The 60,948-nt window shown below is 36.0% G+C and overlaps 3 protein-coding genes across 16 annotated transcripts; 2 read left to right on the top strand and 1 right to left on the bottom strand.

Annotated features, from left to right (window-relative positions):
* Nucleotides 1-767: 767 nt before the first annotated feature.
* On the bottom strand, nt 768-9,412 carry LOC132271735 (uncharacterized). Its single transcript, XM_059773204.1, has 2 exons — nt 8,136-9,412; nt 768-1,994 (listed from the first exon to the last, which is right to left on the bottom strand). Exons 1-2 carry the CDS (start codon nt 9,293-9,295, stop codon nt 1,871-1,873), a joined length of 1,284 nt encoding a protein of 427 aa, XP_059629187.1. The 5' UTR covers nt 9,296-9,412; the 3' UTR covers nt 768-1,870.
* Nucleotides 9,413-12,651: 3,239 nt separating this feature from the next.
* LOC132271734 (septum site-determining protein minD homolog, chloroplastic) lies at nt 12,652-15,644 on the top strand. Of its 2 annotated transcripts, none has more exons than XM_059773203.1 (2): nt 12,652-13,988; nt 15,311-15,644. In XM_059773203.1, the coding sequence occupies exon 1, from the start codon at nt 12,863-12,865 to the stop codon at nt 13,853-13,855; it is 993 nt and encodes a 330-aa protein (XP_059629186.1). In that variant the 5' UTR covers nt 12,652-12,862; the 3' UTR covers nt 13,856-13,988; nt 15,311-15,644. The 2 variants fall into 2 exon arrangements, with proteins under 2 accessions (XP_059629186.1, XP_059629185.1); XM_059773202.1 differs by having other exon boundaries at nt 12,652-13,996.
* Nucleotides 15,645-36,687: 21,043 nt separating this feature from the next.
* LOC132271732 (hexokinase-1-like) lies at nt 36,688-45,436 on the top strand. Of its 13 annotated transcripts, none has more exons than XR_009469791.1 (4): nt 36,688-37,177; nt 39,879-39,928; nt 40,851-40,983; nt 42,064-45,436. XR_009469791.1 is itself a non-coding variant. In XM_059773201.1 (3 exons), the coding sequence occupies exons 1-3, from the start codon at nt 40,951-40,953 to the stop codon at nt 45,234-45,236; spliced, it is 294 nt and encodes a 97-aa protein (XP_059629184.1). In that variant the 5' UTR covers nt 37,208-40,950; the 3' UTR covers nt 45,237-45,436. The 13 variants fall into 13 exon arrangements, 1 of the variants encoding a protein (XP_059629184.1); XR_009469788.1 differs by lacking the exon at nt 36,688-37,177 and adding an exon at nt 37,202-39,670 and having other exon boundaries at nt 40,848-40,983; XR_009469789.1 differs by having other exon boundaries at nt 39,879-40,983.
* The last annotated feature ends 15,512 nt before the right edge of the window (nt 45,437-60,948 follow it).

Below are 60,948 nucleotides of genomic sequence, written 5' to 3'. Positions count from 1 at the left end.
AGTAAAAAATCTGAATTTTAGTTTTTATTTCAGCCAAACATGTCCTTAGGAACAACGTTCTGGGCTCGTTCTGGCCTGAATTAAAAAAAAAAAAAAAAAATAAAAATGGGCCCACAAAAAGTGAGCCCAATCGCCTTCCCAATAGCCCTTTCTGGCGACCTCCATGGAGAGCCTAAATTTGGGGTCCACTTTTCCATATTCCATTGGAGCATGCAATCTCCAAAAGTTGGGTCATTTTCGCCAAACAGAGCACTAATGGAGCTGCTCTAAGTGGTCAAAATCAAGAGGATGAGAATTCGTCAGTTCTACCATATCCGTGATTATTTCATCCCTTAATCATTAGAAACCCTCCCCCAAAATCACATTCAAAATTAAGGCAGATTATTCTACATGATTCACAGATAAGGAAAATCTGAATGACTGATAGAAGCTTTCAAGGCTTAAGCAATTAGATTTAAAATGAAGATAGGCCACCTTTCACATATCCTTCTGTTGGTCGTTCTCGTTCTCCCATTGTCGAACCCGTTGGGCCTTATAAATTTCTTTTCTTAACCCGATCAAGGATCACTACTTTACACTCGGTGGCAATTTTTAATGTGAATCATCATTCTCCCTCCAAGATTCGGGCAGTATTTATTTCTTCCATTTATGGAGAATTTTTGAAAAAAAAAAAAATATTAAAAAAAAAAAATAATAAGGCAAGAAAAAGAAGAAGAAGAAGAAAAGGGGGCTTGAAAAACAAAAAGAAGAAGAAATAAAGCAAAATAGGAAGAACACAAGTCAATGTGTTAAATGCCACCTTGCATGAAATAATTTTTGAGCTTTCACATCCTTTCTTTCATAGCCTCTAAACCGTAGACAACATTACAACATAAACAAAGCCCTCTCTGATTAACGAAGGTTGCTTAGGCCAAAGAGCTTTTACATTCAAGGCATCATTACGTTGAGAAATCTCACTCTAAAATCTGCATGGTATAGACTCGGGTACATAAAACCTTCACTGAGCATCTGTTTAACCAGCCATGGAATCCTTTCTTCACTATCCCAAAATCCAGCTCACATTGCAGTCCAAAAAAAAGGAAGCCTTCTCGGATTGAAAGTGATCACATAGTCATAGAATATACTATAATATTCTAGTAATTATAGTGACTATAATCTAATTACAGCCTCCTCTTAACCTCTTCCGCATCCTCTGCCTGGGACTCATACTAGCAGTGTCATCGGCAAGGGAGGCTCAATCATCCGCCAGGTCCGCGAAGAGATCGACACAAGGATCCGCATCATCGAGAGCAGGTCATTGTAATCGACACCAATTCAACCAAGAAAGAAAGTAGTTCCAGTGTTGATGGAAGGCAGAACACCGATAATTTTGATGCCAACGGTGGAGAATCAGCGAATTCAAGCTCGAATTGGAACGGCGAGGACGAGGGGTTGCCGTCGCCAACAGGCACTGTTGATATAACCTTGACGGTATGTTGGTTTCACGCGTTTTTCTTTGGAATTAGATGAGGCTTCACTCGATTGAAAATCATAGGTCCGAGAACCAAGAACAAGTTCGTGAACCCAGATTAAGGTCTCGACCTTTCTTCTTGATATGTTTTTTGATGTAGTGGTTTTGTGTTACGCTGGTTGCAAGAGGAAAACATTATGCCCTTGAGAGTTTTCTTGTAGCGTTGATGGAAGGTAGAGCACCGATAATTTTGATGCCAATGGTGGAGAATCGGCAAATTCAAGCTAGAATTGGAATGGCGAGCACAACGGTTCGCTGGCGCAACAAGCACTGGTTAGGGTTTTTGAGAGGATGTTGAAGGTGGATGAAGAAAGAGGTGATGTTTTGGTGGAGAGCAAGAAAGAGGTGATTCTAATTTCCTTATGGAACTGCAGGTGTACTATCTTCTTCTTTCTCTATTGAACATGGACCATCTTCTAATGTGCACCTACTAACGTCATATGAAGCTCTATCTACTCCTTTGTCACTCGTCATTCTTCCATCCCTGCAAAATGAACACCCATTGTTAAATTCATAAATATAAATATATATATATATATATATATATTCAGAAAAAAAAAAAACCATATATCATTCAATTTAATTATATAACCCCTGTAGTAACAAATAACCCAAACTAATAAAAGTGATCTTTTGAACTGTTAACTAGCTTGTGAAAAAACAAGATTGACCACCTTTTAATATTAAGAAAATTGCATGATACAATCAATTGTTTCCTTAGCTAAGTGATCAATATCAAAACGACGTCAGTCCACCATCTCCATGATTATTTCATCCCTTACTCATTAGAAACCCTCCCGCAAGGTCACATTCAAAATTGAGGCAGATTTTTCTACAAGATTCACACATAAGGAAAATCTGAATGACTGATAGAAGCTTTAAGGGTTAAGCAATTAGATTTTTTTTTGTTTTTTACTACCCTTTTTAATATACTATAATATTCATGCTTTTAAAAGGCATTTTGGTTATGATGGGTTTACCGTAATTTAAAAGGGCATTTTGGTTATGTAGTTTTATGAAATTTGGTAAATGACAATCACAATCACATGGCATTTTGGTTATATAGTTTTATGCTTTGACAGCAAACTAACGGTTTAGGGGTGACATGATGGATTTTAAAACGCCAAGGGGTTTTATTGCTACTACAGGGGATTATATGGAGGATTTTATGATTTTAACCCAAAAAATTATTTGCAGCAACAAAAATGTTACAAGAAGTTACAATAGATAATTGATTTTCTTCAGAAGCTCAGAAGGCTAGATGATATTTTCTGTCCCCATGAAACTTTTAGGTTTCAGAATTTCATTTTTTTCCCTAATTGTTTAAAGCCTCCAAACCAGTTCCTATGACCCCAAAAGTTTAAATTCATACACCAGCTTTCCTAACTCTACACTCTTTCAACTGTCTTAATCCACATTCTAAAAAACAAAGCGTCCAAGCAATCTCAAAATTTTATAAAACTAGACTTCAGTGGCCAGCAATTAACTTGAATGCATAGAATAATAATACAAAGGCTATCACCAGTTGTGTCAAACATCACCCTTACGAAACAAAGCATAATATCCAAGTTCTTTAAAGAATAGGTAAAGGGGAGAAATGGATCCATAAATTAATATATATATATATATATATATATATATATATATATATATATATATAAAGAATCATACTTGAACTTGGAAGCTTTATGTTATGCTCATTGTCGAGGTCCGTTGGCATACTTATCATGCCTATAAGTGTAGCAGCATAAAAATCGTAAAATCAGTAGACATAAGATATGAATTTGACGCACAAAGTGGAGAGTAAGTTTATGCATCGACCATTTTATGAAATACTAGCATGGGATTTCCTCTGAGTCTCAAGGATGACGGAGAAGCAAGTTGCAGATAATAATCTAAATATTGTATGAACTTCCATTTGTTGTTTAAATCCATATTAATATTTTGACTTTAAAAATAAATAAATAAAATTGTTCAGATACTGTTGCGTTGACCATGGGGACAGTGTAGCCGCGACTTCCATAGGTCTTAGACACATGATTTAGACTCAAATTTGCACCCAAGAAGTCCATAACAGACCACTTTCTATAAAGGGCTTCTATTATAAAGTCCATAAGACCACTTTCTTTAAAGGGCTTCTATTATTCTACTTTACTTTCTCATCGATGCTCATAGATCAGTTTCCATCTTTAAAGATAATTAGTTTTCCTCTTTTACTATTTTATTCCTTCTAGCCGTTACTTCAGTAAGTATAATGACCCTTTACAAGACCTGAAGGGCTGAAGGGCACACAAAATTTCCTACTGTTTTAACTCCTTTCAACCTTTCAAAGCCCATTACTGGTTGGTATATTTTACTCATTCAAATATGAAAAGCCACACTTTAACACAATTGAATCAGTATAATGTATTTTAATAATTAAAATTTAAGTTTTCCTTTTTCCAATTTTTATTTTTATTTTAATTTCTTTTCCTTCTTTCTTTTTTTCTTTTTCATTTTTTAGGATTTTAATGCCAATGCCTTTTTCCTTTCTACTAACTTTTATTTTAAGAAAAGCTTCTTTTTTTCCCTACCTTATACAATAAATTCTTCAAATCTCTTCTCTAAAAATTACTAGCACACTCACTCCTCACGATACCAGTCGGTGAAAACTTCATTTGATGCCTCGACATTTCGGTATCACAATGAATGTCATATAACATGCCGTGGACAACATAAACATTCAACATGATTTCCAAGTAAAATCACCAAAGTGTAGCTTCTTCTCTATTACTATAATTATCCTTGAAAGTTTGTCAGTTCAAGGCGGCAAGGTTCTGCCGGCTCCGACCTCACCTACTGCCATTGGAAAGGAAGCAGCACTTCCAGTTGGAGGCCCCTATTCTAATGAATCTCCTGAGTACACTTAATTCCATTCATTGGCTGACTCGAAAGAGGTGTTGATTGGCCAAGACTTCCTGGAAAGGTTTATATCCAACATCACAATAGGTGTCATATAACATGCAATGGACAACATGAACATTCAGCATGATTTCCAAGTAACAATAGGAGAGTAAGTGTAAAATCCATATTAATTTACCTTGGTCCAGAATCTGACATATTTTACTTGTAAAATAGTTACTGTGTTTTTCCCTTTTCAATCATAAACAGTTTTTAAATAATCTAACACAGAGAACCTTAGAATAGCAAATTTTGATAAACTGAAATACAAGAAAGACCAAATACATAATTGTTATGTTTGGAAGCACCAAATCGGCGGCTTGGATTTGGAATCGGAAGAAATTTAGTTAAAACATTGAACTAAATTTTTTCTTCCAAATCCCAAATCCAAATAACCTATTCGGTGCTCCCAAACGCAACAAACGAGAACTCCTGGACAGAACAACACATATCACATCCATACAAGAATTTCAGACATCTAATTTATAAAAGACAATAAACATCACAAAAGAAAAAGAAACCCAAAAAATCCAAATAAAGGAATCAACGAATTGAAAGATGTTGACTTTAAGAAATAATCAAAACAACAGTAAAGTAGAAGAAGATGAAGAAGAAGAGAAGGAAGAGGAGGACAGAAAGATGGGTAAAGAGAGAAAGATGGGTAAAGGGAGAAATAATGAAAGAATACTTTCATCCTTCCACCACATTCTATTTATACTAAGAAGTTTCATAAACCATACGCTCTCAGCCACCACCCCAGCACTTTTCCTTAAAAATTATCCGCTCTCAGCCACATGGTCTCAAATCTGAAAGGAGTACACCGAGGCCTCAAACCTCCACAATCCAAAACCAATGGAATATGATCAGAAGTCACCCTATCCAAAGCAGCCTGAACCACATCCGGGAACTTCTCCTCCCACTCTCCAGAGATCAAGAATCTATCCAAGCGGGAAAAAGTGGGTGAATCCCTACTGTTGGACCAAGTAAAAGCAGTGCCCTCTAAAGGAAGATCAATAAGATGATATCCATTAATAAACTCCGAAAACTGCGACATAGCCGAAGACCATCTACCACCTGCAGAACTCTCAGATGGCGACCTAACCACGTTGAAATCCCCAGCTACACACCAAGGAAGAGACCACGTCTCTTTCACAACACCGAGCTCTTCCCACAGCACAACTCTCTCATTATCCTCTACCAGCCCATAGACACCGGACAATGCCCATTTAAAACCATCCTCCTCCATCACAAAAGCGCATGAGATGGAGAATCTCCCTCTCCACACCTCCACCCTTACCATCCATCTCCTATCCCATATATTAAGAATACCTCCAGAAGTCCCTGAAGAATCCAACACCTCCATTCAACAAAGTTAACAAACCTACTGCCCCAAAGGCACCTAACCACCCTATCCGTCATCAAAGCAATCTTCGTTTCTTGCAAGCACACCACATGAGCTCCCCATTTTCTCACTGCCAACTTCACAACCTTCCACTTGTCCGAGTCATTGAGGCCCCTGACACTCCACAAAATGAGTCGTAGCTTCATGAGGAAACAGTATCAAGCACCCCTCCATGTAAGAATGAGTTTAGTACTACGAAATTTAGCAACTACAATATTAGAATTGCTAAATTCCTAACACAAGTTATTTCTTATTTTTTTCAATGTGTTCACCAAACATCTTCTGTGTGTTAAAAGGCATTCCTACAATCTCATTCCCTTCTTACTGAAGGCTTTTTGGTTTTCCAAAGCTCCCAAAAAGCTACCTAAATATGCATAACACCCTTAATATACAATTATGTAGCTAACTTACATAAGAACCCACCTTTAACAAAAGGAATTTCGCCCCCAGAGCTCTCTCTCTCTCTCCCCCTGTGCGTGCATGTGGGCAGGTGCATTGTGCTTCTGACTTTTGTACACGAGATACGATGCTCAAAAGACATAATATCCAAAAATAAGTGTTGAATTGACTTTACCAAACAACACATTAGCTATAGTACGAAAGAAGCCTGAACGCTGAAGACAAAAGGCGATAATTCCCACCCTCCCTTATTTTTGAAAAGGAAAAATAAAGGACTTAAATTATAGGAAAATCAACAATATGAAATGATGAAGTTGGTTTGGTTAGGAGGAGTATTTTAGCATACCTAGAACGAACTTAAAAGGACAAGAGATAAGAAAATGTAGAATGAATACTATATTGCACATAAAAAATAATGACACAAAAATGAAGTAAGAAAATCACGAACAATGATGATTAACAAATATATATGCGCGCGCGCGTGTGTGTGTGACTGTTAATTAGAAACTATACATTTAATATAGTAAAATTGCATTGGACAAAAAATATTGGGGATATAATTGGAGCTAATGCACTCTAAGTAAGAATACAAAAAAGTATATTAGAGCCAACTTTAGGGGAAAAAAATATTAATTCAAGGAATACCTAAATGAGAATATTATTTATAGGTGGACTTTAAGGATCATGTGGGTATAGTACAGCTTGTGGAGGATATAAAATAGTTCACGGTGTACATGGATTTAGAGGAAGGAATAGGAATGATGTTGGCGAGGTCATTCTAGACTTTTCAAGGGGCTAAAATCTTATATACTAGTGAGCATCTTAGAGAGATGAACATTTGATGATAAAATTTAAATTAGATTTTATATATTCAGATTGACTTTTTCCCAACTAAAAGACTATTGTAAGTTATCCCAGGAGGGTGTAATGTATAAAAAGGCTTCCACTTTTCATCATATAATTCAAAGAACCATATTCTCTATAATTATATACATATCGAAAATCATGATCAAATTGAAGCAAAGTCAGTCTCACTTGCCTAATTCAAGGCTTCTACTTGTAATCGTCTTTTTTCAAGCTTGTTTTGCCCAAGTCCTCTATATCAATCGTCATTTTATATGTCTACCTCATTCTTATATAATATTTCTCTTTAGGGAATTAATGAATTCAATATATATCATAGGCTGAATGGGGAATGAGTGGTGGGTTTGAACGTGATAATGTGTGAGCTTTTCTAATAACTATTTAGTTACACAAGACCCTTCAATCTCACTACCAAAGGCTACGCAACATGATAACACCCATTGTCCTAGAATTCCAAAGTGAGACTCAATCTCACCACAACCTTTTTAAGCTGAAAGAGAGCAGGGCAAGAATATTACTTGGGTAGCACAAATGGGGAGCAGAATCATATCTAGCAGTGGTTGTTCAGCTCGACCACACATTCTCGACCTATTATTTGTCGTCCACTCCAATAGAACTATCTTATTTCCATGCCCCTGTGAGAAGGTAGAGAACAAAACCAACACAGAAAAACACAATCACAATGATCTAATTTAATCAAATTTTAACACACACGCATACACGCGAGCGCATGTATAGGATAGTTGTCAAGGATGTACCGAGAATGGGCCACATGAGTACTTCTTTTGTAGTGCTTAAGAACATAATCAAATATAATTTTTTTTATTTTAAAAAGGGCACTAAAAACATTCTTTTAAACCAACAAAATTATCAAAAAGCTACCAGGTGCAGAATCTTCGAGATACCCAAAAAACTAAATTATATATCAACAAAGCTCTAGTATATATAAGTGAGAAAGTAGTACAAAAAGTCAAAAAAAGAAAAGGAAGAAGAAGAAGAAGAGAGAGAATTATTACTTACAGCACTACGCCATCCATGCTGGGTTCTACTCTGTCTAGTAGATAAGTCTTTTCAGAGAGAGTATAAGCAATCAGCTCCTTGTCGGCTGTTATCGTGTCCTTGGGCACTCTTAGTCTAAAGCATCGAACAACACACAGCGGACTGTGTCGGTTATCCCCAACTATGTCAGTCCAGAGCAAGTAGAATTGATCACCACCGAAATGAAAGAAAAGTGGGGTAAAATGGTGGTTCAAATAGAACGACTCGGGTAGATATATGATAGGTCCAACATTTGATATTTTTCGATCCAAATCGTATGCAAATATGCCTCCGGATCCCCCACCAGCACCAAGCCAAATCAAGTACAATGTATTGTCAAACAATACAGGGCGGCTCCAGGTGCCAACACGGCAAGTATAAAATTGAGGGTCTAGTATCTCCCAAGAACAATTTCTCACGTAATAGGCAAGGAGGACCCCTTTACAGAAAGAACCCAATAGGATCCTTTGATGAGAAGGATCAGCAACTGCAAAGACTCCATCATGAGCAGCAAATTGAACTGGGGGGTCTGGAATTTTCTCCGCAAATATGTTATTGATCGGATCGAAAACCTCAGCCACCATGAAATCAGGTGGGTACTTACTATAAGAATTAGGATCAAAGGGTGGTGCACTAAAGATATAAATTTTACCGTCGAGAGCCACCACCTTAGCGAACATGCTTCTTACAGAGTGAATCTTAGCAGGGTGAATCGTAGTAAGTAGCTTCCAGTGCCTTCCCGCCGTCCAGAGATTGCCAGCGTCCGTGGAGCAGATACGAGAACCCTCATTAATGGCGTATATAGTGGAGTCCAGAGCGACACAGTGGCAATTCGACCACGGCATCGACGTCTTCGAGATCGGATCGATTGGCGTCGGCGGCTTTCCTTGTCCCTTCTTCCTTCTCCCTTTTCGGTCGGGGTCGAAGTTGTTGTCGCTGTCGTAATCTTCGTCCTTGCATGATAAATTAATTTGGTACCACACAGTCTCCTCTTCCGTAAAATGAACTAGATGGGGTGTACGAAGATAGACAGTTTTTTCGACCTCCTTCTTTGAGGCCGAGAGGTTCTTCTTCTTCTTCTTCATGAGTTCTTTTTTCATCTTTCTTCTTCCGTAATACAGGAATTGTCCGAATGTTGACATGATTTCAATCGTTTCAATCGTTCTTCTAGGGACTGCTTCGTCTACTTGCCTAGGTTTTCTAATCTCTCTGTATTGGAACTGCTTCGTCGCTTTTGAGAGTCTTCCCCCATATATAGGATAATTAATTTATAGATAATCCTAATATTAGGAGGAGTGGTAGTGTTAGACCGATTTATTGCGTTTGTTAGGGATAAAACAAAAGAAAAAGTTTTAAATTATTTTTATCATTTGTAGTTGTATAAAATTTCAGCAGATTCGACTCCAAATATCAAATGCTTAATTAAGGATATTTACAAACAGTTAAACAGAGTATTGAGAAGGAGATCAAAAAGAAAAAAGGCTAATTGCAAAAGGAATTAGATGATCTGTTTTTGTGGGTCTTGTCCTTTATATTTATACTTATTATAACCAGGATATTTTGAGCCGTTATAGACCGTTACATACGAGGTCTTAAATTTTTATTGTTCATCATTTACTTTCGGCCATTATTGTGTTGAGTCTTTTCTTGCTGGACCTTCGGTAAAATTTGCCTCTACACTTTGCCCCTAAATCCTTTTATGAATTCGATTCATGTAAGGAACTGCCTTTGGAAGTTGAGCGGTTTCTAAATGTTAATGTTCATCATTGCCTTTTCTTGGTGATTGTGTCTATGATGTTCTTGAATTTTTCGATTTTTCAGACATTTTTCTTTTTATTTTATTTTGTGCAAGGGGATGCGTGTCATGGTGTTCTGGGAGTTGTGCGGGATGTTTTTTCGAATTTAAAACCCTTAGAAACTCATTTGGGTTCATTTCAGTCAGTTTTGGTTTCGCGCCCGGAAAGTGCCGGGTGGGTCCCATGCTTGATATTTGAGTTCGAAATTTTTTTGACATCACTGTATTCTTCGTTTATGTTGTCATTATCCGTTTTGCACTACTTTGCGTCGTTTGCGACGTTTGAGACTCAAATGGGCTGTTTTAAGCGTTTTTGTGGGAGGCGAGACCCGCAGAGGGAACTTGGTATATATAGGATGGCCTTCGAACCCTTCACTGGCTCCCTAATGAGCACCTAGAAATTCCTCTCCGTCATCATAAACCTCGTCGCCTTCCCCATACTCTACATTGACTACATTAAGAAAATCTTCCCCGTTTCGCTTCGGGTCTCTCGCTACCTCGCAATCCTCTTCTCCAATCTTGCCCTCTCCTTCCTCAACTACAATAGCTTCACCATCGTCGACTACGTCATCGTGGCACTTGTCATTGTCTCTCTCCTCCCTTTCATCCTCGCTGCAAAATGGCCTTTATTAGGGCTGCGAATGCATTTGTTCGGATAGAGGTGAAGAAGAAGGGATAGGGATATTTTTTGGAATAACGAAATTAATCAACAGGGGATGGAAAATCACATTACCATTAAGGGGCAATTTCGTCATAAAATAGGATTTATAGGTGCATGTGATCATCACACGCACGTTTAAAAAGTTGGGGCAATGTGATCACTTTTTTAAGTGGTGGGGGTTTTATGAAATAAGTTGGGAGTTTGTGATCAAAATTTAAAACCCGTAAGCCTTTTATGAAATTAATCCAAATTCTTTTTAATTTTTAATACAACATTAAATAATAGCAAGATCAAATTTGCCTCTTCACAACCCAGTTAACGAGCTGAATATGGATATTTGGGCAATTTAATCACTTTTTAAACTTTAAAGCATGAGAATTTTATATAATAGATTCAAAATTTATGATTAAAATTTGAAAGTATTGCATATTTTATGGAATTAACTCTAAAATGAATGCCCTCATAAATTTAAAAAGATATGTGTGAGAGTTTGTTTATGTAATGAAACTCATTTTTAGACTACTAGGCACTATTGCCTGGACGGGTGAGAGAGCATTGACGAGATACCACAATCGAACTACATGTAAAAATTTTAAAAATAAACAAATAAATAAAATCATTAAATTTTTTTTTTTTCTTTTTTCGAATGGTAAAATTATTTTGGGTTAATTACAACGACACTCCCTGAGGTTTGATGTATTAACAACCATATATAACTTAGCCATTTTTTGAACAATGACACCCCCTGTGAGAATTTTGATCCAAACAAGCCCTTAAAATGTTAAAAAGACGAAATTGCCCTTCAATGTTTAATTCATTTTTGTGGAAAAATATCAGAACTTATGAAAAGTCAATTTTGCCCTTATATATATACATTATTACATCAACACCATCATATATATATATATATATAAAACCAAGTCCAACAAAAAATTGGGATAGTAGCACCGTTGCCAACCACAGCCGTGCTCCACCTCCCTCGCCGGATCTGTCTCACCGTCCACAACCACTGGTCGAGCTCGCCGTCGCTCTCATCGCCGGTCGCAAATCATAGCCGACTTCTCCTTGCCCGCCAGTGGACATCATCAAAGCCGAGAGTCCCTGCCGGTGGACATCCAAATCTGTCTCACCGATCCACAGCCATTGGCCGAGCTCGCCGTCGCTCTCATTGCCGGTCGCAGATATCCACAACCGAGTTCTCCTTGCCCGCCGGTGGACATCATCAAAGCCGAAAGTCCCTCCTTGCTCACCGCCGCAGTTAACCAGCCCGTCTCTATCGGCTTCATTAAGCTGTCATAGCTAGTCCGTCACCGCTTTGCCGCAGTTCATCCACACTCGTGCTCTCCATTTTGCTCGCAAGCTCGCCGCCGAGTCTCCACGGCCAGTGGATGCTTTGACGAAAGCCCGGCACCGCCTCCACTCTCTCTACCACTATTGCCCCTGTTCATTCTTTCAAGAAATATATATATATATATTTATTTGCCCACAAAATTGAAGAAACACATTGGATAGGCACAGAGAAATTAATTAATAGTACGCAATAATTCTCACTAAACCCATTTGCAATCTCTTTGTTTCGTTTTTTGGTGGAGGTGGCAGTGGTGGGTGGTGGTGGTTTTGGGGGCAAAATTTCTGGTTTTCAGTGAGAGAGGATAGAGATATAAAATTAGAATTAATAAGGGTAATTCTGTCATTTGAAGATTTGAATATTTTAAATTAAAAATTAGTATTTTATTGAAGGGCAATTTGGTCTTTTCTCACATTTTAAGGGTATGTTTGGATAAAAAATTCTAGCAAGAGGTGCCTTTGTTAACTTTATCAAATCTAGTGGGGTGTCATCGTCCAAAAATAGTCTAACTTATATATAATTGTAATTATAGTAAACCTCAGGGGTGTCATTGTAATTAACCCAATCATTTTTTAGGCTGACTGAAAATCTGCATCTAGCTTTGTTGGGATGGGTAATTGGTCAGTTGAGATTTTGAGTGACACAAACTGGACCAGCTTCTAATGGATGATAGGGAGGTCTGTCATAAAATGTCATAAAAGCCCTCCCACAAGCTAGTTTATCAGCAACGTAATCCCTGAATTTTGCACTTTTTCGTCATCTTCCAAACTTCTATTACCAATTCTCTCATTTTCCATCTCTCATTTTCCAAGTCCCTCTCAACTCAGCTCAGAAGACTTTGGATCTTCTTCCCCAAGCCCCAAGCCCCTCTTTTTTTCTCTCTCTCCCCAACACTCACAACAGCAATGATGTCATTGCAACCGCTTACAAACCCTAAACCCTCCTCTCTCTATACATCCACTTCCAGACCCTTCAACACAAAGTTCCTAAAACCTCCAAAACCCTATTACAGGACCAAACCCTACACCACAACTACCGTACAATCAGTCCTCCAATACAACCGCAAGCCCCAATTGGCCGGAGAAACCCCACGAGTTGTCGTCATCACCTCCGGCAAGGGCGGTGTTGGCAAGACCACCACCACCGCCAATATGGGCCTCTCTCTCGCCCGTCTCGGCTTCTCAGTGGTGGCCATTGATGCCGATGTTGGTCTCCGAAACCTCGACCTTCTCCTTGGGCTCGAAAACAGAGTCAATTACACCGTCGTCGAAGTCCTCAACGGCGATTGTAGGCTCGACCAAGCCCTAGTACGCGACAAGCGGTGGTCCAACTTCGAATTGTTGTGTATATCGAAGCCTAGGTCGAAACTCCCAATTGGGTTTGGTGGAAAAGCCCTAGTTTGGCTCGTTGATGCGCTAAAAGACCGTCAAGAAGGTTGCCCGGACTTTATTCTAATTGATTGTCCAGCAGGCATCGATGCCGGATTCATTACGGCGATTACACCGGCCAATGAGGCGGTTTTGGTGACCACGCCCGACATTACAGCCTTACGTGACGCTGATAGGGTCACAGGACTGCTCGAGTGTGATGGAATTAGGGATATAAAGATGATTGTCAACCGGGTTCGGACAGATTTGATCAAAGGAGAAGATATGATGTCTGTGCTTGATGTTCAAGAGATGTTGGGATTGGCATTGTTGGGAGTGATTCCGGAGGATGCAGAGGTTATTCGTAGTACTAATCGAGGATTCCCACTTGTATTGAATAAGCCACCTACATTGGCAGGGTTGGCTTTCGAGCAAGCAGCTTGGAGGCTGGTTGAGCAAGACAGCATGCAAGCTGTGGTGATGGAGGAGGAGCCAAAGAAGCGTGGGTTTTTCTCGTTTTTCGGAGGGTAGAGAAAGTGCATTAATCTGAACTGGGGCTATAGAATTCTTTGGGTTGTGTGTGATTTTTTAGTAGAGTTAGTTGACTTGTGTTTTGAGTAGGAGTTACTAGTTGGGACGAGGAGGAAAGAGGAAGCTGTGTACAGTAAGTGGGTGATGTTTGTTTTTCTCATTTTTATATTTTCACTGTTCTTTACTTGATAGTTGTGGTTCTAGTGCTACCTTCAGAATTGAATTTCTACTTGCAACCTGTATTAGTTCAGTTGTATTCAGGAATATGGTAGAACTTTTGATTAATATGCATTTATTAATCATTTTGTCTCCTCATGATTTTCTAAGTATCCGAATTTGTTTAGTTCATTTGGTTTTCCAATATCAGAGATTGTGCGTCATATATTCTTTTGATTCTTAATTTGTCTCATTATTTGTAAGATACATGTATCATTGGTTCCTATGAATTTGAATACCTTTTGGTAATGCCAAAGTTGATTTCTGTATCCAGTTTGGTTCTCGCACCACCTTTGATTAACAGGAACTATACTAGGTAATGATCCTTGTAATGACGGCACGATTTTGCTTATGAATCACCATTAATGTTAAAACGAATTTCATATGGATGCTTTGGGGGGCGGGGGTTTGGGGATTGCGCGGGGGGGGGGGGGGGGGGGGGGGGGTTGGGGGAGTGACAATAATTATGTTATGACATATAGTACAAATTGACATGGTTTTGGTAATGTTACTTATATATCTCTATCAAATAAGATTAGCTGATTTGTCATTGGATGCTAAACTACTGCTGGGCTTGAAAGCCATCTCGGTGATGAAGAAAACCATTTTCCGGTGCAAGTGATGTCATCTTGATAGTATTGATGACAACTTGAGACAAATTTGACCATTAGTCATCTTGTTATGTGATCAAAAACAATTTGGAGGCGTCAAGAATGCCCTGCACCTCATCAAGGTGTACTTCGGAATTGCGTTTTACATAATTTTTAACCTCATTATTAGTTAGTTAGCAACTAGGACTGTAGAATAGGTCTAGCAGCTTCTATTTTAGCTTGATGTCTATTTGGTTGATAAAACTTGAATTTTGTTTTAATTTTATTACCCATTAATAACTTTTTTTATTATATTGTGGTACAATCTACAATGGTAAAATACGTCACTAAGCTCCTCCATCACTAGTATCACAAGTCATAACCTTGGGGAAACCTGTTATTAGATTAGCACTAATCTTTTCTGATGATTTATGGTTATAAAAACAGATAAATTAGTGGTTCTTTATTCCATTCGGTATCCATGCTGTATGTTGTTAGAGATGTTTGCTAGCAAACAACTAACAGTTTTGATGGAGAACACTAGTTTTAAACTTTTAAGTCAGTTACGGCATCCTTTCTTAGAGCTTTGATGTTGCTAGAGTGATGGTAGGCTTTAGTTTCTCATGGATTTTTTTTTTTTTTTTTTCAGGTCTTCCATGTATTGTCTATATAACATCATATAGTTCCGAAGCCTAATTCATCTTCCAACTATTTGAGACCTGCTGCAAGACTTTTATTTGTCTAGTTCATCTGATGTAGTTGCTGCTACTTGAGAGTTGAGACTATAGGTATTACTATTTTATTTATTTTTTGAACTTTTTGACTACCTAACTAGTAGGAGGAATGGGATTCCCCAGTAAACTCTTGGGTCAAAAGCAGTTAAATAGGATGCTTATGCTTGTTTTATATTTCTGCATACAGAACTGTATTCTGAACCATAATATTTCATTGTTTTTGTAGTAAATTTCTGTGCATTTTGAATAGGTTCTGTTTGTTTTGAACAGAGCGGCCAGTCTCCTTCAAAGATATGGGTTTATTTATGTTTATGACTCTGCAATGTTAGAATAGCCAATACGAAGTATATGAGATGAACCAGGTGTTTGGTCACTTCTCCTTTTAAGGTAACATTCAGAGAAAGATGCAAGGAGTGACTTTCTGTGTAGTCAAGCATCAATGTTTGTGTGTTTTAAACACAATATAGTTAGAGATTTTTTGTGATACTCTGTGTGTTATACTTCCTACCACTTTTCAAAGCAATGAACTTAGAAATCTAGTTCTCCCTAATCCCTATATTTGAGACTGACTTTGAGACAGAGATTCTACTGGAGGTCTTTTCACTGGTAGGTTCATCCGTGCTTGTACCATGTACACTAAGGATGAAGCAGAATTGTCATACAACTATGTGCAGGATCAAAGGGTTTGTTGCCAACTGTATTATGTTTTCGATCCTTCCGCTAAATCAATCTTGAACCTTAAGTTGCAGAGTTTACCTGGAGACTTTTAATCGGGCGTGTCCTGCCTCTAATGGATGCAGAGTCTTGATTGCCTGATTCACACGCTGAACTCTGCTAGAAGATTTTGACCAAGTCAGATGATCAAGCAATGGTCTCTAGTGGACAATCTAACTCCCACAAAATTGGAAACAGGATTTAATCCGAAGCTTATTGCTTTAGAGCACAGCATCTCTTGCCCGACAGTCTGACTTGCACCAGACCTGAAACTCAGAACTTGGGGCTTAATAAATCCCTTGGAAGTATCAGGCCATGATGCTCAATGTCAAAGGGAGGTCAAGGGTTCGAGCCTCAGTGAAAGCATGGGTGTGTATAGCAAAGAAAAAAATAAAAGGATGCGAAATGCCTTCTGGATAGCCGCAATGACAATCTTGGACCACTAGTTTTCCCTTATAAAAAACTTTTTAGTCTATAGCTGCTCATATTTATCAAAAAAAAAAAAAAAAAAGTTAGTCTAGATTGGTTCTTTCTAATTATTATATGTACATTCAGAGTGTCACAGCAAGTAACAGAAGGTCACACTGAATGCCTATTTTGGTCGATAACACTTGAATGAATAGATTATGGGTGTTTGCCCCTTTATGATTTTATTCTATATTTTATTACAATAATAGTAGAAGTATATCACTAACTCCCAACGCTCATGATATTTGAGCGTGTTTCATCACTAGCAACATAATAGGCAGTGTAACCTTGGAGAACCTTGTCATTAGTTTAGCAATATTCAATTCTATCTAATATTCTATAAACTGAGAGAAATTAATGGGTTTCATTTTTTTTAATTCCATTGGTATCCATGCTGCTTGTCTTTACATCATCCTTTCTTAAACATTTGATGCTAGCTAATCTGGTTAGACTGTAGTTTCTCATGCTTTTATCTTCTTTTAGTATTTTATGTGTTTCCCAAGCCTAATTGCCACTTCCAACTGTTTGAGAGGGGTTTCTTCGGTGAAACTCTTGGGTCAAAAGTAGTGAAATAGGATAATTATGTTTGTACTTTAATTTCAGTATACAGAACTGATTTCCTTAGGAGTTAGTTTTTGTGCATTTCCCATGGGTTTTTGCTTGTTTCATAAAAAATTGAATCAGGGCATGGGATAGGGGTTATTCCTTTTAATGGTGTCTGGTATCTTTGTGCTTGTAACTTTGGCATGTTAGTATAGTCAATGTGGATTTGAATAATAATATGAGATGAGCAGGGTGTGTGGTTACTTCTCCTTAAGGTAACATTGGAAGAAAGATGCAAGGAGTGAGTCTCTGTGTTGTCAAGTATCAGTTTTTTTGTGACATGCTCCTTGCAAAAGGCAGTGAACTTAGGGCTCATTTGGCAACTATTTCCATTTTGTGTTTCTGTTTTCATTTGAAACAAGAACAATGTTTTTGTTGTGGAGTGTGTTCATTTGTGATTGAAAGTATGTTTGGTAACGTAAAATTTGTTGCAAGATTTTGGTAAAAAAGCATTGCATGATTGCTTTGACTTAATGGCTACCTAGAGTGTTTTATTTATTTATTTTTTTGGGTACTGTGCACTATTAGAATGTTTTTGTTGCAGTGAGAAAACATTAGGAAATACCAAATTTTGGTTTTCTATTTGGGCCTCTTTTTGGGTAACAAAAGTTACCAAGTGTGTTAAGGGGTTTTGCTTCTCTGCAGTAAACCATCCGCAACACAAAACATGCAACAAAACTGGTTGCCAAACTGGCCCTAATAGATTTAGTTTTTCCATTCTCTTGACTTAGTTTTTAAATGTATACGCTGGAATGTTTGTTCTTTCGAGCAGGCAGCTTGGAGGCTGGTTGAGCAAGACAGCATGCAAGCTGTGGTGATGGAGGAGGAACCAAAAAACCGTGGTTTTTTCTCATTTTTCGGAGGGTAGAAAAACTGAACTCATTTGAATTGGGGCTATGGAGTTTATAGAATTCTTTGGGTTGTGTGTCATTTTTGGAGTACAGGTAGTTGACTTGTGTTTTGAGTAGGAGTTGCTAGTTGGGGATGAGGAGGAAAGAGGAAGCTGTGTACAGTAGTGGGTAATGTTTGTTTTTTCTCATTTTGATATTTTCACTGTTCTTTATTTGATAGTTTTGGTTATAGTGCTTCCATTTGAAATGAATTTCTATTTGTAACCTGTATTAGTTCAGTTGTAATCAGTAATTTGGTAGAACTTCTGATTGATATGCCTATATTTGTTTAGAGATGTTTTCTGTCCCTATCTATATTTCTTTGTGCATCATATTGTTTTATCATGATCTGCTAAATATCCAAGCTTGTTTAGTTCAGTTGGTTTTCCAAACTTCAGAGATTGTGCGTCATATAAGCTTTTGATTCTTAATTTGTCTCATTATTTGTTAGATACATGTATCATTGGTTCCTATGAATTTGAATTACTTTTTGTAATGCCAAAGTTGATTTCTGTATCTAGTTTGCTTCTCGCACCACCTTTGGTTAACGAGAACTATACTGGGTAATGATCCTTGTAATGACTGCATGATTTTGCTTATGCATCACCATTTTCGTTAAAATGAATTTTTAATGAATGCTTTGGGGGTGGGTTAAAACGAATTTCATATGGATGCTTTGGGGGGGTTGGGAGAGGGGGGAGTGACAATAAGTATGTTATGACATATAATACAAACTGATGTGGTTTTGGTAATGTTACTTATTACTTAAATCTTTATCAAATAAGATTAGCTGATTTGTCATTGGATGCTAAACTACTGTTGGGGCTTGAAAGCCATGTCGCTGATGAAGAAAATCATTTTCCGGTGCAAGTGATGTCTTCTTGATGGTATTGATGACAACTTGAGACGGATTTCACCATTAGTCATCTTGTTCTGTGATCAAAAACAATTTGCAGGCGTCAAGAACGCCCTACTGGTCATCAAGGCGTACTTCGGAATTGCATTTCACGTAATTTTTAACCTCATAGGACTGTAGGAGCGGTCTAGCATCGTCTATTTTAGCTTGACGCCTATTTGGTTGATAAAGCTTGAAGGAATGAGCTCTGTTTCATTACCCATTAATAACTTTTTTGTTATATTCTGGTACAATCAACAATGCTAAAATATATCACCAAATCTCAAAGCTCCCTCATCACTAGTATCATAAGTCATAAATTTGTGGAACCCTGTTATTAGATTAGCACTAATCTTTTCTGTTGATTTATGGTTATAAAAACAGATAAATTAGTGGTTCGTTGTTCCATTCAATATCTATGCTGTATGTTGTTATAGATGTTTGCTAGCAGACGACTGACAGTTTTGATGGAGAACTAGTCTTCAAGTCAGTTACGGCATCCTTTCTTAGAGCTTTGATGTTGCTAGAGTGATGGTGGGCTGTAGTTTCTCATGGTTTTTATTTTATTTTTTCAGGCCTTCCATTTATTGTCTATATAACATCATATATAGTTCCGAAGCCTAATTCATCTTCCTACTATTTGAGACCTGCTGCCAGACTTTTATTTGTCTAGTTCATCTGATGTAGTTTTGTTACTTGAGACTATAGGTATTATTATTTATTGATCTTTTTAACAACCTAACTAGTGGGAATGGGATTCTCTAGTAAACTCTTGGGTCAAAAGCTGTTAAATAGGATGATTATGCTTATTTTGTATTTCTGTATTCTGAACCAAAATATTTTATTGTTTTTTAGCAAATTCCTGTGCATTTTGAATAGGTTCTGTTTGTTTCATGAAAAAATTGTATCAGTAAAGGAGAGTGGTCAGTCTCCTTCAAAGATATAGCCAATACGAACTATATGAGAAGGCAACATCCAGAGAAAGATGCAGGGGGTGAGTTTCTGTGTAGTCATGCAGGGGGTGAGTTTTAAACATTATATAGTTAGAGATTTCTTGTGATACTCTTTGTGCTATACTCCCTACCACTTGTCGATGAACTGAGAAATCTAGTTCGCCCTATTTTTGAGACCGAGTTTGAGACATGGATTTTACTGGAGGTCTTTTCACTGGAACTTAGTAGGTTCATCTGCTCTTGTACCATTTGTACCAAGGATGAAGCAGAATTGTCATACACCCATGTGCAAGTTAATACTCTATTGAGCATCATGCAGAGGTCTGTAGCCGACTGTATTTTATGTTTCAGACCCTAACGCCAAATCATTCTTGAACCTAAGTTGCAGAGTTTACCAGACTGGAGACTTTTAATCGGGGAGTGTCCTGCCTCTAATGGATGCAGAGTTCTTTATTGCTAGATTCGTACGCTGACCTCCACTAGAAGATTTTGATGACCAAATCAGCTGATCAAGCAATGGTTTCTAGTGGAAAATCTAACTCCCACAAACTTGGAAAAAGGGTTTAATTTGTAGAATCAGTGCTTCAGAGTACACCATATCTTGCCTGACAGTCTGACTTGCAGGCTTGCAGCAGACCTCGAGATCAAAACTGGGGGCTCAACACCACCTTGATAGCAGCAATGTCAATCTTAAACTCAAATTGGACCACTAGTTTTCCCTTATCAAAGAAACTTGTTAGCCTACAGGATGTGTTGCTGCTTGTCTTTACATCATCCTTTCTTAAACATGTGATGCTACCTGAGGGCATCTAGCCTAATGGTTAAACTTCCCCATCCTCAAAGAGGAAGGGAGGGTTCGAGCCCGGGTGCGGGCAAAAAGTGTGTGACCGCGTTTCTTGATGCTAGCTAAATTGGTTTAGACTGTAGTTTCTCATTTGTTATCGTCTATTAGTCTTCTATGTATTGTCTGAATAACACCATGTGTTTCCCAGGCCTAATTACAAATTCTGGGATTGGGCTTCTTTGGTAAAACTATTGGGTCAAAAGTAGAGAAATAGGATAATTATGTTCATACTTCAATTTCTGTATACAAAACTGAATTACTCAGGAGTTAGTTTTTGTGCATTTCCCATGGGTTTTTGCTTGTTTCATACAAAATTGAATCAGGGCATAGGAGAGTGGTCAGTCCCTTTTAATGGTGACTGGTATATTTGTGCTTTCAACGTTGGCATGTTAGTATGGTCAATGTGGATGTGAATAAATGAGATGAACAGGGTTTGTGGTCACTTCTCCTTAAGGGAAGAAAGATGCAATGGGTGATTTTAAATGTAGTCAAGTATAATTTTTTTGTTTTTTTTTTTTTAGTTTTAGTTTTTGTTATAGTTTTGTTTTAGGTGTTTTTTTGTTTTTGTGTGTGTGACATACTCCTAGCAAAACGCAGGAGGCCCAATTGGCAACTGTTTCTGTTTTGCATGTATGTTTTCATCCGAAACATAAAGAATTCTTTTGTTGTGGGGTGTGTTCATTTTTTATTCAAAGCATGTTTGTTAATATAAAATTTGTTGCAAAATTTTTGAAGCAAAAGTATCGAAACATGTTTGGTAAAGTAAGTGTTGCATAATTGCTTTGACTTGATGGCCAGTTAAAAAAGGCTTTGGAGATACTAATTTTTGTTTCCCATCTGGGCCTCTTTTTAGCAACAAATGTACTACTGTATAAATGACAACAAAAGTAACCGAAAGTGTTGCGCTGGAATGTATGTATTTTATTAGTATTTTTAAACCAATATTTTATTAGTATTTTTAATGTATGCTATGCACTGGAATGTATGTTCTTTTGGTCTCATACCATATGTAGAAGTGTGAATGTGATACTACAATTTGTAATACTCTTTTGAATCAAACTTGGATCATGACCCTATTGCTGAATCATCTTAATACTCTTTTGAATCAAATTTGTACGATGAAGTTCCATTGCTGCAAAAGCATAGCCCATTTCTTAAGGTGACCCGACCCGTTGCCCACAACAAAAAATAGAAAAGAAAAATATGAAAGACAAACACAAATATAAACCTTTCCAACCCCGAATCCCAGCCATCTTCTTGTCCTTGTCCCTTTCATTGGCTTCTAAATATAAACCTTTTCAACCCCGAATCCCAGCCATCTTCTTGTCCTTGTCCCTTTCATTGGCTTCTATGAGTTTCTTCCCAAACTCATAGAGAACAACAATTGATGATGCTGCATTGAGAACAATCATTGCGTTTTTGAAATCTATCCAGGTCGCTCTCCTACTCATCAAACTCATCATGATTTTCAAATTACTCTTTCTTTTTATCTTTTCAATCTCTGTTTTCTTTCTGTGTAACTAGTAGTGCTTTTCCTACATATAAAAAGAAGTGGAGTAGTTACCAAGAAATGATACTTTCGCTCTAGTCCCCCCTCTCTCTCTCTCTCTCTCTCTCTCTCTATTTAGGGTTATTTGTAACCATTATGACAACTTAGTTATTCGTTTCAAATATAAAAAATAATTATTTATATTGAAATAAAAATAACAGGGATAAATTTATAAAAGAACAAAATAATTACACCAACCTCCCTCAAAGTTATAAATTTATAAAAGGACAAAATAAAATTTAGGATGATTTACACTCACACCCTTCTCATGTTTGCAATAAAGACAAGTAGATACAATTTAGGAAGAGTTGTGATCCAGTTGTCCCCTCAGGTTTGCAAACTTGAACAACACTACCCCCAATCATAATAAGAGTTTTTAATTGTCCTTTGACTTCTGATTTGTGCTTCTATTTTTACAGGTTACAAATTGTGTAGTGGCAAGTATAGCAGCAACAACTACACCATCCACAGTCCAGCAGAGCATCAACAAGTGAAGGGGTATTTGGGATTTAGGTAACATGTTTTTCTGTTTTTGGTTATGGGATTTAGGTAACATGTTTTTCTGTATTATTCTTCAGTTTAACAGGTTTTATAGGGATGTATATCTACATATAGTCATCTCCAAAGACTATATTACTAGTGTTGTGGCCGTACATTTTTTTTAGGGCAAATTTCACGAAACCTCCAATACTATCACCTTTTGTATCAAATACTCCCAACCTACTTTAGAAAACCCTCAACACTATGAGAATTGATCACATTGCACCATGTTTGTGCTAAAAGGACGAAACTACCCCCAAATCAATTAAAAAACCAAAATAGGTATTTTACCAATTACTAAAATACCCTTGGTGACATTTGTATAAATGGATAAGTGTTGCCCAAGAAAATTGGTGGCATGTTTTGCTTGATGCTTGTGCATTGGCACCAAAGGACATCGACAGTTTCGGTCTCCCTCTTTTTCGCTCGGACTTCTTCATTTGTTCATTCTATAAGGTTTTTGGTGAAACTCTAACTGGATTTGTTTGCCTCTTTGTAAAAAAATCAACTGTTCCAGTCTTAGAAGCGTCTACAAGCACAAGAATAGTAAGTCTTCTCCCTGTAAATAAGCTGTTTCAGTCACTGACACAGAACTCGAACAAACATCAAATTATGGGACACAAGAAGAATTAGCGAAAGCAAGCTCTTTCACTAGTCCTATATCTGCTGTAAGGATGCATTCTGGAAGATCTCATCAAGGAGAGAACTCTGAGATGAGCAAAACAGAAGTCACAGCAAAAAAAGAACACACTGATTTAGTTCACTATGAGAGCACCAAAATCAGTGTGAATAGGAATGACTCGAGTGAGGTGATTGAATACAGGGGCTTGGATCTTGTCGATACACATTGGCGTTCAATGTGTATGATTGGAAAGGAGAAAAGGTTGAACCTGTTCTTGTACAGAAGCTTGCTGATCGAAGCAATATTTTTCTAAGGTACGACAGTGTTATTAAAAGCGCGCCTGGGCGCGCGCCTAGGCGCAAGGCACCTACAGGCGCAACTTTTGCACCTCATGCTAGCCCAGGCGCAGCGATCTTCACTAGGCGCGCGCCTGGGCTGCGCCTTGGATGGTTTAAGAGGCGCGCTTAGGCGCGCTTCATATATTCTGTGGTCCTTTTATAATTTGTTTGGCTGTTTCCTTTTATGTATTACGTACCTTTTTTACTTTATATTATTATATATATATAGTTACAGCTTTTGGAAACTGAAAGTACAAAACAAAAACTTTAAGTACAAAATGGAAATTTGTCCTTTTGTGACTTGTGAGGCAACCCAATGTATCACAATAGTCAACAAAACAAATCAATTTATAGCAAAAGCTGCAGCAGAAATAAAGATGTGAGGGAGTGGGAAACAGAAGAAAGAGAAAGAAAGAAAGAAGAGAAGAGAAGAGAAGAGAAGAGAAGAGAGGGCTATTAGTTGCTTCCATCCGACGAAGATGAAGCCGGAATCACCGAATCAACCTACCAGGCCAGTTTAGTAATTTTTTTCCTCCTCCTCCTCTTCTCTTCTCCTCTTCTCTCTCTCTCTCTCTTCATTTGCTTACTCTCTAATCTCTATATCTCGCTTTTTTTTTTTTTTTTTTGGTCTCTTTTTTTCTTCTTCACCTCTATATCTCTGGCTTTCTTCTTTCTTTTTCTGGGTCTCTTATTTTTTTTCTTCTATCTTTTTCTCGGTCTCTGTTTTTGTTCTTATGGGTCTCTGTTTTTTTTTTTTTTTTTTTTTCTCCGTCTCTATTTCTGTTCTTCTGGGTCTCTTTTTTTCTTCCTCCTTTCTATATATCTGGTTTTGTGTTTTTCTCGGTCTTTTTCTTTTTATGGGTCTCTTTTATTTTTTCTTCTTCTATCTTATTCTCCATCTATGTTTTTGTTCTTTTGGGTCTATATATATATATATATATATATATTTCTCTCTCTGGCTTGTATTTTTTTTCTCGCTGTATTTTTTTTCTCCTTTCTTCTTTGAAGGCTGCCTGTCTTTTCTTTTTTTATTTTTTTTTTAATTTTTTTTTTGTGTTGCTGTGTTCTGTTTTTTCTTCTTTTGAATGCAATTTACTGAATTTTGCTACATGCTGTATGCTAGATTATTTAAATTTTGAATGCATCTTTCTGAATGGTGTTTGCTGAAAGTGTGAATGTTGTTTGCTGAATGTTTGTTTGCTGAATTTAACTTGTTCCATCACTCCATTGACTCCATTCTATTTAGTGTTTTTATTATTGGATGTTCATTGTTTAATTGTGTTATCTTTGTTAAGAATTATTGTTTTAAAATTATACTTGTGCGCTTCACATCACTCAAGCTCGCGCCTCGCTGTGCGCCTCGCGCCTAGGCTCCAAGGGGCTTTTAGCGCCTTGGTGCGCCTTGGGCTTTTAATAACTATGAGGTATGGGCACTTACACTAAATTTGGTTCTCAGATAAGTATGAAGAAGAGAAAGACAGAGTCATAGAGAAACGAAAAACTGAAGAAAGTAACATAGCGGGGAACAAGAGGAAAAACAAAGCTGGTTAGGGTATAAGAGTGGTTACTACTGCACTCAGCTTCCTTACTGATTTTGAGGACACCTACTGGCTTTGGTCTTTTGTTGCTCAGTTCCTAGATGCAGACTTTGTGGAAAAGGAGAGATGGAGATACACAGCTCTGAACCAGAAGACTGTCGAAGTATAAACATAATGTATTCAATTATTCATTAAGATTATGAAGTTTCAACACAAATACTGTGCATTCAGCTCAGAATTTTACATTTGCTACTATGCTACACTCTTCCAAACGCGGTTATTTTGTGCTCTGGTTATACAAATGTCACCAAGGGTATTTTAGTAATTAGTAAAATACCTATTTTGGTTTTTTAATTGATTTGGGGGTAATTTCGTCCTTTTAGCCCAAACATGGTGCAATGTAATCCACTCTCATAGTGTTGGGGGTTTTCTAAAATAGGTTGGTAGTATTTGATACAAAAAGTGATAGTATTGGGGGTTTCATGAAATTTGTTTTTATACATCTGCAAGTAACTAATTTGTGTTGTTATTGGAACGTTACAGGTACCCCATTCACTTTCACTATAACCGGCTAACAGTTACCCGGCTTCACTTTCGCTTACATAGTTACCCTTTCACTTTCACATTGTTTTCCTTCTTTTAAGTCTGCTTAGAGCTTTCATTCTTGTGTATAAACAACATCCATCATCTTCTCATATATTATCAATTTTTTCCCTCTAACCATTACGTCTTACGTCTGAATTTTGGTGTCATGAATTCTATCATAAAACACCCGTGCTGAATACATCCGACATCTAGACTAAGGTCTTATCCGTTGAGTGGTTAAAATACTCTAATTGCTTCATGCGTTTTAATGTTAGAATGTAAATCAGTTGATCATATAGTGCACGATCTGTCGATCCTTCTGTAATATCCCACATTATAGTGTACACATTGTGGTGGAGAGCGACAACTATACGAATGCGTACACTACAATGTGGGATATTACAGAAGGATCGACAGACCGTGCACTACATGATCAACTGATATGCATTCTAAGATATGATGAGTATGAAGCAATCAGAGTATTTAATCACTCAACGGACACAATAATTCGCACCTAATAAGACATTTGAGTCTAGATGTCGGATATGATTCAGCATGGGTGTTTTATAATAGAATTCATAACACCAAAATTCAGACATGATTGCTTCAACTGTACTTTGGAATAGTGATGACAACCTATGGAGGTACCCATAGATTTCGGTAATTATTCAGGTAAGGATTTAAGAACAAATTTAAGGAAATTATACCAACAGGCATGTGGCCTAGCGGTACAAGGCTCCTACTTTTCAAAGGGAGGTTAGGGGTTAAGGATCATGGAAATCCCTGAGATAGTGTTGTAATATCCAATACTGGTGATTCTAAACTTGTTTCTTGTGTCAACACCCTGAGCTAGTATTGTAGTTTTATATTTCTGTTTAATTAATGAGTTATATGTTGGTCCTTTTTGAACTAATTAAACTAATGTTTTCCTAGACACTTTCGAAGGTATTCGTGGTGACATTGAACACTTTTGTGAATTCGTCAATTGGGCAACAAATAGAGATGGACCACATGGGATCTAGATCTGAGCAGTCCAGTTGTATCATATTGTTCCGCCAAATGATTCAAAGAATTGTAGGGATATGTCTTCTACAAACTTTATGTCTGATGGCATTTGCTGCAAAAGGAATAGAAGCCCACTCGATCAATTGAACTAGGGTATGAAAACAAACACGTTCCAATGTAACAGGTCTGAGAACCATGTCCAAACATGACTAGCAAACTGGCACTGCAAGAATAAATGGTCATTAGAGTCCTCTACTTAATGTCTATTGATGCCTCTATTCTTTAGATTGAACAAGGAGATATTCTCGTCTCTAAAAGTATAATGCAGGAGGCAACTGAAACTCTAGGTCTCCAACCAGTCCAACACAAGGAGAAACATGTGATAGTGGGATAATGGTCTTTCCAGCAATGCCCACCATTATTCTACTCTGTTCTGTATTCTTTTGTGATGTATATTATGCCATTACAATATTTTAGGTTTTGTAGAACTTGGTTGAGTTGCAGCCTGTGGGTGTCACTTATTAGAAGCTGATGTGGCATGTTGACAAGTTAATACAACCCTAGCCAAATCCTCCGTGGGAATTTGAAAAGTCAAAAGTCTCGAAGGATCAAACTTTGAGCACCCTAAGCCCTGGCATCGCTCCAGGCCTGTCAAGCCTCGAGAGATCGAACTTCGAGCACTCTAAGCCCTGGCATCGCTTCAGGCCCATCAAGCCTCGAAAGATCAAACTTCGAGCACTCTAAGCCCTGGCATCGCTCTAGGCCCATCAAGCCTCGAAAGATCAAACTTCGAGCACTCTAAACCCTGGCATCGCTCCAGGCCCATCAAGCCTCGAAAGATCAAACTTCGAGCATTCTAAACCCTGGCATCGCTCCAGGCCCATCAAGCCTCGAAGGATCAAACTTCGAGCACTCTAAGTCCTGGCATCGCTCCAGGTCCATCAAGCCTCGAAAGATTAAACTTCGAGCACTCTAAGCCTTGACATCACTCCAGGCTCATCAAGCCTCAAAAGATCAAACTTCAAGCACTCTAAGTCCTGGCATCGCTCCAGGCTCATCAAGCCTCAAAGGATCAAACTTCAAGCACTCTAAGCCCTGGCATCGCTCCAGGCCCATCAAGTCTCGAAAGATCAAATTTCGAGCACTCTAAGCCCTGGCATCGCTCTAGGCCCATCAAGCCTCGAATGATCAAACTTCTAGCATACCAAGCCCTGGAATCGCTCCAGGCCCAATAAGCCTCGAGAAGCCGATCCTCGAGCATCCTAAGTCCTGGCACCACACCAGGCCCATCAAGTCTCGAGAGACCAACTCTCGAATACCTCGAGTCCTGGTGTTATGCCAGACAATACTGGTTTGAAAGGCTGAAGCTCTAGAGGGCTCACCATCAGGGCATTGCGTATAGCACGAGACAAAAGTAGGGTCTTCGTGCTATAGGAATCTATGTTTAGGAAACTTGGGAGGATCTTGGATTGGTGGATGAGAAGTCAAGAGGTGTCTTCGCTCTCGGTAAGGCCCAATTAGCAAGATGATGGGATTATACATGTCATGACAGCAAACCTTAAAATCACAATTAATACTGTGTCAGGCTTGACTAATCGACGGCCAAGCAAACATAATAATAAATTTTTTTTTAATCTGATTAGACTTTAACTATGCATCTTTCCACCACTATCGGTTCGTCACCACCACCCACCTCCTCCCCCACTACCACGACCACCTCCCCCAACCACACCACAACACTGCCACCTCTATAACCACCATACTGCCACCCATCACCACCACATACACTAATAGTTATAAGGACGCTGATTAATTTGTAGATTTGGTAATTCTTAGTCAAAAGTAGCCATCAAATTTGTCTGGGTGGAGGTGGTGTGGTGTAGGTGGTGGTGGTGGTGGAGGTGGTGGCGGGATAGAGGTGACAGTGATGGTGGGGTGATGGCAGTTCATGGTTAAATATATATATTTTTTCCTTTAAGAATGTATCAAATATAGTCATTTCATAATTAATGGCTAATTAAAATAATATTAATTTCCTAAAATAATTATTCTCCCCATTAACCATTGGTTTAAATCCTAAGGCTATGAGTAAAAGTGAGTATATTGCTTCCTACTCACCAGGGAGCAATTAAACACTACTGTATATATTATATATATATATATATATATATATATATATATATTATGACAGGGATTATATATATATTATGACAGGGATGATAGTGATATATATGTATTATATAACGAAACAACTCACTTGCTTAGTTGGTATTAGGGTTCATTTGGTTAGACGGAAATAGATGGTGGAAAGTGAAAGTGAAAGTGAAAGAAAGTGAAGTAAAGGAAAAGAAAATTAAGTTTCCATGGTGCATTTGGTTAACTTGAAATTTTTTCAAGAAAGTTGTGAGAAAATATTACTCCGTATGTTGTTAGTTTGGATAGAATGAAAGAGAAAAGAAAATTATTGTACTTGCCAAAATTGCTCTTATAATTTTAAATATTAAAAATATAAATAAATTTGAGTAAAATTAATTCATGCATCAAATTTTGTTGTTAATAATAATATTATGAAAACATACCAAGTCACCTGAATTTCTTTAGTAAAAAATATTTGAATATATATATATATATATATATATATATATATATATATATATATATATATATATGATTTGGACATTACAATTTATATAGTAATTGTAAGGACTTTGATGAAATCGTATAAGATTAGGATTGTTTCACTAGATGTTTGTTTATGTTAGAATAACTAAAATCAATAGAATTTTACATATAACAACCAAGTTCACGAGGGTTTACTTTTTTAATTCAACTAGAATTATATAACTATAGAATATTTTGTATTATTCTTTTTAAGGAATGTATATACTCCCTGAAACTTATAATAACTTTAGTATCCAAATTCTAAAACCTAGTTGATATGTATATATACATATTGTAAATAAATATAATGCACTTAAAAAATACCCACCATAATGTGTTATATGTATATATGTATTTGGAAGCGAAAAAAAAAAAGAAGAAAAAAATGGGCGGAATTGTTTTAGAGAAAATTAACTATTTGCGGGAATTCCAGTTCCTGAAAACTTTTCGTTTCATCCTAAACAAACTCACAAAAAGTTTAAATATTTTCTTGACTTAGAAGGGTTGTATTTCGGGGATTCACTTTTATTGTCGTGCCCTCGATTTAAAGTGTTAAATGACAATAGTATCCCTGTTATTCCTTGCACGCTTTCTGGCTTCTCTATCTTGATCTTGTATCTATATCTAAATTGTTTTCAATTAGATCAGTAATTGGGTTACAATTTGTGACTGGTCTGATTTCATAGTATGGAGTTGGTTTGGCTATTTTTTCATGAAATATTTGTTGAATAAATTTGATTATAAAGAATTTTAAAGAAAATATCAAATAAAATGTAATTTTTCATATTAGTTTTATATTAATAAAATTCTATTTTTTAATTTCTTGTTTCTCATATATTTATTGACAAATTTAAAGGGAAAAATAAAATTCAAATGGCTAAGAGCTCTTTTTGTACAAAAGAAAATAAAGAAATCATAAAGTAAAGAAGCAAAGAAAAAAAAAAATTTAGACCTAAACCCAAACGTTGAAAGAAACCCAAAAAAAATAAAAATAAAAAAAAAAGAAAAAAAGAAAAGGGAAACTGAAAAAAAAAATTACAATAATTATATCTATAAGTATATGTGATCGGCAATTTGATTAAACAATTAGATGGATAAAATTGAATTTTTACTAGAAAAAGTATTTAAATGACAGGCCTCTCTATCATTTTGTTTAGTTGAATAGAAATAAAATGTAGTTGCATTGACGCGTAACTTCAATCCACTAGAAAGAAAAAAAGTTGTTGTAGAGAAATATGTATTTATAATAGAAAAATTCTAAAAATGTAAAGAAACTAGCAGTATAAGAAAACTACTTAAAAACAAACTTGATTTGAATATTCTGTTAAATAAAGAAAGAAACTTAAATTCTAAAAACTACTAAATAAAAATAAAAAAGAAGCAAATTGAATCGTCTTTTAAAGAAAATACCGAAATGTTCAAAGACTGATGATATGTGGCTGCCACGTCATCTATGAAACCTTGTCTCTCTGGTCTTCTTCCTCGTTTCTGTAAACTCCCTCTCCCTTCGCTATCTCCTCTCTTCTTCTCTCTCTTTCGAGGTATAAATTATTATGATTTAATGAACTTTTTATGTTAAAAAATTAAAAAAAGTTAAGATAATAGAGTAATTAATCAGATTATATTATTACTTATTAGTGAGGAATGCATTATTATGATTTAATGAACTTTTTATGTTAAAAAAATATAAAATATATACCATATATACATTTAGATATCCTTATCTATATTATTAACTAATTATTATGATTTAATGAACTTTTTATGTAAAAAAAGTTAAAAAATATTAATTTTTTTTAAAACATTTTTAGAATAAATATATAGATATAGATATATATCATTTGTGGCTCCAAAGTTTATATACCCATACAAAATAATAAACAATTATTTTGTTTTGGAAATTATAAAACATTAAATTTGGAGTAAGGTTAGCAGATGGAGTACATAATCGGTATGCCATGTTTTTGAGTCTTGTTGTGCATTTTTTATTTTAATATTTTCAACTTTTTAGAATAGTGAAATGTTTCAATTGGAGTAACGGTTAACTACTTTAAAGTTTTAAATTTTGCTAGTGATCGAATTTAAAAGAACGTTGTGTCGAAACCGGTATAAAACGATATCGTTGCCGTTTAAAAAGCCGTCTTCTTTGCAGTTCCACATCATCATCGTCTCTCTCACAATCACAATCTATTTTTCTCAGTCTTTTGAAAATGGCTGAAATTGTCGTAGAACAGCAGGTGAAAGACGATCGGTTGATACTTTGTAACTTGTGTACGAAAGAGTTCCAAAAGTGGAGTGCGCTTATCCTTCATCAAAAAGCAACCCACAATTCAAACCATATCCGCAAATGGTGTGAGCTTCGCTTGGAGACGCCAGCGAAAACATCAAACATCATAAAGAAAATGTTCTTTTTATTTCAATTCTTTTTGTTGGTGTTTCTTTTTTGTATCATTTAACATACATACAAGTGTTTATGTATCTTCTTTTCATAATCTCACTTTAATGTGTGTTCCATGGTAGTTTTTACTTTTTTAGTTTGCTCCAATATCCGATTTCCAAATATAAATTTACTTGGTTGATAACGGTTTTAAAATTTTTAGACATGGTTTTACTTAGTTTTTATGGACTCATGATTTTAATCAATCATGAATAGAGAGGACATTGTTCTTTTATACAACAAGTTCATATATCCTTTTCCATCTAATGAGGCATATAATCATATGAATTGCATTTTTCACATTAATTTGGCATTTTTTGCATACAGTCATAAAGAATTAAGAGAATGCTTAATAAAATTGGCATGACAACTTTATGTATGCGGATGGATTATACAACCCAATGGTACTAAACCATTACAAGAACAATAGATTTAACATACATACTCGTATTTATGTATTTTTGTATGTGAATTAATTTAATTTAATTATATATATATATATATATATATATATATATATATAATTTTGTATTTCCTTTTTGGCATTTATATATTGATTAATTGGGTTTATTGGAATTGATTTTGTACTACTAGACAAATTATTTAATTTAACCATTTCTGTTTGTTGCAGAATGAATCTCAAGGTCAAGCGGGGGTAGTTGGTCTTTAAGTAGTGTCCCTGTGCCAAAGGATATCTCTGCAGACAGTTTCTAGTACAATTTTAAATTATTCTGAAGACAGTTTCTACAACAAGTTCATGCAATGACGGACTCAGAAAATTATGTCAGGGGGCGGTCTTTAGGGTTTGGTCGGTGATGGAAAGAACTATAGAAGACAGAAGGCCTGAAGGGTTGAAGCTATATTATCTGATATATCATATATGTTCGTGCACGATGTGAGATGAGAGAATCAAAGTGTGAAAGAGATAAAATAATATTTTGCGAACTTATACAGTGAGGGTGCATTTGTGAAATTTCAGGGGGCATGGTATAAATTTTTTTAAAAAATCAAGTATATAATAATAATAATAAGAAATTCCAGAGGGGGCATTCACCCCCGGTCCCTTACAGGTCCGTCGCTGAGTTCATGTATTTATTTTCAATGTTAATTTATATTTTCTTAGCTATGCATGTCTAAGTAGCCGTCGATAAGAGCCTATTTGTTGAGCTTTGCAGCTTAGAACTTGAAAAACATTCTTATGATGCCTATTAGATTGGTGATTCTTTATTTTAATTTATTTTTTATTTTTTTAGATCTGGTGATTTTGGATTATAGATGTATATATTGAGATTTTATCTTTTATAGTACAACTGTAGGATTGAATTATTTTTTCCTTGATTTAGGGCTAATTATTTGGTAATTTGTTACCTATTTTAGTTAATCCTATTCTATAAATTGGATGTAATACTCATCCATGAAGAATCGAATATAGAGTTTTTAATTCTCATATTCTTTCTCTGAAATTCAAGATGGTATCAGAACATTGAACCGTACTTTTGAATCTCTTTGACTATCAATGAAGCATGAACAACCTCCAACAAGTGTTAACACAACAAGCTAACTCCTTGAGCATTGCAATGTGTTTTTCTCGGATATGCTACTCATCCAAAGGGGTATCGTTGTTATCACCCTCCCACTCGACGAATGTTTTATCACAATGGATGTTGTCTTCCATGAAGACTCGATGTATTTTTCCTTTGCGTCTGAACTTCAAGGGGAGTACCAGAACGAAATTCAGACTCTATTTTATGATTATCACATTTTTTAGGACGGAGATTCTAATGTTAATGATTCACAAATTGGACCAACTGCAATCAGGAATCAGTAGAATTGGATTCGAGTGGTATAAGTTTGGATCAAAGTGGTGATGCACACCCAAAAATGGAAAGTATGGCGCCAACCCCATTGTCATCCGAATTCGAGTCCCTCGTAATTGATATATCAAACCAATCGTCTGCTGAGGATGTTCTTGATTTGGTGCCTGAGCCACTCAGAAAACAATTATCATCGCATCACACTAGAGGTATTCATAAACCCATTTATGGACCCAAACTTTTTAGTAAAGTTAAGTATCCTATGAACAATAATGTGTCGAACCATCGTTTGTCAGAATAAAATTTGTCATTTGTAAATCAATTATCTACTGTATCTATTCCTAACAGTGTGCAGGAAGCCTTAGCTGACCCTAGGTGGAAAGCAGCTATGAATGAGTATATGAAATCCTTGTAGAAAAATGAAACTTGGGAACTCATTGATCCTCCACTAGGAAAGAAACCAGTTGGATGTCGATGGATTTACACTGTGAAGTATAAAGCATATGGCACAGTTGAATGCTTTAAAGTAAGATTGGTGGCAAAAGGTTACACCCAAACCTATGGAATTGATTACGTAGAGACGTTCGCACCCGTAACCAAAATAATCACAGCTCGTGTCTTGTTGTCTTTAGCTGCGAACTTGGATTAACCATTGCAATAATTCGATGTGAAGAATGCCTTTTTGCATGGTGAATTATCTGAAGAAGTCTAGATGGATCTCCAACCAGGATGCATGATACCTGAAAAGTATAGTCGGAAGGTCTGCAGGTTAAAAAAATCATTATATGGGTTGAAACAATTTCCAAGAGCATGGTTTGGAAGATTCACAAAGTTTATGATAGCCTTTGGCTACCGTTAGAGCAATTCAGACCACACGTTATTTTTGAAGAAACAACAGGGTTAGATCACTGTACTTATTGTATATTTAGATGACATGATCGTTACATGGAATGATTCTAAAGAAATAAAGGCTCTTAAGAAGTACTTGTCCAGAGAATTCGAAATGAAAGATCTAGGTCTTTTGAGATATTTTCTTGGGATCAAAGTATCTCGATCGAATAAATAAATCTTTCTATCTCAAAGAAAATATGCCTTAGATATATTACAAGAGACTGACATGACAGCATGTCAACCAGCTGAGATACTAGTGGAAGAAGGACTGAAGTTATGTGTTGAGTCCAACCAAATACCTGCTAATAAAGGAAGATACCAAAGACTTGTAGGAAGATTGATTGACTTAGCACACACGAGACCAGATCTGGCTTATGTATTGAGCATTGTTAACCAGTTTATGCATGATCCCGGAGAGCAACACATGAATGCAGTTATGCGCATTTTGAGGTATTTGAAATTTGCTCCTGGAAAAGGAATTTTGTTCACTAAAAATGCTGGTTATCAAAACATAGATGCATATACTGATGTTGACTGGGCTGGAGCTATAGATTATAGGCGATCTACTTCTGGTTACTTTACTTTTGTAAGAGGTAATCTTGTTACATGGAGAAGCAAGAAACAAACTGTTGTTGCTCGCTCGAGTGCAGAAAATGAATTTAGAGGTATAACACTTGCACTTGTGAAACATTGTGGTTAAGACTTCTTTTGCGGGATTTGGGTTATCTACCTGGGCAACCTATTCTACTCTATTGTGACAATATAGCAGCATGTGATATTGCCCATAATCCAGTTCAACATGATCGTACGAAGCATGTTGAAATAAACAAATTTTTCATTAAGGAGAAGTTGGATGGGAAAATTGTGGAGTTGCCTAAGATTCAATTTGAGAGTCAACTAACCGACATTCCCACCAAAGCAGTCTCAAATCAAGTGTTTTCAAAATTTTTAGACAAGTTGGGCATGTGTGACATCTATGCACCAATTTGAGGGGGAGTGTTGAGATTTTATCTCTTATAGTACAACTGTATGATTGAATTATTTTCTCCTTGATTTAGGACTAATTGGTAGGTAATTTGTTACCTATTTTAGCTAATCCTATTCTATAAATTGGATGTAATACTCATCAATGAAGAATCGAATATAGAGTTTTTAATTCTCATATTCTTTCTCTGAATTTCAAGAGTACACCCTTTTTCTCAATTGTTTTTGGATTTTCAAGAATAAAGAAGGGAATTTGCATAATTATGTACTTGTTATGAATGTGTCCCAGCTTCCTAGCATATTTATGAACAAGCCCACAAGCCCCTCCTATTGAAAATTGAGTCTTTATCTGTAAAATTAGACAATGCCAAGCTAAAGGATAGTGATCGATCCTCACTGCTTTCAACTTGAGACCATAGATTAAGCAAAATTTGGTCTTAATTTTCCTTCTCAAAATCCAACCTGAAATGGCTTGTATGGTTAACATCCAAATTACAATTGCTTGAAAACCAAGAACACCCTTATAAACTTTCTTTCTGATCTAACATTTTGTCCCAACCAGCCCACCAAAAACTGATTAGTTTGCTCCAAAATCCAAAATATTGTGAGTCAAAAATGGAAGAAAAAGAATCCCTTTTGGTTATAACCCAACCTTGGCAATTGAAGGAGGAGGTTGAACTTGAACCTCCATGGGAGTTGGTGTGTGTTGCAGAAAGTGACCTACTTGAATTCGATATTGCTGTGGAGGTCCATTTTCTATTTGGGTCATAAACAGGACCTTGGAACCGCCCATTATGCAGAGTGTTGGGTTTAAGAAACAGAAATCAAAATACCTTAGTGGCCCAGCCCAATAAAAGGGTTGAGACCAGGCCAAGACAACTAGGCCCCATACGGCCCAATCCCAATGATAGGTCGTGTTGGTGGCGCGTGGTTTAGGATATCTGTCATTGTTGATTGTTGGGCGAGTGTTGGCTTCTCTCTGGCGAGCAATGCCTTGAAGGGAAGGGGAAGGGACGTGTGTAAGTGCGCAGTGCAGAGAGTCAGCTGAATTTCTCTCTCTAGAGTAACGTAAAACACACACTCTCTCTCTTTAACTGACTGCTTCAGTTGTCTGCACTACGAATGAGCTAGACCCTGAAATTTGGAGTGATTTGGTGCCGAATAGGGTACGATTTTGAGGTTAAAAGGGGATTGAAATAATTCTCTGAATAGGGTTTGTGTTCTGTGCGTGAATAGGGTGGAGAAGAAGACCCAGTTCGGGCCAGTGATTTGGTGGTGCACGTTTCTTATGCTGGGTGTGTGTTTCAATCTATGGTTGCACATTTTTGGTACTATTACTCGTGCAGTTTATGGAAAATTTGAAACATCTAGGGCATGAAACCTGCGCTCTGCACAATCATGCTTCCAGAGCTCACTGGAAGTTTTATGTATTAAAGATTTCTGTAAAGCAGGTATGCATGATTTACAATTATTCGTAATTAAATTTTTTTTTTTTTTTTTTCACCATATTTAATAATCTTATTGTTCTCCAATGTAAATTTTCAAATTGAATTTAATGTCATGTTTTTCATTATTTAATCCTATTATTTTGACATAATCTGTTTTACTTCGAAAAACCAAGTATATTCCGAGATGCTAATTGCACTCACTTTACAGGGAAAATCTGTTTTCAATTTTTTATTTTTTTATTTTTATTTATTTTTTTGACATCTCTGCGAGTCTGTTTCCTATGCAAAATTATCACTGTAATTATATGCAAAAATTGTCTTTTACTGCTATGCTAAATAACTCTGTTTTCTATGCAAAATTATCACTGTAGGTATATGCAAAAATTGTCTTGTACTGCTATATAAGTATATGCAAAATTAGTCTTCTTTTTATGGAACATACACAGTCTTGTAAATTTTAAAGTTGGAACTTAATGTCGTGTTTTTCATTATTTAGTCCTATTATTTTCACATAAAGATCTGTTAGAAATACTATAAGTATATGCAGAAATGTGAATTGTCCTCGATGTATAGGAAAAACTTTTCTTGATGCTAAAACATATATGTAAGTAATAAGTATGTCCAGGTTTTTTTCGTATATGCAAATAATAAGAAATAGAGCATCTATATTTTTTTCCTATTGGGAGTTAGAATACTTTGTGATCGAGTGACCATTTGTTTTATTAGTAGCCTACTAAACATTTTGGTTTAGCTAGTATGTCAAAATCGTGACATAAGAAGTATATGGTTTCTTAGTTGGCAAAGCTAAATAGCAAAAATTTTTCTTTCACCTTTTGAGGATCATCTGGTCAGCACAATACCTAAGAAGATTCTTTCAACAGGTTCACCAAATTCAAAATATCTTGTAACCTATTTTTTATGGTTTTCAATGATTAACCTAGGGTTAAAGTTTCTTGATACATCATGTGAAGTCTTAGCATATATATATATATATAGTTTTTTTTTTTTTTTCCTTTTCTTTCAATTGTTCATAAATGGAAAGTGGCCTATTTATATTTGGATGAGCTACATTTTCTTGGATGATATTCAGTTTGAGGACTTCTGATGCTTTTTGTGCTTGCAATGATTCTTCTTTCTTTCTTTGATCTTTTGCCTTGTCTGGATGGTTGTGGTGCTTTTCTATTTGCTTTGGAAGGATTTCTCATTCTTATTCTCTTGGTGTCGTCCATATATATATATATATATTTTGTTTGAATAATGATATACCGTCTGACTAGTTTGGCCGAATTTCCGTTCGATCGGAATCCTATGTAACATAGCCATGTCATTTTGCAACTAAAAAAATTGTTTCTGCGCAAGGTGCAAGCCTGGGAAACTGAAAAGTTCTACAATCTGTTAGGACCCCTCTCTCTCCTCTCTTCTTTTTTGCCTCTCTCACTCTGTCATCGATATCTTCTCTCTTGGTCTTTGATTCTTCATTTCTCCTCTGCCTACGATCTGGATCTCTTTGTCTTTTTGATTCTGCCAAATCAAAGGCGGAAACAAAGCATTTGTTTCGTAAAATCTAAGAGGAAATAAAGCATGAAATGTTTATGTTTCTCCAATGAGAAACGTATTGAAATTTTTTGAATGAGAATTGCTATGTTTCTACTGAAGATGAAGATTTTTTCTCATATGTTGTTAAGAATTTTGAATGAGTTTCTACTGCATCAGGTTCAATTATCATTTTGTCTCCATCTTTTCATTGGTTTAGGGCATTCAAAGTTTAGTTAATGCCCCCCCTTTTTATTATTATTATTTTTTGACATGTTTCTTTGTACCATATGCTTAATTGTTGTTTCTTTGTACCATATGCTTAATTGTTGTTTCTTTGTACCATATGCTTAATTGTTGTTTATACTCCAAATCACACCTTTATTTAAATTCTAGTAGTTCATATGTGAAATTTTTAATTTTTAGTTTATTTTGTTCACTCATTGGAAAGATAAAAAGATGCGTTGCAATGAGGGATAAAAATTGTCTCCATTGCGCCTCTCACTGGATTGGACCAATTAGGGGGTAATTGGGTAAATATGCCTAAGGTAAAATCGTATTTACTAGCTTCCTTGCTTTTTACAGCTTCTTTGTATTCCTGCTTTATACACCGTATTTATTTTATTATTTATTAATCTGACTTGGACTTGTACATGGGCCCAGGTCTTTGGAAGATTGACAAAAAATTTGAAATTTGAAATCCCCCAACCAAAACGAGAGGCCCAGGTTTTTGTTTCATCTTCTCCCCCGACCAAAACTAGAGGTCTCCATTTTTTTCCCTTCAAAAACACACAGCTCTCCCAACCAAAACCACAGCTGCTCCAACCAAAAACTGAGGAATTTGTTTCTCTCTGCAAGAATTTTCAAGCAGAGTCAGTTACTATTCAGTCGCCAAATCTGAGCGGTTGAATCTCTCGTCAATTCTTTCATTTCTTCCGATTTCAATTTATTGATTCAGACGCGGTTAGCTACTCTATACTCTGTATTTCTCATTTCAAAGTATTGATTCGGACGCAGTTAGCTATTCGGACGCGTTTGTTCCTGATTCCTTTTCCTCCCTGTGGAATGTGATTTATCCAACGGATTTAAATGATTAGACTTTGCAGCATTTTACTCTACTTACCAATTGATTTTTGCATTACTTGATTTCATCATTCACAACTTTTGACAGGAAGCTCTAATAGTATTGTGGCATGCAGCCTTTCCATCGACTGGCTTTAGGTAACATCTGTAACTTAAAATGCTAACTTGAGTTTAAGGTGTCTATTTGGTGATAATCATATTATAATTGAGATTTTTGTCTTATTTTCTACTTATAAACAGTATATTGAGGAGTGTTGGATGTGACATGGAAAAGATACAATCAGTTGTTTTTACATGATTTTATTGACAGTAAATTTGGTTTTCCCGTAGCTGAAATGAGTTTGATATGGTGATTTCATCAAATGCTGTGCCTTGATTTTTCAAAAGCCTTGTGGTCTATTTCATCAGGACCTCCTTTCTAAGAACTGGTTTGTGCTTCAAATGCTAGGGGCTGTTTGGTTATGAAGGTTCAGAGTCATTTTATAGGAACCTTATTATGTGATAAAAATCGAAGCAACGGAAAGCTGGTCTTTAAATAACATTAATAGTTGGAGTGTATAGGTATTCTCTGATTCATTTTACATCACATTTCCTAACAGAAACAAATGGAAAAATGCCATCTTCACAGACATCCAAATTAAATCTTAATGTCAAAGAAATTGGTGAATCTGATGCAACTCAGATGATCTTTTTGTTGTGAAAAAAGGGAGGGTATCACTGTCCATAAAAAAAATTCATCTTAGCATGGTTGTGGCTTTTGCTCCTTTTATTTGTAGGGATGAGGAAGGGTTGTTTTATGCATTAGACCTTGGTGGCACAAATTTTGTTCTTCTGGTACAGTTGGGTGGAAAGACAAACATGTTGTTAAATAAGAATTTTAGGAAGTTTCTATTCCTCCACATTTGATGGTTGGCAGTTCAGATGGGAGTATCTATTCAAGCATCCACACAATATCCGACTCTCATTTGATTGCCTTAAAGTCTGAAGCTTCAAACTATGGTGATTTCAGGCTTATTTAATTTTATTGCTGAGGCACTCACTAAATTTGTTGCTACAGTAGGTGAATCTTTCCATCTTTCACCTGGTAGACAAAGGGAGCTGGGTTTCACCTTTTCATTCCCAGTTAGGCAATCATCCATTGCAGGAGGAAGTCTTACTAAATGGACAAAAGGCTTCTCTATCGAATCAATGCGGTTAATCTCAGTTACCCTTACTCTTGAACTGTGTAATCTTTATTTATTATTTTTACTTGCAGTTTCTAATATTAGTTCTTACTTCAAATAATGTAGATGTCTACAAGTGAATAAATTAATATTGAATTGTTCTGTTCAGAATTCTGGTTGAGAAAAATGCTTGTATTTCACAAAATTTATCCTTCTATAAATTAATGTCATGGTAATCAAATTCCTCATAAGTCAACCGTATATTTAGGCATCAGAGTTGCTGCCAGAGGCATGAATTTCTGCCCGAGTTCGTAAATTAGTGTGACTTAGATTAGCTTCTTGTCATGACTAAAGAAGGTCTTAATGGGTCAATACAGAAAAGTTCTTCTGACCAGATTATTTAGAACTCACTTCTTAAATTCAAAATAAAAAATTCCAATTCTAGTTCAAGTGAAACTTTGATAAGAAATATTCTTTGTATTTTTGTAAGAGTTGTGCTTTTCAATAGTTATGCTTGATTATGGCTTTATTGTAAATTGATCGTTTTGTCAATTGATATGGTCAATTATTTTATAGTCTAGAAGCATGCTTTTGGATTGCCACTTAATTTAAGAACTGCCCGGAGCATTTCCCTTTCCTGGTTAATTGAACCATGTATATCATAAAAGGCCATTGTTGTATCTATTCATTACTAAATTATTAGTGCTTTCTATTTCAATTTTCAAAGTATTGATTTTAGTTTCATAAGCTATTTCTTAGTTGATAAACAGTACTAGGATCAATGCCTGTTTTAATTGGCTTCATTAAGCATAATATAAAATTTTGTTCTGAGAGGTAAGGACTTATTAGGTCCAACCGTCCAACACTTGCTCTATCTATTTTTTTGCCTATAATGCTCTCTTCTGGTTTTATTTGGCTCATTATAGGTTGGACAAGATGTTGTGGTTACTTCAGTAACTGTTGTTTTCTTTTTATATGAATATTGTCAGAATGATTGACAGTTTGTTGCTGGTGATATATTTCAGATGTCAATCTGGTCAGCTTCCTTGGTATTTTGCTTGGTGGCTTACAGTATAAACTTGACCTCCTTAACTTGTTTGATTAATGCAGGTGAATGATACAATTGGAACATTAGCAGGAGGCATATACTACAACCAGGCTGTCATTGCTGTTTTGATTTCGGGTACAGGAACTAATGCAGCATATGTGGAGCAGGCACATGCAATTCCCAAATGGCACGGTCTACTGCCTAAATCAGGTGAGATGGTTAGCAGCTTTCAAATGTTTGAACCGATTGTTTTCAAATCAAGATTTAAACTTTCTTCTAATTCATTTTTTTATACTTTTAATTTGTCCCTTCCATTGGGTAGAAGTGTTTGTGTTTCCAAACCAGGTTTCAATCTGTAACTTGATATGCGATTGTTTCTTAATAGAAGATATTTGGGATGGTATTTTAATTTTTATATTCTTGGAAAGAACTAGTAAAACTAATATTTGATTTTTTGCTTCTGCATACAGGGGTCTATCATATAATAAGGGCTTAATAGGTTCTCTTCCCTCATAAATTGAAAATTTTAAGAAGTTATTGGACTTGTAAGGACAATCTTATTTTTTTTATTAAAATATTAACTGATAACTAAAATGGTAATTACAATGCTCTGATAAACCAATTTGATTCTACACACCATCAGAATTCTAGTTGGTTGCAGGTTTATTGGTCTGATTCCAGAGATGATATCATCTCTCCAGCAGCTTGTTTTCTTGTAATGATTTCAATCTGGTATTCTTGTTCTATTTTAATGTGAGAGCTAATGAACATGCGAGTCCTTTGCTGAAATTTGGCCTTTAAACTTCTTTAATAAGTGAAGCATCTAGCTCCAGTATGTTTGGAAGGAAAAAATTAAGACCGACTTTTTCATACTAGTTGCACCTCTATTTTTCCTTGTATATGTGTTATTTAATTATGTATTTGTCAATGTCATGTTGTGGCCCGAATTTGGTGCAGGGTTGTGTTGCAACCCGTTGATTGTGCTTAAAGTAGGGCCTTAGTCCACCAAAGGTATGGGGTTTGTGGGCAGTGGCCCCAAGGAAAAATTTTGACCCGGTTTTTGCTTGCGGGTCGTGGATCCTATTTAGTACCCCTCTCTTGTAGCCCGATATATTAGGGCATTCAGGATTTGGAGTGGATTATAGAGAGACATTGAAAATCACGTAAAAGAGAGTGAGAGCGAGAGCGAGAGCTAGGTTTTGGGGCTGAAACTTGTAATCCCCTGAATTCCACGTAGTGAAAACTTTCGCCGGATCTTCACCATAGATGTAGGCTTTGCCGAACCACACTAAATCTTTTTGTTCTTTGTGTGGTGTTTTTACTTTTGTGTCGTGTTTCTTGATTTGTTCTTGGGTTCGCTGCATTTGTCGTCACAGTCAAAGAAAGCATCTCACAAGGTTTTGAACTGGTTCTTTGAAGTTCTGTAACTCCAAATCCCTTCCCCCACAAGGCCAGTGGATGCTAACCTTTTTGTCACTATATTATTTATAGAAACTGGTGTGCAAGGAGAATGGGATGTAATCCGCTTCCTATATATTTGATTTGCAAAATCAAATTTAGAGCTCTCTGAAAATCAAATCTCTAGATACTGTTTCAAAGAAGCAAAACCAGAACAAATTCAGACCTACTGTATATATAAAGATTTTGTTGAATGAGAGAAAAAATTGAATGAAGCAAGAAGGCAATTTTGAAAGAGAGAATGTTCAGGTTGCATAGACACGAGCCAGAATCTGTCAAGTCTGGAGAGAGAATCGATTTCAACTTCTCCAACATTCAGCCTCTTCAGGTCTCCTCTCGTTTTTCACTTTTATTTTTTGTTTGTGTTATTTTTTTAAGTTTGATTAATAAACTGTTGGAACTTGGAAGATATTAATACTTATGATGTTTTGAAATAAAGCAAATTCTGCAATACGGAGTAGTAAAGATTTATATTATTACCCAGAATTCCGGAACAATTAAAAGATGGTTAGGTCTTAAACATTCAGCTAATTACTTTATTTATTGTCATCACCATTTTGGTGTGGTATGTATTTGATGTGACTGGATGACACTGGGCAAAGTGGTAATGTAAGAGAATTTGTAATCATAATTTTGGAGCTAATATAACAAGGAATTTTTATTGTGGATGTGAGTATATGTAAACGAGTAAAGATTTTTATTTTTATTTTTATTTTTTATCAATTATTGGATATTTATTGAATTTGTGTTTTATCCATTTTATAAAAATTGCCGGAAAAAAAAAGAAAGATATATACTTAAATATGAAAACCCTTATCTTGTAGGAATCAGTATGAGGTGATATTCTCACTAAACTGTTTGATTTTAAGTTTTCTCAAATTCTTGTTTTTAGTTCATTATGATTATAATCTACACCTATTTGAAAATTAATGGCAATTTTTGATACTCTCACTCTTTGAAACTTAATATCTCCTTTAGTGCTAACATTGTCAATTTATGGATCCTCCTATAGTTGGTCACGATGAAGCTCTTTAATTTTTCTATATTTAGTGGTTATGAAGCTATCAATGGATATTCTGAATATTTAAGTCCTATAAATCATTGATATGGTTATCTTTTGCTAATTGAAGTGCAAAGAAATTTGAAAAATGGCTTCTGCCATTTTATTTTGTTAAATGTTATGCAGTACAGGACTTTGCCATCATTGTCATGTTGAAGTTTTTACCAACCTGTCATGGTGTATTATGGTATTGTCACTACCATTTTCATGACTGAAAACTTGTCTTTAGGGTACTAGTCAATCATAGTATTAGAGTGGACAGGCTCACCCTTCAACCTTCTAACTAATTGACCAAGTTTGACAGGGTAGTTTGGGAACGGTAGAGAATATAGAAAAGCAGAAAACAAGTCAATATATGCTTTTAGAGCATAACAAACCTGCAATTCCAACTATTTTTCCATTTTACTCTAGGAGTTAAAATATTTCATTTATTTAATATCTCATTAGATCAACTATCTTTATTATGATAGGTAAAATTTCGCTTACCTTGTTTGACAATAATAATATATGCTCCTTTTTACATGCTTCCTTCATTAAATACATCATTTTAAAAAAATTCTATAACCTATTCTTGGCATAGATTTGGTTTCTTTTATCAATGCAGTGTATGTGCAGCGGGTGTGCAAAGGTTTTAATGTTCCAAAGGCCACCCAATTTTCAGGCAAGGAGTTGAGAGGGTTTTGGAGATTAAATATACTGGACCTGACGTGTATATAAGTTCTTTATTTTCTTTTTCTCCTCCACAATCTTTTCTCTTCACTTTCTTAGGTTTCAGTATTCAGACAAAAACATTATTAGTATGCAGTTTGTATTGCATATAATGTTGTCATTTTATTGGCATTAATTGATTACAATGTTGTAAGCCAATGCTTTATTTGTTTGTGCAAGTTTCTAATGGCATTTTCTTTTGAGTTGTTTCTATTTCAAAGGAAATATATAGTGTTTTCGATTTGGTTTGATTAATGTTTAGAATCAACGACTTGAAGTGTATTTCTAGTCTTCTTCCCCAACTCTCCCTTTAGTGAAGAACTTCTGAAGTTATCATGGAGTTATGAGTTTTTTTATTGCCAAGTTCTTTTGGGGTGAATTAAACAAAAAAAAAAAAAAGAAAAGAAAAAAAGAAAAGTTCCTGCAATGAATTTACACACATGTATATACACATAATTCTCGAATCCATTCCAGAAAAGAGCTAGCTATTGTCCTAAAGTGCAAGATGATCAGGTGGAGACTATAATGGCCAGTTTTGTGATCTCTGCTTTGCAATGTTTTTGGTGTCTTCAGCTTGAGATGAACTTTGAAAGTGATTTATATAATAATTATTGAGAATAATCACTATTCAGGGGCTTCCCAGATCACCAAATTGCATGGTTATCAAAATCGCGATTCTGAGTCGTAGAATCGCACGATTTTACGATTAAGAATTCAAAATCAATCCAAATCTTAGCAAAATTGCTCAATTGGTAGAATCGGGGGTAGAATCGTACGATTCTACGCGATTCTATCGATTCAACAAAAATGAGTGTTTGGACGGGCCTTTATAGTATTTGGTCTTTGATTATACACAATTCTATCGATTCAACAAAAATGAGTGTTTGGACAGGCCTTTATAGTATTTGGTCTTTAGGCCTTTATTCTATTGGTTGTTTGGAATATTATATAGAGTAGAAATATATAAAAAGAAGAGAAAAGAGAGAATTGCGTAAAGGCTTGAATGAGATGAATTACCCATTCACAGTTCTAGTATTTATAGATAAAATGAGCACATGCACATATTACAAGAAAGAAAACTAAATCAAATCATTGCATATTCTATGCCTAGACATATGCGTAAATAAAGTCAAATACATGATTTGTGGCTATCATATCTCACAGATAATATGGTAAATCACATCCCATGATTTGGGCCTATCATATCTCGGCTATTATGGTAAGTTATACCATAAATCGTGGTATCATAAATGCTAACACTCCCCCTCAAGTTGGTGCGTGGATATCTGAAACGCCCAACTTGGACAATGCATTTTCAAACACAATCTTGCTGACGCCCTATGTAAGAATGTCTGCAAGCTGCTGAGAGCTTGTGACAAATGGAGTGCAAATTTGAACAGAGATAATCTTCTCTCGAATGAAGTGATGGTCCACCTCTATATGCTTAGTCCTGTCATGCTGAACGGGATTTGCTGCTATGCTAATGGCAGACTTGTTGTCGCAGTAAAGTGAGAATGGAAGCGACACTGGAAGGCACAAGTCTGTCATCAAGGTTTTCAGCCAAAGCAACTCACCTACCCTAAGAGCCATAGCCCTATACTCTGCCTCTGCACTAGATCGAGAGACAACATCCTGCTTCTTATTGCGCCAAGTAACCAAGTTACCACCAATAGTGGTACAATAACCTGAAGTAGACCTCCTATCTGAAATTAATCCTGCATAATCAGCATCTGTCCAAGCCTCAACACGTAAGTGACCATGATTAGCAAACAAAATACCACGGCCTGGACACCCTTTTAAGTAGCGAAGAATCCGAATAGCTGCATCAAGGTGTGGGGCACGAGGAGAGTGCATGAATTGACTTACGACACTTACGGCATAAGCAATGTCAGGTCGAGTCATGGATAAATAGATGAGCTTCCCCACAAGTCGTTGATACTGACCAATATCTGACAACAACTCGCCCTTAGAATCAGCCAACCGATGATTCTGCTCAATCGGAGTATCAGCGGGACGAGCGCCAAGCTGACCAAAAGCAGAAAGCAAGTCAAGAACATACTTGCGTTGAGAGATGAAAATGCCAGTCTTGGAGCGAGCCACCTCAATGCCCAAGAAGTATCGTAGGGGACCAAGATCCTTAATCTCAAACTGACGGCCAAGATAGCTCTTAACCTCATTAATTCTGGTAGTATCATCGCCGGCAAGAATAATATCATCAACATACACAATGAGAGCAACTGTCTTACCGCCTAAATGACGTAAAAACAAGGTATGATCAGCTGCACTTTGATGGAAACCAAACTTGAGCATAGCAGTGCCAAAGTGATCAGACCAAGCTCGAGGAGACTGCTTGAGGTCATATAGAGAACGACGAAGACGACATACCATACCAGAATGAGCAGGAGAACGAAAGCCCGGAAGAGGAACTATGTACATCTCCTCTTGCAAATCACCATTAAGAAATGCATTCTTGACATCTAACTGAAATAGAGGCCAAGATCGAATTGCAGCAACGAAAAATAATACACGGATGGTATTCATCTTAGCAATAGGGGCAAAAGTCTCTTGATAATCAATGCCGTAAGTCTGAGCATAACCTTGGCAACCAATCGGGCCTTGTAACGAGCAACTGCCCTATCTGGATTATGCTTGACTGTAAACACCCAACGACAACCCACAGCCTTTCGTCCAATAGGAAGCGGAACCATGTCCCAAGTCTGATTTTTTTCAAGTGCTTATAGTTCTTTTGTCATAGCATCACGCCATTGAGGTTGTGCTAGCGCATCTGCAACACTGGAAGGAACAGGAACCGAGGCAACAGAAACAAAAAACTCCGATAGGAGGGTGAGAGAGCATAATCAGAAACAAAATTAGAAATAGGGTAAGTACAAGAATGTTTATCCTTTCGAAGAACAATGGGGCTATCATCAAGCGAAACAATAGCTTGAGAAGTCGGAGCTGGTGCTGAAGGAACAGGGGTATCACGAGGAGGAATTATAGAAGAAGAAATAGGTAACGGTAGAGGAGTTGAAGACGGAAGAAGGTGATCATCCATTATATTCAATGGGAACCATTCACTCTGAGAACCAACTGAACCACTATAGTATGGTGTATGTGGTGCGACCGAGCGTGTGCACAAAATAATGCACAACACTTTAGGTTTAGAAATAATGTCAAGTGGGCACCATATTTTAAAATTTATAAAACCACTAAACACTTATACTATGGAGTATGAAGTGAGCAGGGATCGTCCCAAGAGATCTAAACAATTATAGGTTTTCCAGAATTGAATTCTACTTTAGTGCTTATGTGATTGCCAAAAGGGTTTTGTTTGTGATTAAAACTAATTTTAAACTAAATGATTGCAATAAAGAAATATAGTTTAAGAGATTGGAAAGAGACTTAGGGTGTAGGATTCACCACTAAGCACATTCCCTAACTTACTCACTTTCAACTAATTGGGGAAATAATACTATGTAATCTATATGTGGCTAACAAGTGCAATGAAAAGTGTAAACCATCAATTTCAAGCATGAATCAACTACCTAATGACAATTAAACTAAGTGTAGTGCAATTCACCCATTCAAAGCATGATTTATCAATCCAAGTTTCAAATTTAACACACATTAATCTAGAAGATAATGCAATTATGACAAAAAGTATGGAATTCAAACATAAGTATGGATGGTCTACTTACCTAATAATTGAATTGCAATTAAATTAATTAAACTTAAATTAAACTAATTAAACATGAATTTTAAAACTAATTAAACAACAAATTAACCTAAATATGTAGTACCATCCATCAAATGTAAGCATTTTTCATCAATTTGAAACACAATTACAACTAAGCAATACCATGCATAGCCATCACAAGAATCAATTAACAAAGAATTCATGTGTAAAATTTGTTTATCAATCAACCGCACATAAGACAATATGAGATTAATACAGATAATCAATTGGAAGAATTTAATTCATAATATTCAAGACTATACACTAATTGCATAAATTAATCCCCAAAAAGTATGAAAAGAGAGAGAGAATAGGTTACATGCTTAGGGTTTATCCAACCCTAAGTAGAAGAATCAGCCACTCATGGTTGATGGAGTCGAAGATAGGACAATCCCCATCATCTGCTTCATCTTCTCTGAACTTTTCTTCCAAACCCTAGCCTGTTCTTCTTTTTCCCTTTCTTCGCGTGTTTTTCCAGAGAGAAAATACGATACCACGATACAGAAAAAAAAATAAAAATAAAACTCTTTTTTTCTTTCTCTAATAATCTTTACTTAAATAAAAACTAAAACTAACCCTAATCTAATGGCTCACTGGGCCTTAAGTAACAATCTCATTAAAGCCCAACAGTTCCCAAAATGAGCCCAAAAATTAAATAAAAACTGTAATGTTGCTAAGTCCTGGGGGATCGATCCCCCACCCTGGGGATCGATCCCCCCAGAGTTGACAAATTCCTTTAAGCCTTATTCAGCTCCATTTTTGTCCCGGGCTATTTGGTTTGCTTCTCCATCTTTAGGAACATCATCAAAGGCCCGAAATTGACCGCTTTGTGCCATTGTCTGAAAATCTTTGCTTAACTCCAAAAAGGCTTAATTGGACCGTTCTTAGCTCATTTTAACTTTATTGCCCTGAAATACACATAAACATAAATTAGGACTAAAACATAAAATTAAGATAGATGCAAAGACTAAAATACCTTAGCTTAGGTGCTGAAATGTGCAACATTTAAGCACTTATCACGCCCCCAAACTTAGATATTGCTAGTCCCTAGCAATAAATACAGCATGGAAATGAAACAAACATATATACAATTATGAACTAATAAAGCAAATAAAGATAACACCACTTTCGTAGGGATCACGGTTGCATTTAGCATATGTAACAAGCCTTTTAAACCCCTAGGTTACCCCTAGTGGACGAGTGAAGTCTCGTGAGGGTTTGCAGAAATGATACCCACAAACATCAACAGTTCTTTCTTACTTGAGAAGCAACGACATATATCAAATAAGTGTTTAAAGTAGACTACTTCAAGTATGCAAATTTCTGCCATTTCTAAGCTATTATCAATATTTCAACATCATGTAAGCAACAATGGTCCTCCACACATCAAGCAAGTTAATCATGCAAATTGAATCAATTCTATCATCCTTTTTTAGTGAACCGGCATCAAAATGTGTTGCTATCTTAGCAAATCAAAGTAATGGCATAGCCTTACCCTCAAACTAGCATACAGATATAGTACCAGACATCAAGACATTGAATGAACCTTGTTATTCAATCAAACATTTTTTTTTATTGATTTCATTTTTTTTTTTTTAATTACTTTTTTATTTTTTATTATTATTTTATTATTTTTTTTTATTTTATGTATGACTATGTGCAATGTCCAAGTTCATTAAGCTCTCTAATCACCCCATGTAACAAGCGTTGAGCCAACGACTCCCAAACCAGATGGTCTTAGGGCGTTAAGTGTAAAGACACTCCTAAGGGCGTAATGACTCGGAATGGCTAGGCTACGAACTCAAACTAATCATACATCTTACATTCTTCCCTTGTCTTCCTTTTTAATTAGTTGACATGTTGAAAGAATGCAGTTTTTTTTTTTTTTTTTTTTTTTTTTTTTAATTTATTTCTTTTCTTTCCTTTGCAAGGTCATTTTATCAAGAATGAAAGCTTTCAAAGCATACTAGCTCAATTGGAACAAACCAAAACAATAATCAACTAAGCATGTACCCCACAAATTGAATGCTAGTGTGCGCAAGTGCAAATGTAGAATTCTAGAATCAACTCTCAAAGCATTTTCAACCAACAAGATGATGTGTACCACAAAAGCAAACATGATGTCAAAAATTAAAATTTACCCCTAAATGGCATCCTAGAGCATACAAGAAGTATTAGACTCTAACAACTTGTTTTTGAAAGGCACTATGCTTCAAAAGTTCAAAATCATTGCCAAATATATCTCAAATCTCAATCATGCATTTAAAACTCAACTTAAAGTAGAATGTAACAAGGCTACTTTACCCCCAAACTTAAACTGCACATTGTCCTCAATGTGCAATGAGAACAATGAAAGAAATGGAAAGAGTATACCGTGATGGCAAAAGTTAATGACGTCTGGCAATGATCCATGACGAAAGAGGTCTTCCCCAAACTTAGATGCAAAAACCTACTAGAAAAGCCACACTAGCAACTCACATCAAATATCAAATGGAATAAGTAAAGCATACATTCCAAAACAATATAGAATAAGATGTAAAGAGATATGATATCAAGCCCTTTGTAAAAGATGAAAACATGCATAACTAAGCAGAAGGGCATAACGGAGACACATATTTTTGAAATTTTGGTGATATGTTTTTTTTTTTTTTTAATTTCAAGAATGGGATTGATCTCCCAGTTTTTTTTTTTTTTTTTTTTTTTTTTTTTTTTAACACAAAGAAAAATATTCTAAACTAAAAAGAAAAACTATATACTAAACTAAAAAGAAATAAATATATACTAAAATAAATCAATTCAAATTTTTTTTTGTTTTTGTTTTTTTTTTTTTTTTTTTTTTTTACAAAGGAAAAGAACATGTATATACAACCAACAAAATAAAATAAAAAAAATGGGCTAAGTTTAACGTCTCTAGCAAGACGGAATGTTACTGAAATTTTATTTTATTTTAATATATTTTTTTATTTTTATCAAAAATAAATAAAGAAATAAATAACTAAAAACACTACTACTAATTCTACTTAGCCCTTTTTTTTTTAAACATCAATGCTACTCTTTTTTTTTTTATCTATTTTTTTTTTTTAATAAATCAATTCAAAATATATATATATATATATATATACTTTTTAATTATTAAAATTTTTATGTTATGTTTTTAGTTTTTTATTTTTTAGTTTTTTTTATTATTTTAATTTTTTTCTTTTCTTTTTCTTTTTCTTTTTTTTTTTTTTTTTAAATTTTTTTTTTTTTTTTTTTTTTTTTTTTTAAATGTATCAATTGGAACGGCGAAGCCAAAAGCTCGCCGGAGAAGATGAACAGCCGCGACCGCTGTTGGAAGAACCAACCGCCGGAATCGACAGAGAACAAACCAGCCGTGATTCACAAACACGCCGGAAAGAAACGGCGAATCACGGCCGGAGAAGAACGACGCCGAAATCCCCAGAGAACGATCCAGCCGCGCGACAGAGAACCCAGCCGGCGCTGGAAAACGTCGAAATCGAAATCGCCGGGAAATAACCCAGCCGGCGCTGGAAAGATCCAGCCTTGATCGAGCTCGCCAGAAAACGCCGGAGAAAACGGTGATGCAGAAACTCGCCGGAAGGAACAAGCCGCGACGCCGCAAAGATCCAGCCTTGATCGCTGGAGAAGAACCCAATCCAAATCGCCGGAAAGATAGCCGCGATCGCTGAAGAAAATAGCCAGTCGCCGTTGGAAGTACCAACCGCGTCGGAAAATAAAAGGCGAAGCAAACGGCGGACTCAAACCGTCAGCGGAGAAGAACTCAGAACCATGGCGCCGTTTTTAACAGCCGCGACACCGTGGAAGAGGAGAAGAGATCAGCGGAAGATTGTGGGTTCCTGTACACCGTGAACGCCAGGAGGAAATTTAGAGTGGCGACTCGAAACTAGGAGAACAGAGAGGAATGTATTTTGGAGATTGAAGGTAGGGCACAACAAAGTTAAGGGGCGATCGATCTGCTTTGATGGGGGATCGATAATTTTAGGCAAAAAATGTCCCCTGTTTAATGAGAAGGGAGAAACATAAGTAAAATGGGATCGATCCCTTTGAACGGGGGATCAATCCACTTGGCCTATTTTTTTGTTGCTCTCTGCCAAGAGAATGGGATCGATCTCCTACCCATTTTGGGATCGATCTTTCTTTTTTCTTTTTTTTTTTAATTTTTCAATTTTTTTTTTTAAAAAATAAAAATAAATAAATAAATAAAATAAACAAAAAAATAAAACAAAATAAAGCTAAAAAGAATATATACACTAAAATGAAAAATATATAAAAATAAAAAAAATAAAAAAAATAATAAATATAATTGAAATAAAATCACATACCAGCCTAAATTAACTAGTACTATTTTTTTTTGAATAAAGCAAAACTAAAAGGAAATATATATACTAAAATAAAATATATATATACTAAAATAATGAAAGCATGTAAAGAAACAAAATGAAAGAAAAATAAAAAAAAGAAAGTAAACAAGCACTATAAAAGGGGTAAAAGAATTTTTTTTTTTTTTTTTTTTTTGTTTTCTCTGGGCGATGGCCGCCCAATGCCGGGTGAATGATTGCCCGACACCTGATAGGCAAAATTTTTATTTATTTATTTATTTATTATTATTATTTTTAAAAAAAACTACAACAAAGTATGTATAAGCAAAATAAAAATACAAAGAAATAAAAATGCAAATGAAAAACAAAAAGAAATAAGGGAGAAATAAAGTTGTGAAACTCTACAAAAAATACTAATGTTTAACGTCTCTAGCAAGACGTTGAGGCAACATGCTAATCAAAAGTATCAAAAACCGGATATGAGACATCCTCATTAATCCGTTTGTCTATTTTCCCAAGTGGATCCTCTCTCATAACAACAAATTCATCTCCCAAAAGAATGACTTGAAAAGAAATGATGTAAGATGCAATTTGTTTCCTTTCATCAATGGTCTTGAAAATGAAATCAATAATGGGCAGTCTTGAACTTGGCAAGGCAACGTCTTTCAAAGACTCAATTGAATTATTAGGGAACGCACTCTTTTCATCCATTTTCTCTTCTTCAATGATCACCATCTCTTCACTTTCCAAGTTACCTATGGAGTTCATTAGAAAGTTCACTTCATATGTGGAGTTTTCGATGTCAAAACCACATCCTTCATACATTTTCAAAAGGCACGCCTCAAGAGGGTCGTTGGAGATAATAAAAGGAAGGTTCTCTTTTACAAGTTCCTCTTTTTCCTCTCCTACCTCTATAGTGGTCAACAACTCCTCACTCTCTATAGTATCAATTTCCTCATGTTCAAGATTACAAGGAATGTCCTCATAATTCAATTTATGCTCTATTGGATTAGTCACTAACTTACTTGCCTCACCCTCTTCTATTATCATGTTTTGCTCACTTTGATTAGTCATTAATTGACTTGCCTCTTCTTCCTCTTCCTCTTGACAAGAAAGAGTACTTGCAATTTCCTCCACTTGAGCTTTTAGTATGGCTAGCCTATGAGAATGAGAATTAATAAGTTGTTTCCTTTCATTAAGTTCATCAATTAGAGCTAACATTTTATTTTCAAATCCGGGAGAGTAAGTTAATGGAGATGGTTCCTCATAAAATGGTGGGGGAGGGTAGTAGTCATAAGAGTGATCAAGTCCATTATATGATGATGATTCATGAAATGCATTGGACTCACTCTCATAAGGATCATGATATGATGGAGATGCATAAGGATAAAGGGTAAAATTTTCCCCCAAACTTGGATCAAATAAGAGCTCCATTCACATTCACAATCCAAAAACCATAAAATAATTGCCTCGACAATGGCTCATGCATATAACAATGAAAGTAATGGCCTCGACAAGGACCTATGCTTGGATAAAATATTTAAGCATTATGAAAGCCTCAACAAGGACTATCTCGCAAGCATAGAAAAATGAACAATTAGGGTAAGAATTGCTTACAAAGGTCCTTAAGCAATTTCAAATTCCAATGATTGCTTTAAGCTCCAATGTTCACCTTTCTTGTATCAAATACCTAATTGCATATTAAATGAGAAAATAAAAATTAAAATGACTTAAAAGTAAACAATCAACAAAGAACTAATGTCTAATTCAATTATTTAAAACCGTTAGATCCCCGGCAACGGCGCCAAAACTATGGTGCGACCGAGCGTGTGCACAAAATAATGCACAACACTTTAGGTTTAGAAATAATGTCAAGTGGGCACCATATTTTAAAATTTATAAAACCACTAAACACTTATACTATGGAGTATGAAGTGAGCAGGGATCGTCCCAAGAGATCTAAACAATTATAGGTTTTCCAGAATTGAATTCTACTTTAGTGCTTATGTGATTGCCAAAAGGGTTTTGTTTGTGATTAAAACTAATTTTAAACTAAATGATTGCAATAAAGAAATATAGTTTAAGAGATTGGAAAGAGACTTAGGGTGTACGATTCACCACTAAGCACATTCCCTAACTTACTCACTTTCAACTAATTGGGGAAATAATACTATGTAATCTATATGTGGCTAACAAGTGCAATGAAAAGTGTAAACCATCAATTTCAAGCATGAATCAACTACCTAATGACAATTAAACTAAGTGTAGTGCAATTCACCCATTCAAAGCATGATTTATCAATCCAAGTTTCAAATTTAACACACATTAATCTAGAAGATAATGCAATTATGACAAAAAGTATGGAATTCAAACATAAGTATGGATGGTCTACTTACCTAATAATTGAATTGCAATTAAATTAATTAAACTTAAATTAAACTAATTAAACATGAATTTTAAAACTAATTAAACAACAAATTAACCTAAACATGTAGTACCATCCATCAAATGTAAGCATTTTTCATCAATTTGAAACACAATTACAACTAAGCAATACCATGCATAGCCATCACAAGAATCAATTAACAAAGAATTCATGTGTAAAATTTGTTTATCAATCAACCGCACATAAGACAATATGAGATTAATACAGATAATCAATTGGAAGAATTTAATTCATAATATTCAAGACTATACACTAATTACATAAATTAATCCCCAAAAAGTATGAAAAGAGAGAGAGAATAGGTTACATGCTTAGGGTTTATCCAACCCTAAGTAGAAGAATCAGCCACTCATGGTTGATGGAGTCGAAGATAGGACAATCCCCATCATCTGCTTCATCTTCTCTGAACTTTTCTTCCAAACCCTAGCCTGTTCTTCTTTTTCCCTTTCTTCGCGTGTTTTTCCAGAGAGAAAATACGATACCACGATACAGAAAAAAAAATAAAAATAAAACTCTTTTTTTCTTTCTCTAATAATCTTTACTTAAATAAAAACTAAAACTAACCCTAATCTAATGGCTCACTGGGCCTTAAGTAACAATCTCATTAAAGCCCAACAGTTCCCAAAATGAGCCCAAAAATTAAATAAAAACTGTAATGTTGCTAAGTCCTGGGGGATCGATCCCCCACCCTGGGGATCGATCCCCCCAGAGTTGACAAATTCCTTTAAGCCTTATTCAGCTCCATTTTTGTCCCGGGCTATTTGGTTTGCTTCTCCATCTTTAGGAACATCATCAAAGGCCCGAAATTGACCGCTTTGTGCCATTGTCTGAAAATCTTTGCTTAACTCCAAAAAGGCTTAATTGGACCGTTCTTAGCTCATTTTAACTTTATTGCCCTGAAATACACATAAACATAAATTAGGACTAAAACATAAAATTAAGATAGATGCAAAGACTAAAATACCTTAGCTTAGGTGCTGAAATGTGCAACATTTAAGCACTTATCAGTATACTCAAAGAAAGAAACATCCATGGATATAAACCGCCGACGACTGGGAGGATGGTAACACCTATAACCTTTTTGAGAGTGAGAATAGCCCAAAAACACACACTTCAAAGCCTTGGGGTCAGCTTTGTACGAGTTTGCCCCAATTGCTGAACAAAGCACACACACCCGAAGACTCGTGGAGGAATTAAAAAAAGAGATGAATTGGGATGTAAGATTGAGAGTGGGGCTGCAAAGCTAGTAATAATGTAAACAGCGGTAAGAACTGCATCTCCCCAAAATGATTGGGGAACATTCATGCCAATGCAGATTGCTCTAGCTAAGTCAAGGATGTGGCGATTCTTTCTCTCAAAACGACCATTTTGTTGAGGAGTTTTAACATTAGCCAACTGATGCGCAATCCCAAATTCTGTACATAACCGTTGTACCTCCCCATAAGTGTACTCTGTATAAACCTAAGTAACACGACTATAATCATCAATGAACAACACGAAATATCGAAATCCAAGACTAGAAATAACTGGGCAAGGACCCCACACATCTGAATGAACAAGATCAAAAGGTGTTAAAGCAGATTTAATACTACTAGCATGATAATTGGAACGAACATGTTTAGCCATATGACATGTTTCACAGGATAAATCTGACACTGCCACGTTACAAAATAAGGAAGGAAATACATGTTTCAAATAACCAAAAGAAATATGTCCTAAATGCATGTGCCAACGCATAAGCTGGGCTTTATTAGATGAAACAATATTAGAAAATGAAGCTGAATGTGCTTGTGGTGACAAAGGAGCATCCAATAGGTATAAACCGTCCACTTCACGCCCACTGCCAATCATCCATTTCGACACCAGATCGTGAAAAATACAATGAGAGGGAAAGAACGTTACACTACAATTTAATTGTTTGGTAACGCTACTAACAGAAATAAGATTTGTAGTCAACTTTGGAACATGAAGTGTATTTGACAAAGTTAATGAAGGAGTAACTGATATGTGACCCTTCCAGCAATGGAAGATGGAGAGCCATCCACAAGGCGGACCTTGCGTTGGCCAGAGCAGATACTATAAGATTGGAAGAGTGAGGACATACCAGTCATGTTTTCTGAAGCACCAGAATTAATGATCCATGGTGTTGAAGATGTAGATACGCTATGTGCAGACGCAATAGTACCTGAGTGGGCATAAGTGGAGGTTGGCTGAGATGATGCCTCCATTTGGTTGAAAAATTGCTTGAACTTGTCCAAATCAGCTTGAGTCAAGGTAACTGTGGTAGAAGATGTAGAGGCAGGGTTGTCAGGAGTTGACAACGAGACTGGTTGTGTAACAGAATGTGCAGAGGATCGAGGTTGTTGTTTCTGTTGCTGTGGACGTCCATGTAAAGCATAACAATGAGATTTGATGTAACCATTTTTTCCGCAATGGTCACACCGTCCACGTTATCATCCAAGAGGAGGACTGGTGGTAGTGCTCTGAACTGACTGGGATGGTGAAGTTCCTGAAAGGTTGGGAATCCGAACTGCCATAGCAGAACGATCAACAGAAGCAACACCTAATGGATGAGTCCGGCGGCTCTCATCTGACAACACATAGGAATATGCATCCTCAAGAGTAGGGAATGAAGATAAGCCTAAAAAATGAACACGAGCATACTCAAACTCGTCGTTCAACTCGGCAAGAAACTGAAACACTCGATTCTTCTCCATAATTCCTGTATATAAAACTGCATCATCTAGATCCTTCCAAGAGTGGAAGGAATCATAATATGACATCTCCTCCCAAATAGCACGAAGCTTGGCGATGTAACTTGAAACTGTTAAGTCACCCTGAGAAATCCTGGTGATATCTCGCCCTAGTTGGAAAATTCGTGCATTATTCTGCCTCTGAGAATAAGTGCGTTGAACTGAATCCCAAATCTACTTAACAGTCTTCATAAACATATAGCCAACAGCTATGTTTGGTTGCATCGAATTGACTAGCCAAGACATAACCATAGCGTTATCTGCAAACCACTGTGGATATGCCTTCTCTGACTCAGCTGGCTCTTTCTCGGAACCAGTAATATAGCCAATCTTGCCTTTGCCACCAATGAACATTTTGGCAGACTGTGCCCAAATCAAATAGTTGGAACCATCCTACTTCACTGTGGTGATTTGAAGTCCTGGATTTTCTAATGAGTTGGTGGGAAAAATGGCACCACCACCCATAGAACGTGAGCTAAGAGAATTAACAGTTAAGGACCCTGAATCTGCCATAATCTGTCACATGACAATAAAAAGAACTCCAAAAACACCACAAATTATGTTAATAAATCAAAGGGTCTCCTCAGACCATAAACAATGTCTCCTCAGACCATTCCCGAAAAATCTAAATACATACCTTTTTTAAGGAGCGCTGCCCGCTTACATATAGCCAGACAACCTCCTTCTTAATATTCGGAACCTCTTTGTAAACTAATTTTTTTTTTTTTACCCAAGCCTTTCTAGGTGTTGGAAACCAACTATCCCAATTTACCCAACCCTAGAAGAGTGAAAAAGAAATTGTAAAACTTAAAAATACCTGTTTTCGATCACAAAACAACAACACAGAAAAACATGTGTAGGCAACGTCACACGATGTCACAAACAGCCTAAGGTAGTTGTCGCACAAGTAGCAAGGCTGCTAAAAGGTGTAGAAAGGTGTTGGCTTTGATACCAAGTAGAAATATATAAAAAAAACAGGAAAGAGAGAATTGCGTAAAGGCTTAAATGAGATGAATTACCGATTCATAGCTCTAGTATTTATAGATAAAATGAGCACATGCTTATATTACAAGAAAGAAAACTAAATCAAATCATTGCATATTCTATGCTTAGACATATGCGTAAATAAAGTCAAATACATGATTTGTGGTTATCATATCTCACAGATAATATGGTAAATCATATCCCATGATTTGGGCCTATCATATCTCGGCTATTATGGTAAGTTATACCATAAATCGTGGTATCATAAATGTTAACATATAGAAACTTACCAAATTAGATATTTAATTATTTATTCTATAAATTATAAAATACAAAACCCTAATTTGTTATTAGTTTATTGTAGAAACGGGAAAACACAGAAGTCACAGAGGAGTGAAGACTGAGAGGAGGTGGCAGTGTAGAGGCTCAGAGAGAGCAGATCGGATCCATACAGCTTCGGCCAGGTATGTTATATTTTTTTTCTTCCTTGATCAAGTGATGGCATGATCCATCACTTGATCCAATTTATTATTAGAGAAAGTTAAACCCCCAATTTATTACACAAACCCCCTTTTCTTAAGAATCTTCATGCTGTATTTTGAGGATGTCTCTTCTGATGATGAATGGATTACCGAAAAAGAGGATCTGGTTCTTCCAACAAAAACTAAATGGTTGAGGGTTCTTAATGACAAAGTTCAAGAAGATGATATAGATGAAGAAGATGAAGTAGTGATGAGCGCTGAAAAGTGCGTATTTAAACCCCTTAAGCTTAGGCATTCTAGTACATTTATTTATCTTACTTTACCGTTTTAGATTGATTTCGTATTATTTCCATTTTCAGGCACTTATCCCGAAAATAAGCTAACTCAGCCAAATAAGAGCTTAATTGAAGCAATTCTGGAATTAAACAAAGAAAGGAGCAAAGTGGAGAAAGAAGAAAACAAATGAAGCCAAAGGTGGGAAGCAGCAAAGTTTGATCGATCCAACTTCAAGGTTCGATCGATCGAACAATGATCGATCTCAGCACTTCAAGATAGATCCAAGCCTTGGCCCAAAAGCATAAAGTCCAAAAGTTCGATCGATCCAACACCACCCTTTGATCGATCGAACACTTTTGTCCTTATTCAAATGATTGATCCTATCCACAACTGTACCACCCACTAACCACTTTTGTCCTTTTCCCAAAAATATCTCCCAAAATATCTCGGATTTGTCTTTTCCCAAAAAGCTCAACCAGTTGGATCGATCCAGCCAAAGTTCGATGGATCTCAGCAAGTTCGATCGATCCAAGTCCAAGGTTTGATTGATCGAACTTCCTTCAGTGCGAAAAAGTTAAATTTCCATCTCATTGAAAATTGTCCTTTATCCAATCATTAGGGAATATTGTGTGCACGACCCCAGCTCATTTTGGGTGTCATTTTGACCTACCTATATAAGGATAAGGATTGCTTTTTACAAAGGG

Source organism: Cornus florida, unplaced genomic scaffold (assembly GCF_030987335.1).
Source record: "Cornus florida cultivar Cherokee Brave unplaced genomic scaffold, ASM3098733v1 CherokeeBrave_3.0.0_Hap2_Chr08, whole genome shotgun sequence".
Lineage (NCBI taxonomy): Eukaryota > Viridiplantae > Streptophyta > Magnoliopsida > Cornales > Cornaceae > Cornus > Cornus florida.
The sequence above is the reverse complement of the archived record's forward strand: the minus strand, read 5'-3'. Positions and strand labels throughout refer to the sequence as shown.

Excerpts from the sequence above, each read along its gene's own strand:
- LOC132271732 (XM_059773201.1), top strand. The coding sequence starts at position 40,951 with ATGGACAAAAGGCTTCTCTATCGAATCAATGCG. Across the intron at positions 40,984-42,063 it reads TTCTCTATCGAATCAATGCG|GTGAATGATACAATTGGAAC; the intron begins GTTAATCTCAGT and ends TGATTAATGCAG. Across the intron at positions 42,212-45,123 it reads CGGTCTACTGCCTAAATCAG|TGTATGTGCAGCGGGTGTGC; the intron begins GTGAGATGGTTA and ends TTATCAATGCAG.
- LOC132271734 (XM_059773203.1), top strand. The coding sequence starts at position 12,863 with ATGATGTCATTGCAACCGCTTACAAACCCTAAACCCTCCTCTCTCTAT.
- LOC132271735 (XM_059773204.1), bottom strand. The coding sequence starts at position 9,295 with ATGTCAACATTCGGACAATTCCTGTATTACGGAAGAAGAAAGATGAAA. Across the intron at positions 1,995-8,135 it reads AGCATGGATGGCGTAGTGCT|GGATGGAAGAATGACGAGTG; the intron begins GTAAGTAATAAT and ends TTCATTTTGCAG.